This window comes from Myodes glareolus, chromosome 1, assembly GCF_982192425.1.
Source record: "Myodes glareolus chromosome 1, mMyoGla1.1, whole genome shotgun sequence".
Taxonomy (NCBI): domain Eukaryota; kingdom Metazoa; phylum Chordata; class Mammalia; order Rodentia; family Cricetidae; genus Myodes; species Myodes glareolus.
In genome coordinates, this window is record NC_142026.1 from 49,582,843 (window position 1) to 49,645,695 (window position 62,853).

The window sequence follows — 62,853 nt, forward strand, 5'->3', positions numbered from 1 at the left end:
CTCTAGCTCCCAGTTAATAGAACCCATCCTTGGGGGAGATATCACATGTACTTTATGGCCTGCTGACCTCTATGCTACTGGTGAACGACCACATTAGATTCTGGGTCTTTTGGCTGTAGGACCCACACTCATGGTCACATGTACTTTGTAAAGGAGTTTCTAAGTAGTCACACCTTAAGTTTTATTGTACACCTAGAATTGAAATGATGGTTGCCTGGAAGCTTTTTTTTTTCCAAAATGTACTCTGTTTTAAATATGCTGACAAGGAACCTCCTGGCATTAGACTCCTAAAGTCCAATCCAGGTTGACAGAATCGATCTGAACCAAGTTTTCATTCTCATCTCTTCATGGGTTTGGTTCTCTGCTTGGATACCTACAGGGACCCTCCTCAAGGGTGGGAACTGCGGTAGAGCAGGAGCTTGAAGCAGAAATCATGGAGAAATGATACTGACTTGTTGTCCAGCTTGTAGTCAACTACCTTCCTTATACAATCCAGAGGCCTATCTGCATAAGGATGGTACTGCCCACTGTGGGCTGGGCACTCCAGTGTCAATCACAAATTTTAAAAAGTGCCCCCGCAGACTAATTTGCTAGAAGCATTTGTAGCAGAACTGTAATTGTTCCACTTCTCAGGCATGTGAACCACCAGTCCAGATTAGCATCACATATCCTATCTTCACATACAAACAAGATAAAGAAAATGAACAAAAAGAAGGGAAATGGATCAGTTCAATATAAGCCAGAAAGAGAAAGCTATTTCTACATGGACAGAGAGCCAGAAAAATGTTATCGCCTTTTTAGACTATTGAATACTCATACCCTGAAGATTCAGTGACATGTTAAAGAGAACCTAGAGGTGATGATTGATTCACAAATCATGGCAGAACCCTTGTGGGTGGTTTCTGTTAAAGGTATGTAAATTCTACATTTTTTATTTTATTTTGCTTTATTGGCACAGTTTCTTACTATGGAATTCAAAATATCACCAGACCGACCTGAACTTTTGGTAATCCTCCTAACTCAGCTTCTCAAAAGTTGGCTTGAGAGGAATTGGCTACTACTACTGGCTTGAACTGCGAATTCTCGTGTAAATAGTGAAATTTGTGCGAAGAGGCACCACACAGTGCTGTCTATAATAATCCAGCAGCAAAATGACCAAGGCTGCTTCCCTTTCCAAGTGATTGGATCACAGTACTGCACCAGCAAAGGACATGACTTCTCCAAGCTATGGTTGAGGAGGACGGTTTTATTTCAGATGTGAGTGAGAGGAGAGCATCTGGAAGGGTCCAGACTGAACTGAACCAGGAGAGGAGAGAAGAGAGGGAGAGAGAACATGGAAGAGAAGAGAGGAAGAGAGAGGGCAAGTGGACCAAGAGAGGAGCCAGGGAACAAGAGGCCAAGAGAATACAAGCCTGAAATGGGTTATATAGGAATCAGAAGCTGGGTTCCTGGGCTGTAGAGGTTTAGGTGAGGTGGCAGATTGAGAAGAGCGGGGCAGATCTGCAGGTAACGAGTGAGACTTGTCCCAGGTTTCTTTGGGACCTGACAATGTCTACATCCTATTCCACTTTAGTTTCTGAAATTAGCAGGTGGACTCTCCTTTAAAGAAATCAATATAGCCAAGGTTATGATCATTATATTTATCTTCAAAATAGAATCAAAATCTGGTATCAATGTTTTCTTTTCTCCAAAACGCCTATTTAATGGACATCTCCTCTAATCTTTTTTCTAAGCTTCACTTTTCCCATATGTTAATAGTTGGTTTGGTTTTTTTTTTTGTTTTGTTTTGTTTTTGTTTTGGTATCTGTTAGGTTGTTTGCTTTTAAACAAACAAACAAACGTTCTTCTGTAGCCAAGGATGGACTTTAACTCATGACCTTCCTTCCCATTTGTCCTGAGCACTGAAATTGCAAACTTGGGACCCCACTTGATCTTATTTTTTTAGCTGAACCTATGCAGCCTGAGAGACAACGTGTGAACAATCCTTGGCATAAATTCCTGATCCCTGGAAATTATGTGGGGTTCGAATGAAAATTGGCATGAATTTGGGCTCCTTACTAGCAATTAAGCGAATATTACCACTCTTTTGGACTTTGGATTATAACACCCAATTCTGTGTTACCCCCTCGATACAGTTCGCACTCCACTGTACCTTACGCGAGCCGGCAAGGGCCTGGAAATTGAAAGAACACACAAGAGACCTGGGTCATGAAAAAGGAGATCAGCCAAATGTCGCTTATTCAACATTGGGGAAATCCTTATATACCTAGCTGCTGAACAAGGAATTCCCCCCAGGCAGTGGGAAATTGCCACACCCAAGATGATGTAAACAATGCACTACAGCTAATCACCAGGCAGGGCAGAGGGAGCACAAAAACAAACAGAAATGTTTTAGCTTGCTGACCAGAAACTGTTCTCAAGTAACCCCAGGAGCAGGGGGTAGACCCAGGCCCTACATTGGATGTTTAATGGCGTTACTCGTTAGAAACCCTGTAACAAAAGGAGCCTTCTGAGTGGAAAATGGCCTGAGCTCAGAGTCATGGAACATTTTTTGCATAGCTGCAAATCTATGGACTGCTGGGACAGGTTTGAGTCAACCTTACCAGCCAGGATGACCCAAAGGTTTCCGCTGCACTCTCTCCCTAAGGATGCTGTTCCTGTCATTTCTATTGCCAATCGGGACATCTGGACAACGTTGTGCAATTACAAATGCCAGGAAACGGCCGGAGGCGAACTTATCCTGGTCGACAAATTGTGGGCTCTGCCCTGAGGGTCATGGGGAGCGAGCCAGCCACTCGGGGAACACCAACAGCTGCCTTGAGCTGTGAAAAGTTTGAGAGCACCGAAGCCGGCCTTGGTGAAAGAAGGGTCACAGACCCTGACAGGAAGGAGCAGGAGGCTGAGTCGCTGGAGTCTGACACTGTAGATCCTCCCTGTGGCTGGGAAGGGACTGGGTCAGCAACCGGGAGGGATGGAAGTACAGGCCAGCGGCCATGCCCCTGACAGCCGAGTCTGCGAAGACCTCTCAGCGAGGCTCTGCCCTAAGTGTTCCAGTAGGTGACATCTCTGTTCAGTGTATGTGTATGTGCACAGATCTTACATTTGGAAAGGACAGCTGGAATGTTGCTGTAGCTTAGTTGATAGAGTGATTTCCTACCAGGCTCCATTGCCTGTGACTTGTGAGGCATGCCTGTTAGTCCCTAGTTTCTCAGGGTTCTCTTGCACAATCTCTGTACTTACCACTTCGCATTTAGGTTTAGGATCCACTCTGAGTTAGTTTTGTGAACGTTATAAAGTCTTGTGTGCGTGGATGCCTGTGTATTCTAGTAACATTTGTTGAGAAGACTTTAGTTTGTCAGAAGACTAAGTCTCCTCCCACTTTTGTTAAAAGTCAATGAGCTGTTGACTGAGGTTTCTGTCCCACCAGGTCCCACAGCCGTTTAGTCCCAAATAAACACATAGAGGTCTACATTAATCATAAACTAGTTGGCCTTCTAGTTTATTAGGCTTCTAATTAATTAATTCTTACATCTTACATTAACCATTATTCTTGTCTGTGTTAGCCACATGACTTGGTACCTTTCATTAGCTAGGCATTCTCATCTTGCTTCATCTCTATCTGGGTGATGACTGCAGACTGAATCTTTCCTCTGCCCAGAATTCTCCTGTTCTCAATGCCCCACCTCTACTTCCTGCCTGGTCGCCCCACCTCTACTTCCTGCCTGGCTACTGGCCAATCAGCATTTTATTAAACAAGTACAAGAAACACATCTTTGCAGGGTAAAACCATTGTCCCACAGCAATGAACTACTAATTTGGTGTTTTCTTTCTTTCTTTGTTTTCAAGACAGGCTTTCTCTGTAGCTTTGGCCGGGCTGGCCTCAAACTCACAGGAATCCACCTGACTCCACCTCCCGAGTGGTGGTATTAAAGGTGTGCACCACCACTGCTCGGCTGAACTACATTATTTGGAGGTTGTCCAAGTGTTTTGTTTTGTTTTGTTTTTGATAGATGACTGACTGCTCAGTTCTCTCCCCCTCAAATTAGCCCACCCCTCACTGCAGCCCCTAGATCTGCAGAGAGAGCTGACAACACCTGCTGTGACCTTACAACTCTCAGTTCTCGCCTTCCACCTTGCAGCTGCAGGCAAGCCCAATTCCCTGATCCTAGACCCAAAGCAGTTTTGAATTATAAGTTGACCTTTATCTAATGTCTTCTTCCTTGACTCCTGGCACATAGGTTAGATCACATAATGTGGAATTTACTCACTCTTTTTAACAACTGTACGTGAGAACCTCTCTTTGCTTTTAGAGTTGAAGGTTTTCCTCCCCTTCGGGACCCCATCCAGCTGCTGGTAATGTAATGCTATAGCACACACTGTAAAGCTCTCATCTGAAAAACAGTGTGTCTCAACTTCCTTTTCCCTACACTTGTAATAGCTTTTATCTAACATTTTTTGGGTTTTGGTTCTATTTTAATTCAGTATGTTCTTAGAGCACAGTTTTATATACTAATCTTTTATATTCATGACTCAGGTGGTTAATAAAGTTGAACTTCTTTAAAGACATTTTCCCTCTTATTGAAAATAGGTTGTTTCCTCGTACAATATAGTATTATTACAGTTTCTCCTTCTGCCGCTCCTCCCAGTTCATCTCTACCTCCCCTCTCCTCCAGGTCCACTCCCTTTCTGTCTCTCACTGGAAAGGAATAAGCTTCTAGGAGATAACCAAACATGACAAAATAGAATATAGTAAGATAAAACAACAACTATCACTTCAAGGGTGAAGGAGGCAGTCCCAAGTGCAGGCACAAGAATCAGCAGCCAACTCATTCACACCCTCAGGAGTCCCATAGAAATATGAAGTTGAAAACTACAATACATATGCAGAGGACCGGATGCAGACCCCTGTAGGCCCTGTGCTTGCTGCTTCAGTTTCTATAAACTCATATGAGCGCTGCTCAGTCGATCCAAAGGGTGTTGACCTCCTAGTGTCCTCCATCCCCTCTGGCTCTTATGCACTATTGATCTCCTCTCTCAAGGGCTTCCTTGAGCTATGAGGGGAGGGATTGGATGGAGTCATCGAATTTTGATCTGTGTGTTCCAAGGACTCTCACACCCCATAATGTCTGGCTCTGGGTCTCTGCATCTGTTCCTGTCTGCTGCAGGAGGACGCTTCCCTAGTGATGACAGAATAAGGGACTGATCTATGAGTACAGCAGAATGTCATTAGGAGTCATTTTGTTGATACTTTTTTTTTAGATCAATAGTGTTTGGTTTTTCCCTAGGTCTCTGGGTTATCTAATCTCTGGTTCTTGGTCACTCAAGCAGTGTTGGGGGTGGGTTTCTACTTGTGGAGTGGGCCTTAAGTCAAATTACACATTGTTTGGCTACTCACACACGTTTTATGCCATCTTTGCCATAGCGTATCTTTCAGGCAGGACAGATTGTAAGTGGAAAGTTTTGTGTCTGGGTTGATGTTTGCATTTCTCTTTTGAAAGCCTGAAGAGTACATTCAGTACACTGGAGAAACTAGAACGTCGTGGCGAAGGCTCTATATAGGCACCAGCTTGATTTCTCCATGTTTAATGAGTGGTGTGGGTGTTGTCCTTAATAATGGGGCTTCATCTTAGCCACAGCCTGTAGTTTGGGGAATTCCATAAGACACTCTTGACCAACAACTCAACAGAATGCAACCCATTCAAGAGATTGCCAGTTGGGACTCTGTATCCTCCATTATTAGAACAGCTCATTATAAGAATATATGAAGATCACCTTCATATATTTTAGGGTTTCCACTACACTGGGTTCCCATACCATCCTTCAAATGCCCCTTAATTCCAACTTTCTCTGCCTGCATTCCTTCCCTCAACTCTGTCTCCCTTTCCCATTCCCACCTCATCCTCCCATTCCTATACCTACCTCTCCCCAGTCCACCTGAAAAATCTATTCTGTTTTCTCCTCACAGGGAGATCCATGTGTCCACCTTAGTCTCTTCCTCAATACCTAAGCTCTCTGGGCCCACTGATTATAAGTTGGTTATCCTTTATTTAATGACTCATATCTCCATGACTTAGTCACTGTGCTATTGCTATGAAGAGACACCATGACCATGGCAACTCTGATAAAGGTAAGCATTTAATTGGGGCTTGCTTACACTTTCAGAGGTTTAGTCTGTTGTTATTATCATAGGAAGCATAGAGGCAGGCAGGCAGATATGGTGCTGGAGAGATAATTGAGAGTTCTATGTCTGGATCAACAGACAGCAGAAAGAGAAGACACTGGGCCTGACATGAGCATTTGAAACTCAAAGCGCACCCTCAGTGACACACTTCCTCCAACAAGGCTACACCTACTCCAGTAAGACCACACCTCCTAATTCCTGTCAAGAAGTGACACTCCCTAATAATCAAGCACTTAAATCTATGTGCCTATGGGGTTCATTTTTATTCAACCAATATAAGCAACACATATACATCCCACATCACAAACCACATCACACATAAGTGGTTATATACCATATTTATCTTTATGGGTCTGGGTTACCTCAAAAAGGATGATTTTTTTCCTAGTTCCATCCATTTGCATGCATATTTCATGATATCATTACTTTAAACAGCTAAGTAATATTTCACTATGTAAATGTGCCACATTTTCTTTAATTCATTCTTCTGTTGAGGGATATCTAGATCTATAGTTTCTGGCTATTATGAATTGAACAGCAGTGAACATGGTTAAGTAAGTATCCTTGTGGTAGGGTAAAATGTCCTTTGAATCTTGAGGTAGTCGATGCCCAACTTTCTTAGGTACCACCATATTGATTTTCCTTACTCCATATCCTTGCCAGCATGAGTTCTCACTTGTATTGTTGATCTTAGTCATTCTTTCAGGTGTAAGATGGACTCTCAAAGTAGTTTTGATTTGCATTTCCCTGATGGCTAAGGATGTTGAATATAAAAGTATTTCTCAGTCATTTGAGTTTGCTCTATTGAGAATTCCCTTTTAGATCTGTAGCCCATTTTAGAAATTGAATTATTTGGGTTTTTGATGTATAGCTTCTTGAATTCTTTATGTATTTTGGATATTAGTCCTCCATTTGATATTGAGTTAGTAGAAAGCTTTTCCCTATCCTCTAGGTTATGACTTTGTCTGAAGGACAGTGTCCTTTACACTAGGACAACATGAATAAAACTAGCTCAGAATTTAGTATAATAAAGATTTTTTCTTTTATTTAGGGAGGCAGACTCACAGATCACAGTCCTCTGCACAAGAGGAGAACAGGAACCAAATTCAGCAGTCAAGAGAAAATGAGCAAGAAAGCACACGTGTTTTTGGTACCCAAGGCCATGCCTAACCTGGCCCAGCATCTTAAAGGTCATTGGCTAAAGGAATTTCCCCAGCACTTTACCTTTAGAAGCTTTTCAGTTTCATAAAGTTACATTTATTAATCATTGATCTTAATGCCTGAACTGCTGACTTTCCGTTCAGGAAGTCTTCTTCTGTTCCAGGGAATTCAAGGTTATTTCCAACTTTCTCCTCTGTCAGGTTCAGTATATTTGGTTTTATGTTGAGGTCTTTAATCTATTTGTACTTGATTTTTGGACAGGGTGATGAGTATGAATTTATTTGCATTCTTCTATTTGTGAACATTCAGATTAACCAGCACAATTTCTTGAAGATACTTTCCTTTTTCCTGTAACATGAGGGGCCGGCTTGTTGGGGTTTCTGTCCCGCCCGGCACCCCAACAAATTGGCAAACCCCAAAGAAAATCACACACAAGACTCCATAAGGTTATAAACTGGTTGGCCCTTAGCTCTGGCTACTTATTAGCTCTTATAACTTATGTTACCCCATTATCCTTATCTACGTTAGCACATGGCTCAGTACCTTTTCCAGTGGGGCAGCTTACATCTTTCCTCTCTGGTGGTCTGGGCAGAACTGGCAGAGGGAGCTTCCTAGAATACTCCCAGTCTCTTTGCTCCACCTCTACTTCCTATCTGGCTTTCCTGCCTATACTGCCTGCCTGGCCAATCAGCGTTTTATTAAAATATGATTGACAGAATACAGACAATTTTCCCACATCATTTTCCAGTATATATTTTTGATTTCTTTATCAAAAATCGAATGTCTATGTGTGTAGAATTATGTCTGGGTCTTCAATAAGATAGCATTGGTCAGTTTTTATGATAATATCATGCTTTTTTATCTATAGCTCTGTTGTACAACTTGAAATCAGGCATGGTGATACCTATAGCAGTTCATTTATTATACAGGATTGATTGTATTAGCTATCCCAGGGCTTTGTTTTTTCCATATGAAGGTGAGAATTGTCCTTTCAAGATCTGTGAAGAATTGTGTTGGAATTTTGATGGGGATTGCATTAATCTGTAGATTGCCTTTGGTAGGTTGGCCCATTTTTTACTATGTTAATCCTACCTATTTTTGAGCATGGGAGATATTTCTATCTTCTGATAGTTTCTTCAATTTCTTTCTTCAAAGACTTTTTTCAAAGAAGTTTTTCACTTGCTTACTTAGAGTTACTCCAAGATATTTTATATTATTTGAGGCTATTATGAAAGCTATTGCTTCCCCGATTACTTGCTCTGTCCTCTTGTCATTTGTACGTAGGAGGACTTCTAGTTTTTTTCTTTTTTGTGAGTTAATTTTGTATCCAGCTGCTTTGCTGAAAGTATTTATCAACTGTAGGAGTTCACCAGTGGAATTTTTAGGGTCACCTATGTATGTTATCAAATCACGTACAAATAAACATCCTTTGACTTCTTCCTTTCCAAATTGTATCCCCTTGATCTTTTTCAGTTATCATATTGCTCTAGCTAAGGCTTCAAGTACTACTTTGAATATGTATGGAGAGAGTGCTTATTCCTGATTTTAGGGAAATTGCTATGAGTTTCTCTCCTTTTAATTTGATGTGGGTTATAAGCTTGCTGGAAACTACCTGCCTTAGTTTGGGTTTCTACTGCTGTGAAGAGACACCATGACCATGGCATTTCTCATAAAGGAAAACATTTCATTGGGGCTGGTGTGCAGTTTCAGAAGTTTTGTTCATAATAATCATAGTGGGACATGGATGTGTGTAGGCAGACATTGGGCTGGAGAAGGAGCTAATACCTGCAGGCACCAGAAGTTACTGAGACACACTTCTGCCAACAATGCATACCTACTCCATCAATGCCACACCTCCTAATAGTACCATTCCCTATGAGCTTATGGAGGCCAATTACTTTCAAACTACCATAGGCTCCTGGCCTCCATAGACTCATAACAATATAAAGCAAAATGCATGCAGCCTAACTTCAAATTTCCCATAGTCTATTACAGTCTCAACAATGTTTAAAAATCAATATTTCACAGTCTTTTTTTGAGATTCATGCAATCACTTAACTGTAATCTCCAATAAAATCAAAATTTTAAAAAAAAACAGATCACATAATTCCTGTTGGGAATCTCAGCCCCGGTCTCACTCCTCCCATTCCAGACCCTGCCCCTCAGAAGGTCCACCAAAGGTCAGTTTCTCCCTGGAGCTGCTCAAGACCATGCTACAGGGTATGTAAAACCTGGTAGACAGACCTGCCACAAGACTTTTCTCCTGTCTTTCCTCTCCAGTCACCCGAGATTTGCTTTGCTTTGTTTAATTAAACCTGGCATTATTAATTTGGCTGGATTTGGATATTGCATCAGTGGAGGAACCCCCAAACTGGGGATTTTCAAGATACTTATCACTTCAGACATATAATGGCACAGGACATAAATTGCCATTCTAAAACATAGGGGAAAGAAGGGAGCATAGTGAAAAAATACTGAACCAAAACAAGACTGAAAACCACCTGGACAAACTTCAAACTCTGCATCTCCATGTCTGATGGCAAAGCTCTTTCAATCTCCAACCCCTTTCAAGCTCTGTTGACAGTGACATACTTTTTTCTCTTGCGGTGATGCCACTTCTTGTTAGCAGGCAAGTATCTCATGGTTTTAGCATCTCCAACATCTTGGGATCTCCAAGGTGTTTGGTTGGAAGCATCACTCCAGCCACTGACACCCCTATACCCAAAGAGTCTGGAATGTTTGGGTTAAGGCTCCACCTCAGCCCCTGGCAACCATGTATCCAAAGAGTATGGAATGTTTGGGTAGAAAAGTTCTACTCCAAGCCCCCTCCCCTAGGAGTGCCACAGTCCAGACTTCTCCTCCAAGAAAGCCCACGAAACAGTGACCCCTCCCCCGAGAGGGTCAAGACTACTCCCACAAGCTATTTAAACTGCCCCACCCCCGCAGAAAACAAATATGTGGTCTTCCCTGTTCTCCTTTCCTTTCTCTGTGATTTTCTGGTCTTTCCTCTCTGGGGACTGGAAGATCACCAGGGAGCACTGGCACCCCTCAAACCTGGGCTTTTTCTAATTTGGTTTGACTTAGTCTGATTTGGATTATTGCATTAGCAGAGAGGCTTATTGAGCCATAAAAAACTTACATCTGGAGGTTCCACCGAGGGGGCTGTTTTTCCCACTGGCCCCGGGCTATGTGTTAGAAAACACCCTGCCCCTCACCTGCTCTCTGCCAGGTTAAGATCAACTTTGTCTGGGTGAGTTTACCTTTTCCAAGTCACTGACATTAGGGCCCAGAGCCCATACATTTGTGGGGCTGTCTGTTAAAATCATGGGCCATGCCAGGCACCCAAACTGACCAAAAAGGGCAAGGCAGTTCTTGTCCTTGTGGGGCTTTTTTGGATAGGAGACATCCTACCAAGAAATTCCCACATCCCTCTGTTTTTTTTTTTTTTTGACTCAAGAGGCTTATCACAGTGAATGTGTTGTGTGCTAAGGCTTTGACTCCCAAGTCTCGGCATATACTTGTAAGATAGGTGTCTGCAATTTGAACCTGGATCCTCAAATGCCCTTGGGCTGATTTTTTTTTAAAAATCCTTTTAAATTGGGGCTTTCTGACACCTTATATCCCTTAATGCCTAATGTAAAACAAACAAGCCTTCATATGCCCATGGTTTCTGGATGCTGTCCTCCCTCTCCCACTCCCCGCTCCACCTCCCCACTTCCCGTCTCCGACCCCCCTCCCCTCTTCTCTCACTGTTTGCTCTCTAAAATGGATCCATTTTCTTCGTCCTTCCACTGTAAAACTGAATAGATATTCTGTCCTTATGTTTCTGTTCTATCTTACAGCATGTGCTTATCTGGTTCTTTATGGGACCACCTGTGTGCTTCCCTGGCTTCTGCCACCTACACCAGGATTTTTAAGTTGATCAGCTAACACAGGTTCTTTAAAAGGTTTTATTTGCCTATCTGTCAAAATAATGTGGCCACACTATGCTTTTTTATGTATATTGTGTATGCATGTTTATTTCCATAGCATGGTTGTTTTATTTCTCTGTGTGTATGTGTGCATGTTTTAAAATCTGTAAAACTTTTAACTCCAAATTACAACAGCTCTAAAAAATACTAACACATGAGTAGCCACCATTTTGATCTCAGCTCCATTTTTAATAATAGCACTCACGTGTGCTAGACCTACAAGGAGACATCCCATCTATAATATTCTTTGACTTATTAAAGTATTCCTTTTAATCTTCTTAAGTTTACTAGCATTGGTTAGCTGTAACTAATTGGGTAAAGTCTATGTCTAAATTTAACTTATAGATCTAATTTAAATATAACTAATAGGAAATGGTACCCTAACTCTCAAGTGCCTTTACAGATCTGAGAGTATGGCATTTAGCAAAAGAGCTTCTAACACAGAGACATGCCAGCTCCTGCAGCATCCTATAACTCCTCCAAGAAAATACATGGTTATGAAAGATCTTCTACCTGGAGGCTTGCCTGTTGAGTATGGCAAAGCCACCCACACAACAAAAAGCAGCCTTCTACCTCATCAGCTTCCTGGATGCTACAATAGTATATCTGTCATCTCATCCTGACAAGACAGGTAGATTAAATCCTCCCTCCACAAGAAAATCTTTGGCCTCCTGGACTCATCGGCTAAAGGCAAGTCTTGGTTCTAAGACTGGTGTTCACCAAAGACTTCTACAAAGAGACTTGAGATTGCCTGCGTAGCTAACATAGCTGTCTCATTTCTGCTCATTTATTACTCTTAGATCTATCTAATGGTATTTAATGACTTAAGGTACTGGTAACTCATTATTTCATTTGTTAAGTTTCCTACTAAAAATGCAAACAGGTATGTCTCTTTCATAGGCTTCATAGTCCAAAATTAACAGGTTTCAGATGTATCTTCAAAGATTCAGAGTTTCCAATTTCCTTTAATTGTCTTCTAAAATGTTCATACCTTTTAACCTAAAGCCATAGCCTTTTGCTATGACACCAAAGTATAAATCTGTTCCAGTTGTCTTATAGATACCTACAGGTTCCTGGAAAAAGTTCTGCTGTTTTATCAAAAATCAAGTCTGGTAAAAACTAACAGTCTCTAGAGCCTATTTTAACACCAACCATTTTCAATCATATTTTACAGGTCACTCCTGCTGTTTGGGCCAACAGCAATATACAGAGGGCCTTCTAGACAACGCCAAAACCTGCACCAGCTCCTGAAACTTCATTCTCCTGACTAAAGTAGACACCTGCTTAGCAACTAAAATCTGGCTTTAAAGGGCATATCTGCTCTCTTGTCTTGCTTATTCACCCATGCCTCTCCTGTATAACCAGGGCAGTTCTCTGTCCCATTCTTTCTGGCAGTTAATGACCCTTTCCATGGCTAGCCCCATTCATATAGCCAATAATATCAATCTATTTTTTTCTCCTATCTACCTGCCTTCTCATTTCCCTCCAGGAACAAATGCCTGAGGTCTCCAGGATGGCAATAAACCAGATCCCTCTCTAGTCACACCTCCTGCTGAGTGTGAGTCCACCAACTCCCAACTCTCCCTTCTCCCACATTGCCCCATAACTGCAGAAATTAGCTAGACTTGAGCTGGCACCCCTATACTTAAACCAGGATTGAACATATTTGCAAGGATGAGTTCACTAATTGAAAACTGAATACTTAGTAGTTCATGCTATCATCCCTAAATGGTACACCCACCAGCATCTGTCTTCATTCACATGGAAGGAATTAATGTATGATGGAAATCACACAGAAAGTCACTCACTATGTCCCATCACATCTTTCTTTGTAATGGATACCCCTGCAGCTCACTGCCTTAAACTTTAGTCTACTGTCCAGTCTGTTTCCCCACTCCAGTGTTTCTATTCTCCTGGTCTGAAGGGAAGAGTCACACTCCACACATAAATCCTTTTACTGTTACTGCAATGGACAGCCCCATTATAGGACTAAAACTGGTAATTTTAGAACTATGGTACAACATACTTGTAATCCAAGAATTTATGGTTGTTAGCCAGATAACAAGGTCAATGCCCTGTAGGGTTACAGACAGGATTCGAGTCCACCTCAATCAGTATAGGAGACATTGATTCAAAACTGCTTTTCCAAAAGCTGAAGTTGCAGTTGTTCTAGAATTATTATACTTTCATGACTCAGAAGGTTGTGACCCTGTAATGGTCGGCAGCATATTGGAGGTCTTCGATGGAAAGGTGGGTCTTTTGGATGATATAAATCATGATTGTCTCATTTGTTAAATGTACCTTAATGGTTGATTAATCCTGGTGAACAAACATTTGCATCTCATCATACTAATCTCTAAAAGGCATGGTTAGCATGCTACTTATCCTTGGGTATTTGGCATACAGTCCTCCCTTATCTAAATTCTACTTTGGGTGACTTAATGTCTCCCCAAAATTGGTAAATCCTAATACCATTAATTCTACCTTTCTACATCAATTCTACCTTTATTATCTTTATTATCTATTATCAATTCTACCTTTCTACATCAGCGTTTAGCAGTGGAGTGCTACTCTACATAGGAGATACCATTTACAAACTGCTCAAAATTAACTACAGATGGATCCTAAACCTAAAAGTGCAGAACTTCTGAAGATACTAGAGAGACCAGTACTCTCTGAATTTGGCAAATTTGGTGATATCTCTCCACATGCGACAATATAAGCACTACAGATACCACCATTTGCGGCTCCAAATGCTCTGCTCTATGCAGATGCAGCCCAGTCAGTGAAGTTATTCAGAGTCTGTCAGCCTGGTCCAGGGAGTTGCAAAGACCACTTAGGACTACTTAGGATAAGGCATGATGAGGCAGGAACACACTAAACTCTGTGTCTGTCCACTGCCTCCCACCAGGCCAAGGTCGGACCCACCACACCAGCCATGAACCTCAGCAGGCCACTCCACCTAATTCAGTGACCCCTCACTTTGCAAGCCCAGCCACTCCTATGCACATGGGGACAGCAGCCCTTCACAAATCAAGGCCAGCCACTCCACCCCACCTGGGGACATTAGTAACATGAGGGCTGGGCATGAAGGGGCCTGCTTATTGGGGTATCTGTCCCGCCCAGTACCCCACAACCAGCAAGCCCCAAAGAAAATCACACAGAGATCTCCATAAGTTATAAAACTGATTGGCCCATTAGCTCAGGCTACTTATTAGCTCTTATAACTTATGTTAGCCCATTATTTTTATCTATGTTAGCAGGTTACACATGGCTCAGTACCTTTCACAGTGGGGCAGGTTACATTTTGCTTCTTGGTGGTCTTGGCAGGAATACGGAGGGAGCTTCCTGCTTCTCAGAATACATCTGTTTTCTTTACTCCACCTCTACTTCCTGTCTGGTTTACCCACCTATACTTCCTGCCTGGCCAATCAGCATTTATTTAAAACATGATTGACAGAATACAGACAATTCTCCCACACCAGACATTGGCCCCTTACTTGCCTTGGCCCACCACTCCTCCCATCTGTGGAGAGCAACACCTCACTCACCATGGTGCAGCTGACATGCTGTCTACCCACCTGATGGTCATAACTTCTAACAAATGTGTGATTACCAAATTAATCTTTTCCAAACTCAAAGCTGTTGTCGATTGAAAATCTGAATAGGTATCACTGATGTTGTGTATATATTATAGTTTTCCAAATTTTACAAAATGGAACACATCCATCTGCCAGATTTCATTCCTTTGAGTACCTTTTAGGTTACTTCCTGCAGGTAGTGGTGTTTGGTTGGGTAAAGAAAAAGTAGAACCTTTCCTTATGATTTTCTTGGCTTATTGCCACATGATGGAAAAGTTTTTTTGAACCTTTGCTATTGACATGATGTTTTTAATATAAAATTCTGAGGCTTTCAGTGTATTTCCAATCAATAATAGATTTCTGCATTAGCTTGTGCTAGAGGACCTGGCAGACCTGTAGAGAATCAGATGTACGTTACATATTTGGAATGGTTCCTATTCCTTATTATTTCTTATAAATGAATAAACAGTAAAGTCAATTCTGTACCATCTGGTATAAATTCAGTGGCTACATTATGTGAAACAATTCTTTCTTCATACTGCGAATCAGTAGCTCTGTTGAGAAGTTCTGTAAATTCTACTAATCACACGAGAACAGCATATATTTCTGACTTCTGGAAAGAATCATAAAGGCTTTGGTTCACTTTATTTAAATTTTCTGATGTGTAACCTGACTTTCCTAATTTATTTTCATCAATATAGAATGCATTGGTGTGTACCTTACAATGTGAGGAAGGATGCTGTTAGTTCTTTTTATAGATTGAGTTCTCTTGCTTCTTAGATATTTGGATTTTTTTGTTAAATCTCTCCCCCAAAATAACTACAAGGTCTTTTCCAGGTTTCACTTTATGCCCATAAGTTGTCAATTTCATCCTTATTAAAAGGTACTATAATTTCTGCTGGGTCTATTCCTACTAATTGACATAGTCTCAATTTTCCTTTTACAATTAGCTCAGAGACATTTTCCACATAAGTTTTTAATTTTTTACACTGTTTCTGTGTTTAAAAAGATTCATTCTCAGATCCTATCATCCCTCTGCATTAAAATTCCTGTAAGGAAATATTGAAAGGGTAATATGACCAGAATGCAGTTTAAACCTCAGATCTACATGATCCCCATATGTTTTCTCTAATTTTTCTTCCACAAAAAATAATTCTCTTTCAGCTTCAGTTGATAAATTCTCGTGGACTATTTAAGTCTTTGTCACCATCTAAGATTTTGAATAAATTATTCAGTTCATTGTTTTTTATTCCAATAGTGGCCCTTAGAAAAACATGTCTCCTAGCAATCTTTGAAAGTCATTAAGAGTCAGTAGTTGATCTCTTCTAATTTGTATCATTTAGAATCTAATTTTCTATAGATCTATTTTATATCCTTTCCATAGGAGATTTGGTCCAATGTAGTCTACCTGCCACTGGTGCCATACCTGGGGCTACGTGTCTGCCTCTGCTGTTGGCTGGTTTGGCCCTCAACAGCAGCAGTATTCAGGTCAGCTGTGGTGAATGGAAGTTCACATTTTGGGCTCATACTTAGACACAATCTCTGCAACCATGGGCCCATTTGGGCAATGACATGAATGTGTAAAAAAGAGGCTGACTATTTACAGAAAGAGTCATCCTATCTATTTGATTATTGAACTCCTCCTAAACTGATGTCACCTTTTGGTGAACATTTACATGGGATACAAGTATCTTCATACTTTTTGCCCATTTGGAGAGACGTATCCATATACTTCTTTACCAGATGTTTTTCTCACCAATTTTACAATCATGATCTTTTCAAGTTCATGATCTTCCAATCAATTCATTAGCTACAGCTGATTAATTAGTGAGTAATTGTACATTTGGCCATTTCTCCTTCAACTTCAAAACAAACTGTATGACCATGTGTAATGCCCAAATTTCTGCCCACTGTGATGATTTCTCTTCAACAGTATAAAGTATGAATCCTCATTAGTCTTAATCAATGAAACCCAGAGTCATATATCCAGGGTGAAAGCTGAAAGAGCAGAGAATCAGAGCAGCCAGTTATCAGAGACTTCTTACCTTTATGAAATCTCAGACTGAATGGTGCAAATCCTGTCTCTACAAATCATTAGACTGAATGGGCAGCCGAGATCCTGTCTCCATCTGCATTATGTTCATGTCTCCATCTTCCCAGTCCTAGGATTAAAGGTTTGGGCAACCACCACCTGGCTGTGTTTCTCTTTTAGACTAATTCAATTACAGGTAGCCCAGTGTGGCCTTGAACTCCTGTTCTTCCTATTCTTCCTCCCAAGTGATGGGATTAAAGCTGTGTGCCACCACTGCCTGGCCTCTATGGTGAACTGTTTGAAGGCTGCTTGTTTGTTTTCCTGCCACCTAGACTCCCAAAATAATCACACAAAAACTATGTTATTTAAAACTCTACTTGGCCAATGACTCTAGTATAATCCTAGCAAGCTCTTACATAGTAAATTAACCCATTTCTATTAATCTATGTATCACTATGAGGCTGTGGCTTACTGGGTAAAGTTCCAGTGTCTGTCTCAGGCAGGGCTACATTGCTTCTCTCTGACTTTGCCTTCTTTCTCTCAGCATTCAGTTTAGTTTTCCCCACCTAGCTAAGTTCTGCCTTGCTATAGGCCAAAGCAGTTTCACATCAAAGTGGTCAGCTATATCCACATAAAACCTGAGAAAGTTTAAAAAGTAATTTTAGACAAATAAGGACAGAGTTAAGCATGGCTTCTTGGTAGCCAGAATTTTGCTGGCAGCATGCCACTGCTCCTTTAAGAGAAGTATTCCTGATTCATTGGTAGCAGAAAAAAATAAATAAAATGTGTGGTTTCAAAACAGCAACTTCCTGGACCATGCTGCCAGCACAAACTCTGACTCTTTCAGGAGGCTAAGAACTTGAATGGGGTTTGTGAGCAGCATGTTACAATCTGCTTAATGGCATGACATAGATCTACTGCATATCTGGAACTGTGAGCATGGCCTGCACTAAACAGACTCCCATCCTGCCATGTTGGACTGAGCAGAGCCAAAAGACAAAGCAGCCTTAATTGCTGCTTAACTTTTTAAGAAGCTCCTGAAAAAAGGATTTTAGATATACAATAGGACAGAGTCAGATGAGAAAAAAGACCTTAAATGAGACACAGTGTGTTATTAAAAATGTATGTAGGCTTGGGAGAGAGAAGAAAAAAGTTTAGAGAGTTGTAAAATGAAGTAAATGGTTTATAAAAAAACAAAGTCCTTAAAGAAACAGAGTACAGACAGTCATAGATTAAAGGAGTAAAGATAATAAAAATATTAAGAAGTAAAAGAGTAAAAACAAATAAATCACATAAAGATGGCATATACACAAAGAGTCTGGATTATGTATATTATTTTATTTTCTTGGAGTTTTTTGATTGTGAAGGAGCTAAGTACAGAGAAACATTTCATTGTATGGGCTGATAATATATATATTGTAAAGGTATCTTGACCTCCAAATTTGGGTCTAAGGATTTGTTGCTTTGGAAAAGAGTGTCTGCTTTTGTTTTCACAGAACCCAAGAACTTATGCATTTCTTCTAGACTAATGTGGTTTGATGGACCAAAATCCCCTGAAAGGTTTCTGTGAACACCCACAAAAAATTACTTCGTCCAACAAAAAGTAGGAAGAAATTTGGAGAAAATTACACCCATATTTCCAAGTAATTTTTATAAATGTGTTTACATTAAAAGGGGACTATGCTATAGATATGATATAGAGATTTTCATTGGTATGGATGGTATGGATTATGGTCGATTGATACAAATTTAGGTCAATTTTGTTTTTTTTCTGATCTTTATTATAAGGTATTGTGTTTGTGCAGCTCATTTAAAAATGTAATATATAATTAAGAGATATGGGTTAATAGAGAGTCATCTATAATAATCAAGTTTATAGACATGTTAATTAGGTTTTCTAGATCTAGAGATATATTTCAGATAGATTAGCATTCTTCAACAACTTCAAAGAGCTACAGAATATGGCATTTGAAATGTTTTAATAATTTAGATCTTTTCATGACAATGAGATATATCTGCTCCTGGCAGCACCAATTACTTCAAGAGGAGGATGGGCATTGAAGAGGCTCCTTATGGCATTGGTTAGCCATTTGGCCTGGATTGCTTAATGTTATGCTGTGTGAGCTGGACATGAACTTGCCTAAAGGTGAGACCCCTTTGGGGTTCTTATTTCATGAAAGAGTCTGCCAGATATTTTCAGAATACAGAGGAAAGTGACTGACAAAGGCCAATATGTCTTTAAAATTTCCTATTTCATGTGAAAGTCTGCCAGGCACCATAGGCTGTAGGCTGAAGATAGATCCTCTAATAATACAGAAGAAATTTGGGTGACTATCCAGGCAGTGAGATGTTTCCACCAATTCTAGAATTTTGGAAGTTGCTTACAATGTACTTCCTGTTTGTGTAATATTATATCCTTCTTGAATCTTTGATGGAGTTGAATAATAGTTATAATTATAGTTTTTCTTAGTTATGATGAAAGATAAAGTATATATAAATATTGTAACTGTAATTCTTGTTTGAAACCTGTTTTGTATATGTAATTTTACTATGTTAAAGTTAAAGCTTTCCTTTTTATTTCAGCAGAACAGGGGAGATGATGTAGAAAGTCCTTTTGTATATGTGTTGCTCTATATAGTGGTTAGCTCTGCCCTCTGATCTCTAGGCAAACTTTGTTCCAGCTGGGCAAGGAAGTCAGGAACACGAGGGGTTGGTTCACCCACTGAGACAGTGTGCCTGAGCTAATGGGATCTCACCAACTCCAGCTGGACTGGGACTGAACAAGTATGGAATGAAACTGGACCCTCTGAACGTGGTTGACAATTGGGATGGACTGAGGGGCCAATGATAATGGCACTGGGATTTGTCTCTACTGCACATACTGGCTTTTCTCGGATCCTATTCTCTTTAGATGCATACCATCCTAAGCCTGGATGTAGGAGGGAGGGCCTTAGACTTTTCACAGGGCAGGGTATCTTTCCCTCTCTTAGTATTGGAGAGGGTGTGGGAGGAGGGGGGAGCAGCAGAAGAGAAGTGGGAGGAGGGGAGGAAGTGGGAATTTTGATTGGTAGTATTTATAAAGTAATAAAAATCAAGAAAGAAATTGAAGGGATTTGGGAATAGAGGGCATGAAGAGATAAAAGGGGAAAGTGATGTAATATCTTTTAATTATGATTTTATGGTGGTGTAGGGAGGACGCTTGTTGATTCCTGGCTGTCGGCTAGCTTAGACCCAAAATAATCACACATAAAGCTGTATTAATTAAATAACTGCTTGGCCCACTAGCTCTAGCTTCTTATTGACTAACTCTTACATATTAATACAACCCATTTCTATTAATCTGTGTATCACCACATGACTGTGGCTTACCAGCTAGATTCAACCAGTGTCTGTCTCTGGCAGCTCCATGACTTCTCCTAACTCTGCCTTCTTCCTCCCATGCTATAGACCAAGCCAGTTTTCTTTATTCACTAACCAATAAAATCAACATATAGACAGAAGGACCTGCCACAACATTATGGAAATAAGTTTTAAATAAAAAGAGATGGCTCAGCAATTAAGGGCACTGAGTGTTGTTACAGATCCCAAGGTTCCATTCCCAGAACCTACGTGGTAGCTAACCATTTGCTGTAACTCCAATTCCAGGCATCTCCTGCATTCTTCTGGCCTCTGTAAGTACTGTGCACAGACACATGCTGGCAAAACACCCACACAACTATTGATTTTTTAAAGTTAGAGAAAGGAAAGAATAGAATTCTCTACGGTGATGTCACAGTCCTGAGACAGCAGCCAGGGTTAGTTAAAATGAACTCTTTCTGATTTTGCCTGGAAACAGTTGTGGTCTTCTGCCAAGGCAGCCTACTCATTGGTGAAAACAGCTTTATTCTGAGTTCATGATAATCGTCCATCTAAGAGCAGAGTATACAGTGCTGTTAAGTGAGCTTTCCTTGAATTTTTTTGTATTTATGTTCTCTATATTTTGTATCTGTGAGAATTGTGGCATTGGTACAGTTATCTTTTAGATCAAACATCAAGATTGGCAGGTCACATAGGCTCCCAAGCAATCTTCTTTCACTGTGTCATTTACCTGATTTTCAGCTAAGATCTTGTTGTTGTAAATTTAAAAAGTGTTACAAAAGGAGAGCTCACATGAAGGGTTTTTTATTAGGGTAAAGGGAACATGTAAAAAAGGTGAGTGACCAGTCTTTGGGTAAAGGAGCAGCAACAGAAGAGAGGGGGGGGGGGTTAGAAAGGAAAAGATTACTGGACTCCTCAAACTTCTATTGTTAGCCAGTCATTTTTGGATAACCTGAACTACAAATTGTAAGACAGTCTAATAAATCCACTTTCTATATACATGGAGAGATTCATTCTACCAGTCCTATTCATGTAGACAACTTTGAATAATGCCGTTGTGGGTTTTTTCACCTGCCCATTGAGGAAGATGTGATGGCATTAGTGCTCATAAACACTTTTCTCCTAGTCTTATTATTCTCTAAGTATTCAAATTTCCCTGAAGACTATTCATTTTTATTATCCATTTGCCAACCATTTGTTCTGAATTTCAGGAATGAAACTCCAAAAACTGGAGCTATCATGCAGCTTTCTGGTGGGAGAAAGACTTATCTTTCCTTAATCTGTGATCTAGTTCTTGCTTTTCTTTCCTGGTTATCTGAAGTCCCTGTAACAACCAGGTAAAAGTTGCCTTCAGTTCATTTGTCCTCAGTATGCTGTCACACACTTGTGCCCAAATTACAACCCCCAGAGAGACCACCAGAAACCAGAGAAACCCAGACTGCAATAAGCAAGGTTTATTATTATTGTAATACAAACTAGTTCAGAACTGTCTCCAACACACCATCACAGCAAGGTAGAGAGGAGTTCAGAGTCCCTCTGTTGGGTTTGCTTTTTTAAAGTTAGAGACTACAAGCTAGCCCTTAAGCCATCACCAGGGTTTGGCATGGGTGCAAGATCTTTGCTCCCTCTCCCATCCTGTTTTGTCAGCTTGTTCTTTGTTTTCAAAGCAAGGCTACCCTGCCCCTAAATCAGGCCATCTTTACCAGTCTCCACCAGCCAAGTGGCTGGGTGTCCTTGTGCTTTGGAATTTTCCAAATGGGAGGGAGAAGGCAATTATCTTTAGGGGAAGGCCACTATCTTTCCTGGAACGTGAAGCTAGTTTCTAATTTTAAAACATTTTGCTAGGAAAATCCTTTACATCTTTTTGAGAATGAGGGGTGTGTTATGCTCAAATCCATGGGTCCCCCCAAAAAAACCAACAAAGGAGACTGAGTCCCATATGTAAAAGCAAAGAGCCTTTATTTCAATCGAGTTTGTAAACTCGGTCTCTCCACACGTCCAAGGTACTGGAATAACTGGAGAGTCCGGAGCTCAATAAGAAAAGGGTTTTTATAGTAGTAAAGGTGGGGCAGAGTGTAATGGATTATTAAAACTTTGCTGCAAGAATCCCAGTGGGGGCAGTGGGTCCCAAAAGCAGCCAGTCCCAGGCAGGGACAGCACTGAGACCATGCCACAGGTCTCTGAAGGAGGCTGGTCCCTTGTGGTGAGCCATATGGTGGTGGCAGGTGAGAGACAGATGGAGAGGCACACCATGCAGAGTGAGGTTGAATATATATTAGGTGGATTATGGAGGGGAAGGGAAAAGGGGGTGAAGAGCAGAGAGAGAGAAGAGATGAGAGAGAAGGGAGAGACAGAAGCAGGGGAAAGAGGAAAGTGGGGAGAGGCAGAAGCTGCCTCTTCGAGAGGGAGATGGAAAAAACTGAGAGAGACTAAGGCTGCAAGCAGGAAGGAAGACCTGTCTCAGGGGGTGGTGGAGGGAGTGGGCCTGACTTGTCTCTTAAAGAGACAGATCATTATAGTGAGGGGGTCTCTGAGGTTCAGAACTCCTGATTGGCTGACATTTGTCTTGGGGGTGTCCTGGTAGGTATTTCTATTTACAATGTTTGCAATGCTAGGAATTTCCTTTTAATGTCTACTCTTAGGTAGGGGGTTGGTAATCTCAGTCTGCCAGGCATTGTCTCAGGGTAATCTATTAAGACTCCAGACTCCATTTAAATTTATTGATAGCCAGAGTCCCCCGTGATAATGGTTGGATGTAAAGAACTTCCCTCGGATGATCTGCCCAGACTTAGCTTTCATGACTGGCCCCCACAGGGTGAAGGTCTCTCAATAAAAAATACCTCCTTTTGTATCTTTAAATCTCCCTTTAGCTGTTACTATTCTGGGCATCCTTCCACCTGTGGGACAGGGACATTCTATATTGTAGTGTCAAGGAGAAGACTGGGAAGTGCCTGTGGAAAGCAGGAAGGTAGCAGGGTCTGCTTTTGGAGTCAGGGGCACATGCTATGGAAACGCAACTCTGCTAATCTAGAAAAGGTCTTTGGAATGAAAGGCAGGGTCAGGAACCATTGAGCTGTGTCTTTAATTTTCATTTTTGAAATTTTTATTTAATTAGTTTATTAATTAATTTTTTGTTTTTCAAGACAGGATTTCTCTGTAGCTTTGGAGCCTTTCCTATAACTAGCTCGTGTAGACCAGGCTGGTCTTAAATCAAAGAAATTCACCTACCTCTGCTTTCCACGTGCTGGCATTAAAGGCATGCACCACCACCATCACCACCCAGGTGACCTGTGTCTTTAAGTACAGTGTAACACTATGGGAGGTGCTCATGTCACTCAGGCCTCAGTAGCCAATCAGCCCCTCCAGGTGACCTGCCAGTCAGAAGCTGTGCAGGATTCTTCCTGTGGTGGCAGCCATTTTCAAGCTTGACTTTGAATAGAAGTCAGCAGCAGTGGTTTTGTGTGCTCTGCTGTGAGTGCAGGAAGCTGAGCAAGGAGCATGGACAAGTTGGAAAACCACGATGTGGTGAGTTTGGGGTCATTCTCAGACCGGGAGAAGCGGCTAGTTGAGCCATTGGAAACAGTCTGCTGCATCCTCCTCTGGCCGGGTGGGAGCCAGTGACCAGATGCAGAATTCGTCCCGTTTCTGCCTGGTCCTGTTGGTCCTGCACACCCCAGCAGGGTCTGTGTAAACATGCATGATTCTCCATGTTCTTTGAAATTCCTGAGCTGGCTGTCAACAGCTGAGTAACTTCACTATCCTTACTGCACCTGTTCAGAGACTTGGGAATGGGACTGTGCTTTGAAATACCATTGCTGTTGACTTCACTGTGAAATGCGGGCTCCCTTAGTGCTTGTATTGTCGCAATGGAACACAGATTTGCCAAAGTAACATTGCCCTGGACTGTCTAGTATCTTCAAGAATTTCTGCCCCTTGAACATTTAATATTTAGGTTTAGTATCTATCTGGAGTTAATTCTGTGGATCTTGTAAACAGTATTTTCTGTATAGAGTAGCTAAATTGTGATGTAAAAGAATAGAATTGATGGAATAAGGAATTACCAGTTCTTGAGAAACATTAAGTCACAAAGCAAAATTTAGGTAAAGGAGAACTGCATCCCAAATACCCCAAAGGTAATGGGATTCTAACATTGCCTGTTAAAGATTTGTATGATAAAACATAAAAGTTTGTCCCCCCAGGACTAGCCAGCCACATTCCCATAACAAAGGAGACAAGCCTGATTTGCAACCTGCACAAATGCCCATTCTGCCATTAAAGAACTGGCTTCTAAATGCTGCTCAAGGGGCCATTACAGGGTCACAATCAAAATGAAGTCCTGTTTTGTGATAAAGGTATATTAATTCTACAATTAATTTCTAGTCGTTTTGAAAAGTGATTTTGAGTCAAGGTTTCCTTTTTTGACTGCAGTGTGCTTGAACCCTGTCTGTAGCCCCACAAGGCATTGTCCTTCTTTTCTTGACTAAACACTCTAAACCTTGGATTGCATGTATGCAGGACCACATGGTCCTAAAATTGTGTTTGAGTCATACAGTGGACAACTGCCCATTGCAGAGCAGAAAACTGTCCATTACAGAACAGGGAAAGGATTTGTGTGTGTAGCATGGCTTCTCCCTTCACACAGGAAGAGGAAGAACATTGTTCTGTGTTCACTGCAGGGGAAACAGACTAGATAATAGCTAGGTCACAGACTTAAGTAGAAGACAGTGAGTTGCAGGGATCTCCATTACAAAGAAGGACTGCTGGGGCATGGTGAGTGACTTTCTTTGTAATTTCCCTGCTTGTATTAATTCCTTCCATGTGAATGGAGACAGACAGAGTTGGTGGGTGTACAGTTTAGGGAGGATAGCTTGAACTACTAAGTATTCAGTTTCCCATTAGAGAACTCTCCAATGCAGATATGTACAATCTTAGTTGACATAGTTAAGTCAGCTGAAGGGTTTGAGAAACAAGCAATAGACTGTAAGACAGTCACATTACATCACTCAGTGGATAACATTATACAGGGAACAAAGTCATACAGTCTCTTACTAATGGCATTCTCTCTGTCGAAGAAGGATCTACTCAATTTCAAATTTAGTATAGATAAGTGTTCTCATTTTTTTCATATTAAAGCATCAATTTTTGGTATCATTTTTTACATTCATTTTCTTTAAATGCATTACTGCTATATTTTTCAATGTTTCCTAGTTTAAGAATTTCATTCCATTTTTTCTTAAGTGCTGTTTATTTATTTATATCAGTTTACAGCAGGGTTTCTTAACCTTGGTGGTCACAACTCCCTTTGGGGGTTAGATGACTCTATCACAGGACTGGCCTAAGACCATCAGAAAGCACAGATTTTTATATTATAATTCATAACAATAGCAAAAATATAGTTAAAAAGTAGCAGTGAAAATCATTTTATACTGGGGTTCAACACATCAGGAGGAACTGTTTTAAAGGCTCACACCATTAGGAAGATTGAGAATAGCTGGTTTATATCAATGTCTCCTGTAGCTCAGGCTTCCCTCACAGTACGTAATTGAGAATTGCTTTGAAAACCTAATCCTGCCTCTGCTACCCAGTGCTGGATATGCAACTCCTTCCATGCTGGACCTTGACTGGTCTGTGGGAAGGAGAAATAGATTAGTGAAAGAGTATCCTCCAACACTTCCATATTTTACTGTGAATTTATAAGTGAAGTAGGACTGATGTAAGAATTTAGTTCACTGACCAACTGTAAGCAAGCATAGTCACAAAAGAAAAAGTGATGGGCAAGGAAGAGAGTGAAGGTTTTCTGCTGTGACAGTAGTTGGCATTAGCAATGAGAAGTGACAACCACAGAGCATGCCTTCATGAATCGGTATAAAAGCTGAACTTATTATTAAACCTAATTACTGTAGTTACAGTAGTTCAAGCAAACTAGAAGAACTGGATAAAATGGTGTGTTCCTGCCTAACATGACTGTATACCCCGAGAGAAATGATGTGAGTTGTACTTGGTGTGCTCTAATACAGATCCCTAGTCTCTGGCGCACATGACCATGAAGCTTGTTTCAACTTTTTAACTGTATTTTTTGATATTATAATTACATATTTTCACTATCTGTCTTTTGCTTCCTGCTGTTCTCATGGACCCTTTATTATGTTCTAATCCATGGCCTCTTTTGTTTAACAATTACTGTTGAATGTGTCCTGTGTTTGGTTGCAGGACCTCCCAGCTATGAAGTAAAGGGTTGGCTACACTGGCCATTGAGTGTGTAATGGAATGTGTGCACATAGGACCCTGTGCCTTGGTGGAAGAACAGGAAGTGCTCTGGGAGAATGGAGGATTTTACTAAGCTACAAATTTCCTAGATTAGGCTCTTGTCTCAGCATAGTGTGGAAGGACACACCTGGAGGGTTTTTGCTCTTGGAGACATTTGATATTTGTTCACCCAGTATGTTAACTGCTAGTGTCTTGAAACCCAGCAGGGTGGTTCTACCTAATGAAAGACTCTACTTGGCAATCAGGAGCATCAGACAGAGGTAGCTTACAGGTTCTTTCCAGGATTCTCTTGTCTGCTGTAATGAAAACCACAAAGCCATGACATGGTGAATGTAGAGGACACTGTTCCCAGACCAGGAAGAACAGGTTGGCTGAGTTGTCAGAGATGCTTGGGAAGGAATGGACCATGAGCCAGACAGGATCTGTTAATTTGTACCAGGACCTGGGTAGTGGCCCTTGGCCTCTGAGCCTTGTTGAGTGTGGATTCTCTCAGGGAGGGAGAGGCTCTGCCAGACGTGTGTGGGAGACTATGACGTTATAATCCTGTTGCCTCATGCTATGTAACTGAAAATTGCTTTAAACACCTAATCCTGCCTCTGCTGCACAGTGCTGGATAGACAGACCTGCAACTCCTTCAGGACCGGGCCTGGTCTGTGGGAAGGAAAAATAGACCAGCTAATGAGTGACCTCCAGTATCTCTGTCTTTTAGTGCTTGCTTATAAATGAAGAGGGATCAGTGCAAGAAATGAGTACATAGGTGAAGCTTTAAGCTAGTAGATTCATGGTTCACAAAGGGAGAGACAGGACAGTGGTTGAGAACTTTCCTACTTCAACTGTAGTTGAGATAAGCAATTTTTAGCTATGTACTAACTACCTAATTAGAAATTAGGTAATCAATTTTAGATGCTCCATAAATGTCCTGGTGGCCATTTCTTGTTGTCCACAGGCCAGGGCCATCAAGAATCTGGATAAAGAACTGACCTTCGCATGAAACCAAATTGCTACAGTTGCAGTAGTTCAACCAAAATAGATCTGAGTAATATATGGCCCTGCCTAACAGGACTGGTTTTAAATAAAAAAAAAAAACCTGAGATAAAAGGTTTGAGAAATCCTTGATGTGCTCTAAAATAAATCCCTAGTTTCTGAAGCACATGGCCATAAATCCTGTTTCAACTTTTCAAAATAAATTTTCGAGATTATTACTATATTATATCCACATTCTCTTTCCTGTCCCCAAGCCTTACCATGACCCCTTATTATCTTCTAATTCATGGCCCATTTTTCTTTAACAACAGTTGTGAATGTGACCTGTGTTTGACTGCAAGATTTCCTAGGTATGAGGCCAGGGGTTGGCTGCACTACACATTGAGTGTGTAATGGAATGTGCTTTCAATGAGGATCAGGGTATGCTCAAGGAAAATGGATGAATGTCTACTAAAATACAAACTTTCTTGACTCGGGCCCTCCCTAGTGGACTGGAAAGGCAGAACAGCAAGTACTGTGCTGTCTGAGTCATTTGATCTCTGATCACCCATTTGGGGAGCTGATAATATTCTGAGGCCCAGCAGGGTGGCCTTAGCCAATGAGGGACTCTGGGAAGTCTTAGCAATCAGGAAGAATAGTGCCAGGTCGCTTGCAGGTTCTCTCCAGGATTCTTCTCTACTTTTGTCCTGATGAGTTTTAAGGAAGATCACACAGAAGCTATGCCATAGTGAGTGTAGGGTGTTCAGGAGATGTGTGTTGAGCTGTCATTTCTGCTGGGGTTTGGATGAACCATGTACCAGGCTGTAGGTTCTGTTGCTGTATGTAATAACCTGGGAAGTGCTCCTTGTCCTCTGAGCCTCCCTGTGTATGGATTTCCTGGGGAGAGGAAGACTCTGCAGCACAGGAATGGTAGGCTATAGTGCTTGTAAGATCATTGTCTAGTGTACACACAGGGACATGCTTTTGGTGTGCAGTGGGAAGACAGATTTGAAATCTGATACTCTGGTGTCTAGAAGTTCTGAATATTGTAGTCTACTTTCAAGTTTGTCCTATAAATGTTTCAAATACTTTAAAAGCTGGTAGAAATATGGTGATGTTGATTGCCTTTAGCAATACATGGTTAAAATGCTTCCAACTTTCTGCTTCCACCAGCTGCAATGGTGATTCAGTGGTGTTTAGTTCCACGGGACAAAAAGAGTTTCTGAGCTGCAGATGTTTCTTAGGTGTGTATGGTGTTGGGCAGGTAGATAGAGCAGGATCTATACCTTGTGCTATAATCCATTTCACAGGAAGCAGAAGTTATTCTACATTCTTTTGGGATTGGGCATCAGTGGGGCTGGGTTTACCTGAAAACAGAAGGAGGTCTAAGGAGGTGCAGAATCATAGCAGGAGATCATCTCTATTTGCAGAGAGGGCTCTAGAGCATGGGGCCTGTCTGGAAGAAATACCAGTAGCTGGAGGGTCAGAAACAACAGTTTAATGGTCACTTTGAAGTATTTTGGGAAAATTGTAAAGTCTTTATTTATCTAATTTCTATACACTTAGAATCATAGGTAGCTGGGTAATATTGGTCAAGATCACACATTTCCTGACTCAGTTTCCTTTGGTCTTTTGATTAATAGCTGACTATATTTTCCTGCCTTTGTTCTTGGCTTTTTCTCTCCATCCTCTTTATTCTTTCCCAAATACCATGCACATTCTTTTTTTTTCAAAGTTTATTAAATTATGAAAGTTTCCATTTCCGCCCCTCCTTCCAACACCCTCCCACTCCCCCCCTCCTCCTCCCTCTCCATCCCTAAGAGCAGTCAGTGCTTCCAGCCCTGTGGGAAGTTCAAGTTCCTCCCCCCTCCCTCCAGGTCCAGGAAGATGAGTATCCAAACAGACTGGATCCCAAAAATCCAGTATATGCAGGGGAAACAAGTCCCAGTGTCATTGTCAATGGCTTTTCAGAAAGGCTCCGGGCCAGCCACATTCAGAGAATCCGGCCACATGCAGAAAATCTGGTTGGATCACATGCTGTTTAGTCCCAGTCCAACTGGCCTTGGTGAACTCTCATTAGAACAGTGCCCTTGTATCAGTGGATGATCGCACCCCTCGCGGTCCTGAGTTTTTTCTCATGTTCTTCCTCCTTCTGCCCCTCATTTGGAGCATGGGGGGCTCTGTCCGGTGCTCCAATGTGGGTCTCCATCTGTATCGCCATCCATCATCAGATGAAGGATTTATGGTGATAAGCAAAATCTTCATCAGTATGGTTATGGGCCACGGCCGGTTCTGGCACCCTCTCCTCTGTCCAGAGAACCATCTGGGGATCTCTCCTTGGACCTGGGATCCCATTTATAATCAAGTCTCTTGTAAACCCTAAAATGACTCCCTTAGTTGAGATATATTCTTCCCTGATCCCATATCCATCCTTCCTCCCTCCCCCCATCTCAGTCCCCCGAGTATTCCCCATTCCTCCCCTACACCCTTCTCTCTAACCCTCTCCTCTTCCAACAACCCTCCCACCCCCCTCCCCAGGCACCCAAGGTTACCTGGGACTCTTGTCTATTTCCAATCTCCAGGAGGATAAGTACATGATTTTCTTCAGGTTCACCTTCTTATTTAGCTTCTCTAGGATCTCGAATAATAGGCTCAAAGACCTTTAATTATGGCTAGAATTCACTTATGAGTGAATACATACCATATTCCTCTTTTTGGGTCTGGCTTACCTCACTCAGTAAAGCGTTTTCTATGTCCATCCATTTGCATGCAAAATTCAAGATGTCATTGTTTTTTACTGCTGAGTAAAACTCTAATGTGTATATGTTCCACACCTTCTTTCACCATTCTTCTATTGAGGGACACCTAGGTTGTTTCCAGGTTCTGGCTATTACAAATAGTGCTGCTATGAACATAGTTGAACAAATGCTTTTGTAGTATGATAGGGCATCTCTTGGGTATATTCCCAAGAGTGGAACTGCTGGGTCCTGAGTGAGGTTGACTCCCAGTTTCCTGAGAAACCGCCACACTGATTTCCACAGTGGCTGCACAAGTTTGCATTCCCACCAACAATGGATAAGAGTTCCCCTCTCTCCACATCCTCTCCAGCATAGGCTATCATTGGTGTTTTTGACTTTAGCTAATCTGACCGGTGTAAAATGGTATCTCATAGGTGTTTTGATTTGCATTTCCCTGATCGCTAAGGATGTTGAGCATGACCTTAAGTGTCTTTTGGCCATTCGGAGTTCTTCTGTTGAGAATTCTCTGTTCAGATCAGCACCCCATTTTTTAATTGGGTTAATTAGAGTTGTATTGTCTAGTTTCTTGAGTTCTTTGTATATTTTGGAGATCAGGCCTTTATCTGATGAGGGGTTGGTGAAGATCTTCTCCCAGTCAGAAGGTAGCCTTTTTGTCTTACTGACAGTGTCCTTTGCTTTACTGAAGCTTCTCAGTTTCAGGAGGTCCCATTTATTCATTGATTCTCTTATTGTCTGTGCTACTGGGGTTCTACCTAGGAAGTGGTCTCCTGTGCCTATGTCTTGTAGACTACTTCCCACTTTCTCTTCTGTCTGGTTTAAAGTGGTCAGATTAATGTTGAGGTCTTTAATCCATTTGGACTTGATTTTTGTGTGTGGTTATAGATATGGGTCTACTTTCATTCTTCTACAGGTTGACATCCAGTTATGCCAGCACCATTTGTTAAAGATGCTTTCCTTCTTCCATTGCATACCTTTAGCCCCCTTGTCGAAAATCAAGTGTTCATAGGTTTGTGGGTTAATATCTGGGTCTTCTATTCGATTCCATAGGTCGACTTCTCTGTTCTTATGCCAGTACCAAGCTGTTTTCAATACTGTAGCTGTGTAATAGAGTTTGAAGTCAGGGATGGTTATACCTCCAGACGTTCCGTTATTACATAAGATTGTTTTGGCTATCCTGGGTTTTTTGTTTTTCCATATAAAATTAATTATTATTCTCTCAAGGTCTGTGAAGAAGCTTGATGGGATTTTGATGGGGATTGCATTGAATCTATAAATTGCTCTTGGTAGAATTGCCATTTTTATTATGTTGATCCTCCCAATCCAAGAACAAGGGAGATCTTTCCATTTTCTGGTATCCTCCTCAATATCTTTCTTCAAAGACTTGTCAAAGTTCTTGTCAAATAGGTCTTTCACTCCCTTGGTCAGAGTTATCCCAAGATATTTTATGCTATTTGTGGCTATCGTGAAAGGTGAAGTTTCTCTGATTTCCCTCTCTGCTTCTTTATCCTTTGTGTACAGGAGGGCCACTGATTTTTTGGAGTTGATCTTGTATCCTGCCACATTAGTAAAGGTGTTTATCACCTGTAGGAGTTCTTTGGTAGAGTTTTTTGGGTCGCTCATGTATACTATCTTATTGTCTGCAAATAACGAGAGTTTAACTTCTTCCTTTCCAATTCGAATCCCCTTGATCCGCCTAGGTTGTCGTATTGCTATTGCTAGAACTTCTAGCACTATATTGAAGAGGTATGGGGAGAGTGGACAGCCGTGTCTTGTTCCTGATTTCAATGGAATGGCTTTGAGTTTCTCTCCATTCAGTTTGATGTTGGCTGTCGGCTTGCTGTAAATAGCTTTTATTATATTTAGGTATGATCCTTGTATCCCCAATCTCTCCAACACCTTTATCATAAAGGGATGTTGAATTTTGTCAAATGCTTTTCAGCATCTAATGACATGATCATATGGTTTTTTTCTTTCAGTTTATTTATATGATGGATTACATTGATAGATTTACATATGTTGAACCAGCCCTGCATCTCTGGGATGAAGCCTACTTGATCATAGTGGATAATTTTTGTAATGTGTTCTTGGATTCAGTTTGCCAGGATTTTGTTGAGAATTTTTGCGTCGATGTTCATGAGTGTGATTGGCCTGTAATTCTCTTTCTTGGTTGTGTCTTTATGTGGTTTTGGTATCAGGGTAACTGTAGCTTCATAAAAAGAGTTTGGCAATGACTCTTCTGTTTCTATATTGTGAAATACCTTAAGGAGTATAGGTATCACCTCTTCTTGGAAGTTCTGGTAGAATTCTGCATTGAAACCATCTGGCCCTGGGCTTTTTTTGGTCGGGAGGTTTTTGATTACAGCTTCTAATTCTTCCTGACTTAACAGGTCTATTTAGATTGTTCACCTGGTCTTGATTTAACTTTAGTAAATGGTATTTATCTAAAAACCAATCTATTTCTTGTACATTTTCCAACTTTGTGGCATTTAAACTTTCATAGTAAGATCTAATGATTCTCTGAATTTCCTCTATGTCTGTTGTTATATCCCCCTTTTCATTTCTGATCTCATTAATTTGAGTGTTCTCTCTCTGCCATTTGATTAGTTTGGCTAGGGGTTTGTCAATCTTGTTGATTTTCTCCAAGAACCAACTTTTTGTTTCGTTGATTTTTTTGGATTGTTTTTGTGTTTTATTTTGTTGATTTCAGCCCTCAGTTTGATTATTTCCAGTCTTCTACTCCTCCTGGGTGAGTCTGCTTCTTTTTTTTCCAGAGCTTTCAGGTGTGCTGTTAATTCTCCAATGTGTGCTTTCTCCGTTTTCTTTAATTGGGCACTTAGTGCTATGAACTTTCCTCTTAGCACTTCTTTCATTGTGTCCCATAGGTTTGAGTATGTTGTGTCTTTATTTTCATTAAATTCAAGGAAGACTTTAATTTCTTTCTTTATTTTTTCCTTTACCCAGGGATGATTCAGTAGTTGACTGTTCAACTTCCACGCGTTTGTAGGCTTTCTGGTGTTTGAATTGTTATTGAATTCTAACTTTAATTCATGGTGATCCTCAAGACACAGGTGATTACTAATATTTTTTTGTATCTGTGGAAATTTGCTTTGTTACCGAGTATGTGGTCAATTTTCGAGAAGGTTCCATGAGCTGCAGAGAAGAAGGTATATTCTTTCCTATTTGGGTGGAATGTTCTATAGAGGTAACCCAGATCCAAAAAGAAGAATATGGTATGTATTCACTCATAAGTGGATTCTAGCCATAATTAAAGGTCTTTGAGCCTATTATTCATGAAGCTAAATAAGAAGGTGAACCTGAAGAAAATCATGTAGTTATCCTCCTGGAGATTGAAAATAGACAAGAGTCCCAGGTAACCTCAGGTGAATGGGGGGGGTTGTTGGAAGGGGAGAGGTTTAGAGAGAAGGGAGTAGGGGAGGAATGGGGAAAGCTCAGGGGATTGGGATGGGGGAGGGAGGAAGGATGTATATGGGATCAGGGAAGAATATATCTCAACTAAGGTAGTCATTTTAGGGTTTACGAGAGAATTGATTATAAAGGGGATCCCAGGTCCAAGGAGAGATCCCCAGATTGTTCTCTGGACAGAGGAGAGGGTGCCTGAACTGGCCTTGGCTCATAACCATACTGATGAATATTTTGCATATCACCATAGAACCTTCATCTGGCGATGGATGGAGATAGAGACAGAGACCCACATTGGAACACTGGACTTCACTCCCTAGGTCCAAATGAGAAGCAGAAGGAAAGAAAACGTGAACAAAGAAGGCAAGACCAGAGGGAACCTTCACCCGTTGATGGATGGAGAATGAGACACAGTCCCACATTGGAGCACTGGACTGAGCCCCCAAGGTCTAAATGAGGAGCAGAAGGAGGAAGAACATGAACAAGAAAGGCAGGGCCGTGAGGAGTGCGTTCACCCACTGATACAAGGGGACTGATCTAATGAGAGTTCACCAAGGCCAGTTGGACTGGGACTGAATGAGCACGTGATCCAACCAGATTCTCTGAATGTGGCCGGATTCTCTGAATGTGGCTGGCACGGGGTCTCTCTGAAAAGCCATTGACAATGACACTGGGACTTGTTTCCTCTGCATATACTGGATTTTTGGGATCCAGTCTGTTTGGATGCTCACCTTCCTGGACCTGGAGGGAGGCGGGAAGAACTTGAACTTCCCACAGGGCATTAGGGATGGAGAATGAGGAGGAGAGGGAGTGGAGGGAGTGGGAGGGTGTTGGGAGGATGGGCGGAAATGGAAACTTTTATAAATTAATAAACTTTGAAAAAAAAACTCACAGAGATCCTCCTGTCTCTGCCTCCTGAGTACTGGGATTAAAGATATGTACCACCACCACTCAGAAAGAAAACATATTATATAATGCATGTTTGGATTCAGAGAACAGAGCTGGCTATTTACTGACAAAAGATACCATAGAGGTTTGGAGGACTGTGGATAGATAGGAGACAAGTAGTAAGGTTGGGCTGAGAGTAGATCTTGGCCCTTTTTGGGTAGAAGAATGGAAGAGGAAGAGTCACTGGTGGCTTCTCCACTGTTTCTCTAATCTTTCAGGTTTTTACACCTGATATCTGACTCCCAATTTTTATTGATAAAGATTAATTGTTTATATTTCATCTGGCCCCCTAAAAGATTTGCTTAATAAACAGAAAGAGGTAATTAATACCCCTAGATATAGATTGCACAGTCGTTTATTAACTTTAATGTTTTAATGCTAATGAAAAGGAAATGGCAGCTGTGTAGAAAGTTAAAACTCATTACCTTTCATTTTTTTATTTAGACAAAAGGGAAATGTTGTGGAACATTGAGTGAAGATATGTTACATTTATTTATGCTGCGGAATATGTATTTCATGATGCAAGAGTGTGTTGCATTCTTTTATGTTGCATTTTTAAACTCTGTGAAGCTCTGTTACTGTGCCCGCCTAAAACACCTTATTGATCAATTAAGATCTGAATGGCCAGTAGCTAGGCAGGATAGGGATAGGTTGGGATGTCAATCAGAGAGAATAAGTAAAAGGAGAAAGAGAGAAGGATTGAGGACCAAGAAGAGAAAGATGAGAATGTTAGGGACCAACCACCCAACTTCACAGTTAGCCACATAGTAAGAAGTAAAGAAAGGTATATAGAATAAAGATAAAAGTCCAAACGCAAAAGGTATATCGAATAATTTAAGAAAAGCTGACTAGAACCAAGTTAAGACTGGGCATTCATAGGTAAAAGTAATTCTCCATGTGATTTATTTGGGAGCTGGATAGTTGGCTCCCAAAAAAAATAAACAGGAAAAAAACTGACTACTGGATGGATCATCTGTGGGTAAATGCCCAAGACTGGTACAACAGCATCCTGGGGTAGATCTATTCCCAATTTTCTGAGGAAATACCATCTTCATTTTCATTGTAGATCTATAAGTTTATAAAAGTTTTTCCCCATAGAAAACTAGAATGATATAGCTAAAGTATTGCTCAGCTCATGCCAGTCAATATTTTAAGAATTATTTATTGACTTGAAATTATTAGGCCTGTTCATATCCCAATATACAAGTTGGGAGGCTCAGAACCACCTGGTACTCCAGATTCAGGGGATCTGACATGACACCCTCTGTTCTTATACACATGGAAGACATTCTTTCTCACACGTAAATATATACAAAATGTGGGGATAAACTTCTTTTCAAAAGTACTCTGCCTCATAAAATAATTAGAGCAAAACAACTTGTTTTAGGTGTGTAATACAAATTATACACTGTATGTTTTAATTTGTTATCTTGTATTTGGTTTGAAAAAGTTCTGTCATCTTTACTCTGATGCAGACTTACAGGCAATCTTCAGTCAAAGGAAATGAAATGGTGCCTAAGTGATCTTAATCAATATAATTTTCTTTTTATAAGAGAATGAGATCCTTTTAGTAATCAAAATGTTTTCCTAAAATTAAAACATCAGAAAGTTTTGTGCAAATTTCTCCAATTTGGTGGAACAGCTCTCCTCACCCAATCCATTTTCTATTCTCAGCAAAGTAGAGAGCTAGAGAGTGCAGAATGCCTACTGGCCAGTGATTTCCTGTTATGTAATTTTGGTTAGTATCTTGACATTCTTGTTTCAGGAACCATAATATGTATTTATAGGCCTGTCTTTGTGTCTTCTTTTGCCTATGATACCATATATGTTTTTGTTTTTATTAATTATCATTTAAATTTACTTTTGTTTTTCTAGAAAATGATAGATCTTCATTAATCTTGTTCAGAAAATATACTATATTTTGAGGTTCCTGAGCATTTCTTGGTTTAGGAAGTTTCTTTGGAAAGCCAGTTTTTGTTTTCTCTTCTTGATCTAAGAGGCTTACTTTTCTTACATCTTCACCAATGATCTGTACCTTGTAAAGATTTGTCACTTGTATTGGTTTAATAAAATACTGATTGACCAGTAACCAGTCAGGAAAGATATGTGGAGTGATCAAAACAGGAAACTCTGGAAAGAGAAAAGGCTTAGTCTACAGTTATCACCCAGATGCAGAGGAAACAAAATGAAAATGCCTCACTGATAAAAGGTACCAAACCATGTGGTTAACACAGTTAAGAATTATGTACTAATGTTAGATGTAAGAATTAGTTAATAAGAAGCCTGTGCTAATAGGCCAACCACTTTATAATTAATGTAGACTTGTGTGTGTTTGTTTGGGACTGAATGACTATGGGACAAGTCACTGTGAAGTGATCATCTTGACCATCATAGGAGACTTTGAACATTAGAACAGTGTAGGGGCTATTGTGGACTATAAGTGTCTAAATTAATTTTCCTAATTAATACCAGGAGCCTATAGTGACCCAGGTCAGAATGCAGTTTATTGAATGAAAAACTTCCCATTTATGAACAATATTTGGGAATATAGGCAATGTTCTCTCCAAACTGCTTCCTGCTTTTTATTTGGCAAAGTGATTTTTTGGGGCTGGTCACAGCGACCTTTTGGGCAGTCTTGATTCATCAAACCACATTAGTCTGGAAGGATTCCACAGGTTCTCATCCTCTGTGGACACAAAAGAACAACCTCTTTTCCAAAGCAACAAATTCTTAGCTCCAAATTCTGAGGATATGATATCTTTAAAGCATATATATTGGTTACTTAGTTCCTTTACAGTCAAAAAATTTCAAAGAAAACACAATAATATACATAATTCAGACACTCTGTATATAGTCCATATTTATGTGGCTTATTTGTTTTTATTCTATTACTTTCTAATATTTATTTTATTCTATTTACTTTTTTAATTTATGACTGTCTCATTCTGTCTCTTTAAAGACTTTATTTCACTTTTTATAAACCATTTACTTCCTTTTATAACTCTCTATATTTTTTCCTTCTCTCTCCCAAGCCTATGTATATATTTTAAACATATTGTGTCTCATTTAGAGGTCTTTTATGTGTGAATCTGTCCTATTGTGTATCTGTAATTCTTTAGTGTTCAGGAGTGCTTCTTAAAATGGTAAGGACTTCCTATGAACATAGGCTGTGTCATTGGTAGAGCAAATACGGCCTTCCAGCTTGCTCCACCCACTCCAACATAGCAGAGGCATGTTTGCTGCCTATGAGAGTCATGTACATTGCCCCATTTTCAGGCACACTGGGAGTCTAAGTTGCCATTAGCAATCTTCTCACAGACCCCATAAGGTCCTCCAGAAAGAGTCAGAGTTTGTGCTGACAGCAAGGCCCAGAATGCTGGCATTTCAAAATGGCGCAGCTTTTTGATTTTTGATTTTGATTTTGATTTCTACCTTTTAATCAGGAAAAACTCTCTTAAAGGAGCCACAGCATGTCATCATTAAGCAAAGTCCATCTGGAGAAATAAATGCGGGTAAACTTCATTTTTTAATGTCTAGAATTCCTTTCCAAGCTCTCTAAGATCTCTAAGACACTATAGCTTTGCAATAGACCAAAAGTAGTTCCTTTATTAACCCATGATAACCACAGCATACAGAGGGTAATCCCACAAAATGAGTTTCTATAGCCTCAACCCATTTCCTGTTCTTTGTGCCTACTGTGTTGTGGTTGAATCTAATCAGTCAGCTTTCTTCTTTTGCTGTCGTAACTTCCCCACCATCTTGAACTCTATCACTAAACCACATAAGATTCAGTAGAATTAACTGCTATTTGGTGCTAAGGTGGTTTGGTAGCATACTGTTTTCATTTTTGTTTGTTGATTTTTGAAAACTAGGTTTCTCTGTGTAGCCCTAGCTATTCTGAAAGGAGCTCTGCATATCAGGCTGTCTACAAACTCAGAGATCTTCTGACTCTGACTTCCAAGTTCTGTGATTAACAGTAGGACAGCGTTCCTGGCTTTTTTGTTTTTATATTGTTGTATGGTGATTTTGTTCCTATCAAGCATATGCTGTTGTACTGAACTTCACCCATATCTTGAATTTTAATATTTTATAGAGGGTATCATTATGTTTCCCAGGATGGCATATATTCATGACATTAATACTGCCTGTGCCTTTGTAGTCATTGGATTGTAGTTGCATAACCTTCTTCCTGCCTGTTTTTGTTTGTTTTGAATTTTTATTTTTGAAAGAGTATTTTACCTGTGTGCATGGATATGCACCATGTGAGTACCTGGTTCTTATGTTGATCAAAAGATGGTACTAGAAACCCTGAACTTAAAATAATGGATAGTTATGATCCCCCATGAGCCCACCTATATGCACAACCTGAAGGACTTTGTACTGTTGAACCATCTTTCCTGCTCTGTGTTATGTGTAATCAGCGTATTAATTACTATTGTTTTCATTTGTCCATTTGTAATTTTTTAAACACACAGTACCTTTTAGTAAAATCTTATTTATGTTGCAGTTTAAATTGGGGCACTTCAGGTTTCTGAATAAAGAGTTGAAGTAAATGCATAACTCTTTGTTGAAGCTTCATTAAAAATCTATGAGTTATTTTTATCTTTTATGTTTGTTTGATTAATTTTTTCATGTGAAAAAGGTATTTAATATGTATTTCTGGATTTTCCAGAAGTGATTGTATGGGATAGGCTTGTATTCAATTCAGAAGCAGAAAGAGATATACTTGCCTCTGCCTGAGTTCAAGGATTAGAGGCATGATTCAATGCATCCAGCTTTTTTCATCTTATTTTTCTTTTTTGTAGTTAGTAATTAATCATTCATACAATTTCTATTGCCTATACTCTGTACTGTTGATCTGCTACATATCTTTCATTGTTGGTTAGTAGGCATTACTCTTACAAGGTGATATCCCAGTCAAAAGGTTCAGAAATGACAGAGGTGAACCTCCTATTCAGTTTGCTTCTAAAGTGAATTGGTAATTAAATTATTATGTATATGTCATGGAATAAGTATGGATGGCACCAGAATTATATGAGTATACTGTCAAAGAAGTATATATTTACAGTGATGTCAAAGTCATGCTTTCTGTTGTACACATTTATGAGATATTTTAGAATGCAGTGACCTATGATGACGTTCATATCAACTTCACTTCAGAAGAATGGGATTTGCTGGATCCTTCCCAGAAGAAGCTCTGCAAAGATGTGATGGAGGAGACCTACAGTAATCTCACTAGTATAGGTAAGACTGAATTATCTTTCATGTTTCAAATACAGGGACAACTGTTCATTGTTTAATGATGCTCTTTTGTAATATGATTGAGAAAAAAGAATGGGGTAAACAAATCAGTCATGGTTGTAAGGTTTGCTTCAAATGGTAACTAAATTTTTTACAATTTCTAATATATAACATACATGTTTTCTGGCACTATATTTTTAGGATACAGTTGGGAAGACCATAATATTGAAGAAGATTGTCAAAGTTCTAGAAGACATGAAAGGTAATTTTCATGTATAACCTGATACAAATGTACCTCAGAAGAATTTGTAATGTATCCTATATGTTTAAAGAAAAGCAAGTGTGTAAATAATAAAGTGCATCGATGTTTATTAAATTCTCAGAAAATCATATACCTTAATTTCAGATAGGTGAACTGGACTTGCAAGTCGTTCTTTTAAGAAAGAAGTCAGGCTTCGGGCCATGGCAGGGTCCTGGTGAGGAGGAGCTTGGGCGTTCCCCGACCCCATAGAGGCCCAGGTCGCCCTGCAGTGCTGACTACCCCCTCCTGCCTGCCATCCCAGCTCCCATCCAGGTACGAATTCCTATATTTCTCCCTTCCCCCTGGGGCTATAAAATTTCCCCAGCTCAGCTGCCTTGCGAGCTGGGCCTGGGCTGTAGGCGCATCCCGGCTGGAGGCAGTTCCTGGGACTTAAAGGCCTCCCTGAGGACAGGTGGACCAGGTGCCAGCTCAGCCACATTCCTGACCAGCAGGGGCCCTGACTTCTGGCAGAGGGCCATCGGAGGGGTGAGTTTGCTTCGGGCTGTGGCAGGGTCCTGGTGAAGAGGAGCTTGGGCGTTCCCTGACCCCATAGACGCCCAGGTCACCCTGCAGTACTGGCTCCCCCCTCCCGCCTGCCATCCCAGCTTCAATCCAGGTACGAATTCCTATATCTCTCCCTTCCCCCTGGGGCCATAAAATTTCCCCAGCTCAGCTGCCTTGAAAGCTGAGCCTGTATTGTAAGCGCATCCCAGAAAGAGGGAGTGCCTGTGCATCAATAGCCTGCCTGAGGAAAGGTGGGCATTCTGTCAGTGAAGTCCCTGCCCAAGAAGGGAACCTGACCCGGTAACAGAAGTTCCAATAGAGAACATTTGAAGTAAGATATGGGCAGATGCCAAGGCAAGACCTCATCCAACAATCTGAAAAACAACATGAAAACACCAGATCCCAAGGACCCTACAATAGAAGGACTTAAACACCTTAACCCAGAAGAAGTGGAAAAAAGTGCCATTATGAAAGGAATAGAGTCCCTTAAACAGGATATGAATAACTCCCTTAAAGAATTGGATGAGAAATATAACAAAAAGTTTGAATAAATGAGTATAGAAATAGATGAGAAATATAACAAAAAGTTTGAAGAAATAAGTAAATCCGTGAATGAGACCCTGAGAAACCAAGAAAAAAACAATCAAACAAGTAAAGGAAACAGTTCAAGAATTGAAAACTGAAATGGAGGCAATGAAGAAAACACAAACCGAGAACCGGCTGGATATGGAAAACCTAGGTAAACGAACAGAGACTACAGAATCAAGCATAACCAATAGAATACAAGAGATAGAAGAACGAATCTCAGATTCTGAAGATACCATAAAGAAAATAAATGTTCTGGTCAAAGAAAACGGCAAATCCAACAAATTCTCTTCACAAAACATTCAGGAAATCTGGGACACAATAAAAAAAAACATATCTAAGAATAATAGGGATCGAAGAAGGAGAAGAACTGCAGATCAAAGGCCCAGAAAATATATTCAACAAAATTATAGAAGAAAACTTTCCCAACCTAAAGAACGATATTCCTATGAAGGTTCAAGAAGCATACAGAACACCGAATTGACTGGATCAGAAAAAAACATCCCCTCGCCATATAATAATCAAAACACAAAACATACAGATTAAAGAAAGACTCTTAAGAGCTGCAAAGGAAAAAGGTCAAGTGACTTATAAAGGTAAACCTATCAGGCTTACACAACACTTCTCTATGGAAACAATGAAAGCTAGAAGATCCTGAATAGAGGTACTGCAGAAACTAAGACACCCTGGATGCAAACCCAGACTACTATACCCAGCCAAGCTATCGTTCACTATCAACGGAGAAAACAAAATATTCCAGGATAAAAATACATTTTGCATGCAAATGGATGGAAATAGAAAACACTTTACTGAGTGAGGTAACCCAGACCCAAAAAGAGGAACACGGTGTGTATTCAGTCATAAGTGGATTCTAACCATAATTAAAGGTCTTTGAGCCTATTATTCCTGATCCTAGAGAAGCTAAATAAGAAGATGAACCTGATGAAGATTATTTAGCTATCCGCCAGGAGGTAGGAAATAGACAAGAGTCCCAGGTAACCTCGGGTGCATGGGGGGGGTGGGAGGGTTGTTGGAAGGGGAGAGGGTTAGAGAGAAGGGAGTAGGGGAGGAATGGGGAAAGCTCAGTGTCCTGGGATGGGGGGAGGGAGGAAGGATGAATATGGGATCAGGGAAGAATATATTTCAACTAAGGGAGTCATTTTAGGGTTTACAGGAGACTTGATTACATATGGGATCCCAGGTCCAAGGAGAGATCCCCAGATTGTTCTCTGGACAGAGGAGAGGGTGCCTGAACCGGCCTTGACCCATAACCATACTGATGAAGATTTTGCTTATCACCATAGATCCTTCATCTGGCAAAGGACGGCGATACAGACGGAGACCCACATTGGAGCACCAGACTGAGCCCCCCAAGGTCCAAATGAGGAGCAGAAGGAGGAAGAACATGAAAAAGGAAATCAAGACTGCGAGGGATGCTATCACCCACTGATACAAGGGGACGGATCTAATGAGAGTTTACCAAGGCCAGTTGGAGTAGGACTGAACAAGGACGTGATCTAACCAGATTCTCGGAATTTGGCCGGATTCTCTGAATCTGGCTGGCCCGAAGTCTTTCTGAAAAGCCATTGACAATGACACTGGGACTTGTTTCCTCTGCATATACTGGATTTTGGGGATCCAGTCTGTTTGGATACTCACCTTCCTGGACCTGGAGGGAGGGGGAAGGAACATGAACTTCCCACAGGGCAGGAAATCCTGACTGCCCTAAGGGATGAAGAAGGAGGAGGAGAGGGAGTGGGGGGAGTGGGAGGATGTTGGGAAGGGGGGCTGAAATGGAAACTTTTATAATTTAATAAAATTACTTTCAAAAAAATGAAAGAAGTCAAGGAAACAATATCTTAACCTATATTACCATTTGAATCATAATAAAATGAGAGCTATACTGTAAAATTGCCAATCCATTTTTTTCATATTATTCTTAGTATAAAATATTTATATGTTGAAAAGGTGATAAGTATATCTCTAAAACTCTCTATTACACTAATAGTCTATAGAAAGGGTGGTTTAACCCATATACTTATTATGTTTAATAAGGGAGCAGTTAGAGTCATGAATCAAGGGACAACTGTTGTGGAGAGGTGTTAATCTAGATACCACGAGTTTATGAGGACATAAAGTCAAAGTGTGAACTCAATGTAAAAACTTTATATTTGTTATTCTTCCTTTACTAGGTATATCATGTGTTTCTCTAGATAGAAGCCACGTGAGCATAGGGATGTGAAAAGATATAACATTCCCCCCTCTCTCAGAACAGATAGAAGATATGTTGCAGTCCCCATGAAGAGTATACATGTTGAATTTGATGTACAAGTATACAAGTAATTGGTTTTCTACTCTCATTGTTAATATATCAATAAGCTCACATTTCAGAAAAGCACCATAAGTACTAGGACTGTGTAAATACTTTGGGTTGTCCTAGTTCACTTAGCATATATAGTATCACTCACCATATAGGAAACTTTATGATTGCAAAGAGTGGGAAACCTCTGAGTTTTTTCTGTTCTCTTCAAATACATGATAATTATCTTAATGAAAAAAAAGATTCTGTAAATGTGAACCATGTAATAAAGGCTAGTATCAGTTATCTTTAAAATACAAAAGCAAGCCTTAATGAAGAGTAAAAACAAGGTTGTAAACATGGTGATAAAACCTTAACATATAATTCCTCTTTAAAATAGGACTAAATTGTAAAATTAATTTATACAGATAAAAAATTCAACAATGTATTGAATGTAGTAATGCTTTCACATGTACCATTATCATTGTAGGCATGAAACAAGTCAAACTAGAGAGAAAACTTTTGTGTATACTCAATGTGTTAAAGCCTTTGCATGTGACAGTCATCTTCACAGGCATGAAAAAACACATACTAGATTGAAACCCTATGAAGAAAATGAGTTTGTTAAAGCCTTTTCACATCACAATCATTTTCAAATGCATAAAAGAGCATACACTGGAGAGAAATCCTATGAATGTAATCAATGTTGTAAAACCTTTCCATGTCATGACTGTCAAAGGCATAAAAGAACATGTACTGGAGAGAAGCCTTATGAATGTAATTACTGTGGTAAAGTCTTTGTACTTCACAGTGGTCTCCAAAGACATAAAAGAAGCCATACTGGAGAGAAACTTTTTGAATGTAGTCAGTGTGGTAAAGCCTTTAGATATCACAGTTATCTTCAAAGACATAAAACAACACATACTGGAGAGAAGCCCTATGAATGTAATCACTGTGGTAAAGCCTTTGCTTGTCACAGTCGTCTCCAAAAGCATAAAAGAACCCATACTGGAGAGAAACCCTATGAATGTAGTCAGTGTGGTAAAGCCTTTGCCCGTCACAGTCATCTCCAAAGACATAAAAGAACACATACTGGAGAGAAACCCTATGAATGTAATCAGTGTGGTAAAGCCTTTGCATGCCACAGTAATCTAAAAATTCATGAAAGAACCCATACTGGAGAGAAGCCCTATGAATGTAATGATTGTGGTAAAGCCTTTGCATGCCACAGTAATCTAAAAATTCATGAAAGAACCCATACTGGAGAGAAACCCTATGAATGTAAACAGTTTTGTAGAGCCTTTGCACAACACAGTCATCTTCAAATTCATGAAAGAAGCCATACTGGACAGAAACCCTATGAATGTAATCAGTGTGGTAGATCCTTTACACAACACAGTCATCTACAAATTCATGAAAGTAGCCATACTGGAGAGAACCAAAGCCTTTGTATTTCATAGTATTCTCCAAAGGCATAAAAGAACCCATACTGGACAGAAACCCTATGCATGTAATCAATGTGCTAAAGCCTTTGTATGTCACAGTAGTCTCTCAAACCAAAAAACAAACACTAGAGAGAAATAATATGACTGCTGAAAGTGTGGTAAATGCTTTCTTTATCATAATCATCTTCAAAGACATGAACACATGCTGGAGAGAAACCCTATGAATGTAATCAGTGTGGTAAGGCCTTTTCACTTCACAGACTCTTCAAATGCATGAACGATCACACACTGGAGATAAAGTCTATGAATGTAATCATAAGTGTGGTAAACCATTTGAATGTATGAATAATCAAAATTATGAGAAAAATCATACTGCAGAGAAATCCTATAGATATATTCAGTGTGATAAAGTTTTGTATTTTACATAGGAGTAAAACTTTGTATGCAAAAATTTGTTAAAATCTTTGCATATAACATTAGGCATTGACTTCCTGATAAAGATACTGAAGACTTCTTATTATAAAGTATTTGGTAAGATCTTTAACCAAAACACTTATAATCAGTTACACAGTGATTTGGGATTCCCCTCTGTTTGCTGTGAATGTGTTTTGTTACCATTGTTTAATAAAGAAGCTGCTTTGTGTCTATAATCTTGCAGAATAGAGCAAGGCAGATATTCCAAGCAGAGACAGAGGAGAAAAGAAAGTGGAATCAGATTCCATGTATCTGCTGAAGACGGCAGATGCCCTGGAACCTTACTGGGAAATCACAAGTCTTGTGGTAAAATACAAAATAATAGGAACGGGTTAATTTCAGATGTCAGAGTAACTTAATAAGATTTCTGAGCTAGCTGGGCATTGGTGGCATACACCTTTAATCCCTGTACTTGGGAGGCAGAGGCAGGTGGATATCTGTGAGTTCAAGAGCAGCCTGGTCTAGAAGAGCTAGTTCCAGGACAGGCTCCAAAGCCGCAGAGAAACCCTGTCTCCAACCAACCCCCCCAAAAAAGAAATCTGAGCTAAAAGGCCAAGCAGTGTTTTAATTAATATAGTTTCTGAGTGGTTATTTGAGGTCTGGGCAGCCAGGAATGAACAATTAAACTCTGCCTATAAATTTGGCAGTGTTAACAATCTTTTCAAGTATTATGTTCTTTTTATATGGTTTGTACTTACAAACTCATGGTAAAAATGAATTTGTGAGTTTATGAAGCCCTTTGTATAGGGTAAATGGGTCAGGCAAATAAGCACATCCTGAATCTGAAACCAGAGCCAGTGAAGTACATAATTTGGACTCTGAAACTGGAGCCAAAGAAATATATCCTGACTCCAAAACAAAGACAAAGAAACACACTTTGTTTCTGAATCCAGAGACAATGAAAGAAACACCTGGCCCTGAAACCAGACTCAAAAGGTTATAAGGGGCTAGTGAAAGAACACACTTTAACTCTAAAACAAGAGCCAAAGAAACACACGCTATGCTAGACCAACTGAGCACAACACCTGTTAATCCCTAAGCTCGAGATCTACCAACCCCAGAGCATGAAATCCATCCAAACTCTGCTTTGTTCTAGATCAGAGATTAATATCTAACCAATTTCCACCCTGAGAATCTTCTCCTGGAGAAAATTCTGCCCCTAAGAAGTCCTATATAAGTTCTGTACCTTTTCAGTTGACATCTGCCTATTTCTGTCCTAGCAGAGGCAGCCCGTCTCCTGGATTCTTCCCTTCCAAATAAATTTCTTTAATGAGTTTAGGGTAAAGATCTTTCACTGGAGTGATAAGAAACTTTGTAGTGGATTGGAACAGAGAAGCTTTGATCAGCTCTGCTGGCAAACTCTCTTAAAGGAGCAGAGCAGAAGTAGCAACTCTTCACCAGAGACTGCAACATTTCAGCAGCAATTTCCCATTAACACCAGGGAAACAGAGAAGTAACTATTTGGGCTGAAGCTGAGAAAACAATTGACATCTCTATTAGGAAACTCCCTCATGTGGTGGAACAGAGAAGTATTGGAAACCTCTGCTAGGAAAGTCCCTTAGGGAAGTGGAGCAGAACAGCAATGAACACGTCTGCTTTGAAGCTCTCTTAGCAGAATGAAACAGGGCCCATCTGTGATGGCTTTCTTGGAGAGGAGCAGAATTGCTACATCCTGCAGGAAGAACCTCTCCCACTGGACCACAACTTCAGGTTTGGCTGGGCTTTTCAATAGTCAGTATATATCAGGAACCATCTTTGACAAGTATACCACTTACCAGGGTAGGGGCATGGGGAATAGAAAAATAAGTAAAGAGAATGAAGACACATATGATAATAATAAATCAGAAGCATAGGACAGTACTGGGAGGGAGTTCCAGTAAATATTGAAAGTCTGCCTGCAGTTAATTTTCCATATACTTTTATACCCTGACACAACAGGGGGAAGAAGACAAAAGATGCTTTAACGTGATGCATAGGACAACTAAAACAGTTACTTGCTTCAATTCTTTGAGCCATCAAGTCCGTGATTGTTAAGAAAAACATTCTGTTATTCAGGCAGTGAATTCACCCTAGACCAAGTATCCTAAAAGCAGTCAATCCCTAGGTGAAACCTCTTAATTCAAAAGGAGAAGTATGTTTGAATTTTTTCACTTTCCCAAGGGCGAGTACATTCACCTGTATGGGCCCTCTTAAAGTCCAAAACACAAAACTAGGACACCTTAGGTAAGGGTGTGTAACCACACCTGTTAACAACTTTGAGCAACCTCAAACTCTGACCTTCAGATAAAGTGGAAATAGACTCCTGGTTTTGGACCTCCACAAGAACAACTTTTCTCCTCATAGCTGTAGGGATCCAGTATACTTTCCCTTCACAGCTGTGGGTATGGCCTGACTTCTAACTGTCAGGGTACCTTTTTCTTCAGAGCCCTAGGTATCAGCGTACCTTCCCTCTACAGCTTCATTAATAGCCAAACTTCTCAACAGTCAGTTAGGCTTAGGGGTTAGGGTTAGGAGTGTTAGAGGTAGGGTTAGGCAATTTAAAGGTTTGAAAGTTTTTCTATGTATGTATAGTAGTCTGGACTGGCATCTGGTCTCTCAGAGTGTTAGGCACATCTGTTCAGGGCCTTTTGAATTTTAAAGTCTTCCTTGAGAAGTCAGATATAATTCTAGAATGTCTGCTTCATATGTTACTCCGTCTTTTTTCTTTACATCTTTTAATATTCTTTTTTTATTGTTGTTGTTCTGTATTATTATTAGTGTCAAGGATACTTTCTTTTCTGGCACAATCTATTTGGTGTTCTGTATGTTTCTTGTTCCTTTATAGGCATCTCATTTAATTTATGGACCTTTTCTTTTGTAATTTTGTTAAAAATAATTTCTCAGCCTTTGAGCTGAGATTCTTAACCTTCTTCTATTCCTATTATTCATAGGTTTTATCTTTTTATGGAGTCTTATTTCCTGTATTTTTTTCAGGAAACTTTGAGATTTAATATTTTCTTTAACTAAAATATCCATTTCTTCTTTTGTGTCTTCAACACTTGAGATTGAGATTCTCTCTTCTATCTCTTGTGTTCCGTTGGTGGAGCTTGACTCTGTATTTCTTACCTGAATTTCTAAATTTTTCATTTCTAATATATCCTTAATTTGGGGCTTCTTTATTGATCCCATTTCCCTTTTCAGGTCTTTAACAGTTTTCTACATTTCCTTTCCACTATCTCTTTGCATGTTACTTGATTTCTTTAAAGGATATATTAGTTCCCTCTTTAAGGTCCTCTATCTTCATATGGGTGGTTTTCAGGTCTTTGTCTTGTGCTTGAAGTATATTGGAATATTCAGGGCCTGCTGCTTTGGAGGATAGATGGACTCTTGTGGAATCATATTGCCCAGAGTGTTATTGATTGTGTTTTTACACTGGCATCAAAGAATCAGTGATTAGGATGATTAGAGATATAGATGCTGATTTATGGGTTTGACATTGTTTGGTGAGTGTTTCTTCCCCTGGTTTTTGTTTTCTTTATGGATTTTAGGAATGTATAGTGCCTGTATGTTGCCTGTTAGGAAATTTTCACTGGAACTGATAGCAATAGCCAGTAGGGATTTTAGGTAAAATGGTTTTCTGGGTATTTGTAGCTTACTCTTCATAATAGAGGGAGACTAGGGTCTGAAGGCATTCACAGGAGGAAGAAGAGCAGAGCCAACAGTGGTCTGCTTATTTCACATCCTTTGAATGGGGGGAGGCAGTGAAAAGAAATCAGCCCAGAAGTTCTGCTATAGCAGTAGGTATGGGACTTGAGGGTTAGATAAGGAACAAGGGAAAGGGAAAATTTACAGACAGCCTTCTTGCTTTCTTGGCAGGAGTGACCTGTGGCTTATTAAGGGATGCTTCCTAGTTGTAGGCTCATATAAAGCAATAAATGGAGAGAGGCATTTTAGGAGGGGAAGGTCTATAGGACCTACAGATATCAGCAGACAGAGAAGGAAGATACATTATCTGCTGCATTACCTGCTGCATAGATAGGGATGAGACTAGAAAACTGGGTTTGGAGGAGAGGAGAGGAAGGAGTCTGAAGGTCTTCAGTTAGCTTATCTGCTTCCCTTGCCTGTTCAGAGAGTACTTTTGCACGGAATGTCTGCTGGTGTTGGGGGTGGGATGATGGTATGAGTTGGAGGAGAAGATCTTTGTGATCCACTTGAGATGGGGTCAGAGAGGAAAGAGAGATGGCAGCAGTTTCCCTGCTACAGAGCTGGAATAAGAGTTTGGGGGTTGTATCTGGAGAACAGAAGGAAAGGAGTGGAGACAATATCTGCCCACTTGTTGCCCTGTCAGGAGCAGTTCTTGGATTATCAAAGAGTGTCTGCTGGTGTTTGGGTCCGGGCAAAACAACAAGTTGGGGGAGAGAGGTTAGAAGGGGAAGATGTGTGGGATCCACAGGAAATAGGAGTAGGGAGAAGAGAATAGGTAGCCACAGGTGGTGTTCTGTAGAACTTGGATGGGACTGGGGGACTGGACCTGGGGAAACAGAGGGAGAAGAGAACAAACATCTGTAGCCTACCTTGTTTGCTGTCAAGCATGGTCTGTGCTTGAACATTTTATGTGAACTTGGGAACACTGTTGACTTTCTGGGTGCATGCTACACATGGAAGTCAGAAGAAGGTATCAGATCCTCTGGAACTGACGGTAGATCTCTGTGTTGTCTTTCATTGGTTGCTGGCCCTGCCTGGCTGACTGTGCCCAGATATCTTCCTTTCTTTCTCCCCCTTCTCTCCTGTGTATTCTCTCTACCCGGGAGGTCCACCTATCCCTCTACTGTCTAGCTATTGGCTATTCAGCCTTTTATTAGACAAATCATGTGCCTTAAACATCTTTACATAATTAAACAAATGCGACATAAACAAAGATGACACATCTTTGCCTAGGTAAAGTAATATTCCACAACATAAACAAATGTAACACATCTTTGCAAAGTTAAAGTAATATCCCATATCAGAATAATGATGTAGGATTTCCCACTGTAGGCAGTGATTATCATTGGTTGATTAAAAAACTGATGAACAGAGAAGAATAAAGGTAGGTGGGGAAATCTAAAGTGGATGCTGGGAGAAATAAGATGGAGTCGTGAGATGTTTTTAGCCACTGGAGGGGAAAGATGAGAGCTGTCAGCTGGGACCTTGCTGGTTGGCCACTAGCTTCATGGTAAAAATATAAACTAATAAAAATGGGGTAAATTAAGATATAAGACCTAGCCAATAAGAAGTCGAGGTAATAGGCCAAGTATCGATTTAATTAATACAGTTTCTGTGTGGTTATTTTGGGGTTGAGCAGCTGGGAACAAACAAATCACCTCCTACAACTAATTGGCACAACTTGTAACTAGCCTCCCCTAAACAATCACAAATATACATAACCCACTTAATGACCAAAAACTGCCCATCCAACCTCTTGGGAATATGGGCATCATGTCTTAAAGTTAGTTCCTTTTGTTTGGGAGTGGCAGCATCTTTAGGAACTCTGAAATATTCGGATATTGTCAAGTTCTGAGAGAAATAATTGTATCATTTGTTGTTCTGTCTCTGTAAAATGGAAAGTGCAGAGCTTATCCAAAGTCCTGGTTAGGGAAATCTGTGAGGCTGGAATATCTCAGCTCAACACCTTGAAATTGTGCTGAGCAGTTTACTGCCCAAAGCCAATCTTTGGGTAGTGTTTGTCAGTTTAGTGATATTGCCAGAATCCAGGTAGAATTGTCATTGTGGGACCCCACTTTGAGAACTCCAAAGGTCACTGATAGACATGGTCAAGGGTCACTGCAGAAAATTAAGCATTTTAAATGTGGTATAGGGTAGATCTAGAAGTGGTTAAAGGACCATAATTTGTTATGTACATCCAGAGTACAAAAACTTAATTCCTAGCGAGCTGATAGAGACTCAGTCCTGAAATCATACAAAGAAAGCTAGAGGAAACCTTTTAACTAAATTAGTTAGTAGTCTATATGACCATTAATATCATGACAAAAATCTTTATCCTTTTTCGAAGAAAAAGGGCTCATATCCTTTTTCTACCCCACCTTCTGTTTCTCTCTGTTTCTCTTTCTGTTTCTCTCTCTGTCTCTCTCTCTGTCTCTCTCTCTGTGTGTCTCTCTCTGTCTCTGTCTCTGTCTCTGTCTCTGTCTCTGTCTCTCTCTCTCTCTCTCTCTCTCTCTCTCGTTTTACAGACAGGGTTTCTCTGTAGTTTTGGAGCCTGTCTTGGAACTAGCTCTTGTAGACCAGTCTGGCCTTGAACTTAGAGGGATCTGTCTGCCTCTGCTTTGAATGATAAGATTGAAGGGGTGCACCACCACCACCAGGCCCCACCTTATCTCTTTAACTATCTGTCTGTATAGTCTTCCAGACCTCTATGGTTAACTAGTGGCTAGCTCCAGTCTCTGACTCCAAGCAAGCTTTCTATTTCAGAACACAAAGAATCACATGACAATTAAGCTTTATTTTTCCTCTCTTGCGACCAACTCTGCACTTTTTGCTCAACTATTTAATCAGAAGCATGTCTGAAGGAGCCGTCCTTTAGTGGCATCACAAGTATATTACAGATGTGAGCACTGGTTATGCAACAGAGAGTTGGCCTAGGCTATAGAATTCCACAGGAAATATGAAGTTGCTTCGTATAAGATGCTGACAGTGCACTCATCCACTTTCTCATCCCAAGGAAATGGCAAATGCTAGACAGGAGGACAGTGCTGGCTACTTCCACAGAACCACAGAAGTGATACATAAAGCAACACCTGAAAAGCAGCTAAAATAAAGTTGAGAAAGCAACAAGTCAGAGTGTTCTAGACACACAGACACCCAAGGGTTCAGATACGGTACAGAGCAGGGATATTTATGGAAAAGTGATTTAGATGAGGCTACAACCCTAAGAATGGAGTAAGGTAGGAAAGGATTTTGCAAAGAGAAGACTGGAGAACAAGATTTTCAAGGTTGGGACATAATAAAACCTTTGGCAGTCAAGCTGACTGGATGGAAATGCATCCTGGGGGAACAGAAAACTACTAAAAGGCTGTAATAACAAACCTTGCCATCAGAATTGTGTGTCATGAGACTACATGACACAATTGTATAATATCATGACACTACAATACTACATTGTATTGTAGACAATGAGTTAGGGATGATGACATTAAACTGAATGCAGAGGCAAGCCTGGTATGGCAATCTATAGAACGAGACCCCAGTTTGTTAGTCTGAGTATATAAAGAGAGGACTGGACAATTCCAGAGATATGGATTACATAGTCTTGTCATAACTTAATGATTGGGAGCCAGGAATAGGGACATCCATCTTTGATCTCTGCACTCTGGAAGCAGAGGCAAGCAGGTATCTGTGAGTTCAAGGTCAGTTTATTCTACATAGTAGTTCCAGGAAAGTCATAGAAAAACCTTGCCTCACAAAGCAAAACAAAAACTGAATTATTGGGGGCTAGTGGGTGACAATTTGCTACATAAACCTGACAACCTGGGTTTGATCCTGGAATCCACAAACATGTAGAAGAAAACTAATTATTCAAACTCGACCTCTGACATGCAATAACATATTTGAACCATAGTAATGTCGGGCATAATGGCAGACACCTTTAATCCCAGTATTCAGGAGGCAAAAGTAAGCCAATCTCTATGAGTTTGAGAATGACTAGGTCTACATAGTGAGTTTTAGGTCAGCTAAGGCTTCATAGTGAGACCCTATCAAAAAAGAAAGACAGATAGAAAGGCACAAAGTTAGAATAAATCAAAAATTTTAAAGTTCCATGACCAAGTAAACTAGAGGTTAAGAAAGGTACCAAGGCCAGTAGCCAGGTTGCTTGCATGTGTTTAGTGGGATACTGTAGACTGAGGGAAAAATAGCATTGTTTTCAGGAACTAAGTTTGAAATGATAGCTGTTTTGATGTCTGGGCAACACGGAGGCTGGAGCAAGAAAATCAAACATTTGAGACTTGCGGATGGAGATACTGCTTAGTGGTTGAGAATATTTGTTGGCCATAGAGAGGACCGATATCTGGTCCTAGCACCATATGGCAGCTCACAGTCATCCATAACTTTCCATTTCAGGGGATCCAATGCCCTTTCTCACCTCTGCAGGCAGGCATACATGTGGTATACAGATATACACAGAGAGAAAACACCCATACACTTAAACAAGTCTAAAAGTAAAACAAAATAAAATAAATTCAAGGGTGATTTGAGCAACACAGTTAAGACTCTGCCCCATAAACAATCAGTTTCCTAGACATGCTATATATGCAAACACATTAACCCAACAGCCAGATGAGGTCTACAAACCCCTCAAGAAAGAGGACCTGTTCATCATATGCCAGTTAAATCAGACAACAGAGGGCTCTGTGAGCACATGAAGAAAGAGATAGGACACGGGACAAAACACTGCTGAACACTGATCTTTAAGGGATGGAAACATGGGTGACAAAGGAAAAGGGAGAGCAGAGGAGAGGAGAGGTGAGGAGAGGAGAAGGGAAGGCAGAAGTGGCAGTGAAATAGCTGTGACTGTGAGAAGCAGTGGTTACCTCCTTATGTGCTCTGTGACCACAGGTGACATGACAGGAGATGAGTTTACTGTACTATGGGCAGTCTCAACACTGCTGACCTTGATGAGAACAGTTTCTGTTGCACAACAGGGAACAAAATCTACTCAAGTCTGCTACAGGTAGACGGAGGTAAGTGATGAAAAAGTTTGACTCTGTAAGGAGTGGATCTATGGAAAGGAAGAGAGTGGTGTTCGTGGAGACAGCATTATGCTAACTGAAATGACAGAGAGATTAACCTGGCCTCTGAGAAAGGATAATATGAAGATCTGAAAAGCCTCCCATATAATTGATTCCACATGTGTAATCAAGAAACAAAATACAGTACATAAATTGAGATAAGGAAATAAATCACATAATCACTTTAATATGTTCAGAAAACCTTCACAAAGTTCAGCATCCCTTGAAAAAAAGCACTGAAGAAGCTAGGAGTTTGAGGAATGTGTCCACATGACAAAGGTTCAGTGCGGATGATACACTGCAAACATCATACAATAGGGAAACTGAGGGCCTTTCTCTGAAAATCTCAAAGAAGACATGGGTACACAGTCTCTTCACTCATACTCAGTATAGTGCTTGAAGCCTGAGCTTCAACAGTATGACAAGGGAAAGAAACAAAATGAAATAAATGTCAGAAAGGAAGAGCTACACTCACCCTATTCCTAAGTGAGTCTCCAATACCTCTTAGATCTGACAAGTACTTTCAGTAAAGAACCAAGATAAAATCAACAAGCAAAGCCCAGTAACCTACAGGAACAGATATCACATTCACAATAGTGTCACAAAAATAAATAAAATATTAATAAAAAACTAAGACTATGTCCAACCAAAGAGGTGAAAGACTTCTCAATGAAAACATGAGAAAAAACTGAATTAAACAGTAGAAACCAGAACAGTTTCCATGCTCATGGATCAGTAGAATTAATTTAGGAAAAATGGCTGTATTGCAGAAAGTTGTCTACGTGTTCTATTCAACAAATTCAATACATTCCATCAAAATCTGAATAGTATTCTTCCTAGAACAACAAAACAGGTCCTGAGGTTCATACAGAAGCCGGAGAGATCTTAAATAACCAAAACTATTCTAATCACATAGGCATCACATTACTTGCTCTCCAAATTATGCAACAGAATCATAGAAACAAAGAGAACTTGGCACTCACATAAAGACATGCAGAGCCAATAAATACAACAGGAGATCTAGAAATGAGCTGACACAGCCTCCATTGCCTTGTTTCTAACAATGCTATCAAAAACATACATTAGGTAGGGAATGATACTGCACACTTTTAATCTTAGCACTCAGGAGCAGAGGCAGGTGTCTTTTCTGTGAGTCCAAGGTTAGCCTCTGTTGCAGGGTCCCAGCCAAAACTAGGCTCAGTACCAATGACACAAACTCCAGGAACAGGTTGAAACAAGTTTGGTTTATTTTAGGAAGGGGTAAGCCTTGTATATTCCACACTTTTTCCAAGACAGAGAATCTTCAGAAGTGATGTGGCTCCTGTCCATGGGCCCACATCATCTCCTGTCAGACTTAGCTGCTGTGGTCAAGACCCTCTGGCAGACCCAGGCTGACTTTCAGAAGATAGCTACCACTAATGCTCTTTACTATCGGTCTAGACCAGCTCACTCTCAGACCCATCGGGCTTAGACATTCCACAATCCTGGTCTACACAGGAAGCTCTAGGAAAGAGCTGTACTACATAGAGAGCCTGTCTCAAAACCGGAACAATAACAACAAACTTACATTGGGAGAAAAACCTCTCCCACAATTGGTGCTCTGGATAGTCACACAGACAAGAAGGAAACTAGATCCATATCTCTTACACTGCACTAGAACAAATTTAAAGTGAAGCCCAGACTTTGTAAGACCTGAAGCTATGAAAGTGTAAGAAAATACAACCAAAATTCAAGATACAGCCATCTGCGGCTGGTGATTCTCATTTGGTAGAGTACTTGTATTGCACCATTAATAAAAACCCAGAGATAGATATTGGCATTCAAGTTGAAGATCAAAAAAGCAAAACAGCTAACCACTGGCTTTGCCTCTATTTCAGACCAAAATGGTGGATGCTACCTTCACAAATCTTCAGACTGAGACTGAGACTGAGCTTGAGAGCTGTTTTCTCCCGCCTTATATTCCTCTCTAATACTGGGATTAAAGGGATGGACCACCACCACCTGGCCTCTATGGCAAATTAGTGTGACTACTGTATTTAAAGGCATGTGCCACCACTGCCTGGCCTTTAAAATCCCCAAATTTGTGTAGTTTTAGAAGGGAGGGGAAGCCTTTTGCTCTTTTTTCTCTGTTTCACTTGATTTGTTTAGCTTTTGGGTTTAAAATAACATTTCACCTACATACGACAGGCTATCTTCGAACAACAACACACCTGCCTCAGCCTCTGGAGTGTTGGTATGGTATTCCTGCCATCTCTCCTTTCATCTAAGCCCTGGGCTCTCCAGTGCATCTTCTGTGGCAGTGTTTCTCTGGTGCTGTTTAGGGGAGGCTGAGCCTTCACAGGCAGGAACAGGAATGCGGTAAGTGCACAAGGTGCTGACCCTGAGGCTCCTGGAGGAAGTCTCCACTACAAGCCCATGGTGCAGTTACTCTAAGACTGTCTTCACCAGGCATAATATTATCAATTCATTTAGCAAGTGATTCTGAGATTAGACTGCTTCGCAACACCACATGAATCACTGAGGCTGTCCAATTTTTCCCATAGTCACAAAGTTGGCAAGTCTGCCTCACTAAATTAGGCTTCATATGAGGTAGGGCAGGGAAAAGCACTCAGAGGTGAGGAGAACATTCCTTCAGTGAAGAGCAAGGCAGGCCTGAAGCAGATATTATAGTGGTGGGCTGAGATTACCACCTAAGTCCTATGTGCCTGAAACCATGGGTAGGGAGAAAAGTTCAGCTACTGAGAATTTCAGTAATTGAATGCAACAAAGATTAGCATCACTTTCAAAACTGCCTACTTTCAATGCAGGCCTAGGAATGGTAGAAAACATTCTTCTTCCTCTCTGAAATGCTTCTAAAATTCAAATGCTAAGTGTTCTCATTTGGACTCTCCATAAATACTCAAAATAGTATCATGAATCAAAGTGGGCCCACAAGCTATACATACAAAAGCGCTCTAATGGTTTCTGCCCAGAGACTAGCAGGCTCAAGATCCAGGGAGAGGTGACATTTCTAACAGAGTCTGGAAGCAGGAAAAAATGAAGAAAAAAATTCTCGGTTTAGAGACAGACAGACATGCAAGAGAAGCTCTCAAGCCAGGGAAGGGTTATCCCTTTCTTTCTAGAGGGTCTTCAACTGATTGCACAAGGCCAACCCACATTAGGAAGAGCAAGTGCCAATACCTAGTGAACCCATTTAAATGTTAATTTCATCCAAAACTACCTCACAGAACACCCAGAATAATGTGTCACTGAATCTCTGAACACTCCACTCCATATCCAGTGACACTGGTACTTAAGACCACCATCATACATGAAAATATATTTCAGCAAAACAATTCATTCAACATTTGCACGACCCTGCGCTAGAAGGCACATAATGCTCCTAGCTAAACCATGTGCAGTTCCCACCTTCATGTACATGTAGAACAATAACTCATATACAACACAGAAGCTAACATTGAATGCCATCAATAAGTCTTGAACTTGACCTGTTTACAGCACAAAGAAATTGTTGTTTTCCAAGGGACTTCTTGAAAAAGGCACTGCTAGGGCTGGAGCAGGTCCTCAGTGGGTACGAGCACTGGCTGTTCATGCAGAAGGCGCGGCTTCCATTCTCAGCACTCACATGAAGACTCACAACCATCCATAACTGATCTGACACCCCCATTTGGCCTCTGGCACAAGGCACTGAACATGGTGCACATACCCACATTTGAACAGGACACCCATACCTATAAAATAAAATAAAATATCTAAAAGAAACAAAAGAGAGCAGTATTCCAGGAGGCCATGGACAGATAATAATGATAACGTCATAGGAGATGCATTTCATTTTTTTCTGTTACTGACAATAGGATGTTTGCTTTCACATATATAGCCTGATTAGGGGTTTCTGCTCTCTACTCCTCCCGGTCCCTCCCTACACGCTGCTATTTAGGTCCACTCATTTTCCGCTTCTCATTAGAATCAAATAGGCTTCTAAGGAATAATAATAAAATAAAATTTGAGATAAAGCAAATCTAACACAACAGGATAGGACAAAATATCGAAAGAAAAAGAACCCACCTTAGAAGACACACAAGAAACAGACACAGGCACAGAGACTCACTCATTCACACACTCAGGATGACACAAAAACACTATACTTGAAGCCATAATATTTACCCAAAGGCCTGCCTCCCTGGCTAGAGTTGAAGATCGTATTTCTAATGAAGAATGAAATATTTCTTAAAATACAGAAAACATTGAATTGTCTATTGTACCTGTAGTTTGGAGTGTGGAAGGAGGAATAAGAGCTGTTCCTACAGGGATATTTGACAGAGGATATCCTGCACATTTTACAACCTGTGACCAAAGCCCCAGTGAAGCTGTGTAGTTGAAGTGATAAGTATTCCAAGAAGTTCCCAGAATGGTGACTTCTCACATCTCCCGCTGTCTGTGAGATCATCCTCAGCCCTACCAGGAGCCCTGTCAGGCTGCAATCTGCTGGAAGGGAATCAGTATTGATTATAGAGCAAAAAGTCTTTCTAGTTGTATGTCTTCCTTTCAACTATTTTTAATGTTTGTTTAATGTGTTCCATGACCTTAAGGATAAAATCATAAACTTTTATTTATTATTTACTTAGGTGTCCTGATGGCATGAATTATCTATGTACTTCATGCCTACTTCATGTCTGGGAAAGCCAGAAGAAGGCATTGGATCCCCTGGAACTAGAGTTACAGGTGGTTGTGCACCACCATTTGGGTACTTGTGGGATAGATCTTAGGTCCTCTGGAAGAAGAGCCAGTGCTCTTAATCACTGAGCCATCTCTCCAGCTCCAAACCCAAACTTCTCAACCCAGAGTTCTAGTCTCATGATTTCTGCCCTGCTCCCTTCTGACCCATGTCTTTATGTGCTCTGTTGGAACATACACAGCTTCTTACAGCTCCCAGCCTCACACCATGGACCACACATTTTGTCCCTAGAAGGCCCTTCTGCTTATATTATATTATAGAGAAACCAGCTCTTTAAAAATAGCAAAGCAGGCTCAGCATTGGGGTGCATGTCTTTAATCCCAGTACTTAGGAGGCAGAGCCAGGAGGATCTTTGTGTGTTCAAAGGCAGCTTAGTCTACCTAGAGAGTTCCAGCCAGTCAGGACTACACAGTAAAATTCTCTAGCTAGCATCAGTACCACCACTGCAGTTGAGTTGAAAAACCCTTCCCTGTATTTCTAATATCCTCTATTTAAAATCTGTAACCACCCGTTTATTTAACTGACTTCCTCACAAAGCTGTGAGCTCTTTAGGAACTACCACATTATATCCTGTTAGTATATTTGGTACCTAATACAGAACTAAGTGTCTGGAAACATTAAACATAAAGTTTAATAAGAGAGTAATTGAAGGAATGAATTAAATCTATGTATGAAATGCATAAAATTTTTAATCTGTTATTTATAACAAAGAAGATATATTTTGTTTCATGAATCTGAATGTTCTGCCTGTATGTGTGTATGTGCAGTGTGCACATGCCTGATGTCCTTGGTCCTCGGGAGAGTTTTGAGTCCCCCTGGTGCTGGGAACCAAATCGAGATGCTCCACAAGAACAGTAAGTGCTCTTAAATGTTGAGTCAAATCTCCAGGCCCTGGTTTTCAATTACATCAGCATGTATTGCATATCAGTAATGTCAACAGCATCTGGCCAGAAAGGAGACACATTTCTGTCTTTGTATCCTAAGAGATGTTTACGACAGAGGAGAAGAGCTCCGTTAAACAGCAAACCCCAGGGCACTAGCCTGGGAGCTGCAGTGCTGAGAAAAGACTCAGTCACAGGGAGTCAGGGTGGATGTCTCTTCTTAGCAGAGCCAAGTTGATGAACTTTTTCAACAGAAACTAAAAATAAGACTCAGAAAAGACAGAGTGATTTTTCAAGAAGACGTAAATTTCTCCTGGCAATAGGAAAAACTAAGCAGAAGTTATGAGTGGATTCCAGGACCTGCTGTGAGGCTCAGACCCTCAGAACCCTATCTGCTCCCAACAGGCTTGGCTGGTGGAGATTTTACAGCAGCCCCATGGCTCCCAGGCAACAATGTTTGTTTGTTTAAATTTTTAGATTTGTTATATATATATATATGTATATTTTGCCTGCATGTGTGAATTTGTACTACGTGTGCCTGGTGCTCAGAAGTCAGAAGAGAGCTTTGGTTCCCCTAGAACTCGAGTTGTAGGTGGTTGTGAGACACATACAATGCTGGGAATCAAACCCTGGTCCTCTGCAAGAACAGTCAAAGTTTTTTAGCCCAGACAATGATGTTTGTAAGGAGAATGAAATATTTTTCTTCTTTTGGTGGTGGCGTGCTTGGGAATTGAACTGAGGGCATTTCTCAACAGCCCAAGTCACACTCAATGGCCCCTGCTTATGGGAAGGGGGAGCCCTTCCCTCTGTGTTTTAGGTTTTCCAATGGAAAACCTCCTTCAGTCAATGGCCTTTGAGTGGCTGCGCAAGGTTAGGGTACCAAAAAATGTATCCCCACTGACTTGTTCTCTCTTTCTCTTCTTCTCTCACCTGAATTCTGGGTTCATTTCCTGTTCCTGATTCATACAGAGGCCTGGGATCTGTAAGTTCCCCCTAAACAAGGAACCCCTTATCATACCCCCATTCAGAGCTAGTGTGGGATTTCTTTATTTGCATTGCCCTTTATCTGGTACATTCCCCTTCAGTCTTCTGTGCTTCAGCTAGAACTGAAATGTGGCTTGACCTGTAGCAACACGACCGACTGGTCTAAATTTAAGACTCTGAAATTTTTCCTGCTTCATGAAACTCACCTATTTTGTTTTATTTTTTTTTAGGGGTTCTTTTTATTTTCCTTGAAACAATCAGCATCTTACCTTTCTAGAGCATAATGCCTTAGCTTTATCTTCATCAGACAGTTCTATGGGTAGGGAACCTCTTCTTCTGTTCCTTGTCCATCATCTCCTCAGCCTTCTCTTTCACCATTAGCAATGGAGCCCAGAGCCTTTAACACTCTAGGCAAGTGCTTTAAAACTGAGCTATATTCCACCTAAGGTATCTTAATGGTTTTCACAAGGGACACGTTGGAAGATAGATGGGCTGGAAATGAATCTTAGGGGGTAGAGTGCTTACCTAGTACCTTGAATCCCTAAATCCATTCCTAGCATCAAACATGTGTGTTTACTTACATACAATCTTTCTCTCCTATACACACACACACACATACACACACACACACACACACACACACACACACACACACACACTAGCTGGAGAATTTTCTCTGTCCCACCTGGTCCACTAAACCATATTTTTTTTTGTTTACCAGTCCCCACAGCTTCTTATAATATAATCACTCAGAGACTTAATATTAAGTATAATTGTTTTGCCTATGGCTCAGGCTTCTTACTGAATAAGTCTACATATAAAGTAACCAATTTCTAATAATCTATGTATCGTGGCTTTGTGGCATAACCTGTTCTCTAGTACATCTTATTGTGCCAGCAGCTTCTGGCATCTTCCTGACTACCCCTTCTTTCTTCCTCTATCTCTGTTTGGATTTCCCACCTAGCTACATTCTGCCCTGCCATAGGCCAAAGAAGCTTCTTTATTAACCAATATAAAAAACATATTCACAGCATACAGAGGGGCTATTCCATAGCAACTTACAAACACCACAGTTGAGTTCACGTACACACACACACACACACACACACACACACACAAAGAAACCACATATGAGTTCACCTACATAAACACACACAAAGACAGACACCACAGATGAGTTAACCTACACACACACAAGAATAAGGTGTTCCTTACACCTACCCTTGCTGAAAAAATAGCCACTTCGACACCTTTCCTTAAAGTTTTTTGTATTTATGTTTCTGTCTTTTGTATCTGTGAGAATTGTGGCATTGGTACAGTTATCTTTTAGATCAAACATCAAGACTGACAGGTCACATAGGCTCTAAAGCAGCATTCTTTCACTGTGTCATTTACCTGATTTTCAGCTAAGACCTTGTTGTTGTAAATTTAAAAAGTGTCTCAAAAGGAGAGCTTACATGACGAACATGCCAGAGGCATTTCTTTATACTATTTTATAATTTATATGTTTCTACATGACTTTGAAGTGAGAATGTCCTGCTTTTACATTGTCATCATGTTCAGAAATGGATTTGTTAACTGAGCCTGCTTAGGAATAGACAGAACTCTACATAAATGTGTAGAGACCCCCTTAGTAAAATCCACATGCTTCCTTTGTTTTGAAAAAGCATTGTTTTGGAAATATTTCCTATGTTTTCCCTACCTCCTGCACATAACAATTTTTCTCATTTCTTCTGTCTTGACTTTTGTGATGGCTAATCTTGGAAGTCAAATTGACTACATCCGGAATTAACTACTTCTGGTAAACCCAATGGGTATGTCGATGAAGGATTTTTTCTAAAGATTTTGAAATTAAAGACCTGTCTTTACTCTGGATCATTTGAGAGAGTGGACATGGCTTGTCTCTTAAAGAGACAGATCATTTAGTGAGGGGGTCTCTGAGGTTCAGGACTCCTGATTGGCTGACATTTGCCTTGGGGGTGTCCTAGTGAAGTGCTGGTAG

The 62,853-nt window shown here is 40.5% G+C and overlaps 1 protein-coding gene across 1 annotated transcript; it reads left to right on the forward strand.

Moving 5' to 3' along the window:
* Positions 1-2,709: 2,709 nt before the first annotated feature.
* Positions 2,710-45,030, forward strand: LOC125405504 (uncharacterized). The gene is made up of 6 exons (XM_087908970.1): positions 2,710-2,954; positions 4,311-4,353; positions 39,758-39,884; positions 40,083-40,143; positions 44,061-44,228; positions 44,394-45,030. The coding sequence occupies exons 1-6, from the start codon at positions 2,710-2,712 to the stop codon at positions 45,028-45,030; spliced, it is 1,281 nt and encodes a 426-aa protein (XP_087765096.1).
* The last annotated feature ends 17,823 nt before the right edge of the window (positions 45,031-62,853 follow it).

Excerpts from the sequence above, each read along its gene's own strand:
- LOC125405504 (XM_087908970.1), top strand. The coding sequence starts at position 2,710 with ATGCCAGGAAACGGCCGGAGGCGAACTTATCCTGGTCGACAAATTGTG. Across the intron at positions 2,955-4,310 it reads TGTGGCTGGGAAGGGACTGG|AGTTGAAGGTTTTCCTCCCC; the intron begins GTCAGCAACCGG and ends CTTTGCTTTTAG. Across the intron at positions 39,885-40,082 it reads CAGTAATCTCACTAGTATAG|GATACAGTTGGGAAGACCAT; the intron begins GTAAGACTGAAT and ends CTATATTTTTAG.